This window comes from Saccostrea echinata, unplaced genomic scaffold, assembly GCF_033153115.1.
Source record: "Saccostrea echinata isolate AGI-Se365-2 ecotype Australia unplaced genomic scaffold, CSIRO_AGI_Sech_v1 ptg000048l, whole genome shotgun sequence".
NCBI classification, from domain to species: domain Eukaryota; kingdom Metazoa; phylum Mollusca; class Bivalvia; order Ostreida; family Ostreidae; genus Saccostrea; species Saccostrea echinata.
In genome coordinates, this window is record NW_026889797.1 from 169,525 (window position 1) to 241,613 (window position 72,089).

Genomic DNA, 72,089 nt, shown 5'->3' on the forward strand with positions numbered 1-72,089 from the left:
AACAATGGCAGATGTGCATTAAAATCGGAGAGGACTACTTTAAAAAATAATAATCACTGAAACTTCATTTTATTTCTTTTAAAGAAGTAATTCAATTAGTTCGCGAACTTTTTGATCGTATGTTTATTTTCCAGGGGCCCATTTTACAAAAGAACTTACGACTAAGACCAAAATTTAATTCTGCTTGTAACAGTTCACTGTTTAATTTCCATTATATTGAAAATGGTTTTAATCTTTTTAAAATGAATGTATTAAGATATTTTTATGCTAGCAATTTTGAACGGAATCATTAATTTTGCAAAATTTTACAATCAATTTATTTTTTTTTGGTCTTAGTCATAAGTTCTTTTCTAAAACTGGTCCCTGATTCCGAACGATAGATCTGAATTTGATTTTCTTTTTTTAACCGTGTACTCTGTACTTTGTTCTTGGGTATATCATCTTATTTTCAGCTCAGTTAATTTGATTGCAGCATGATTCTCACTTGTTCATCTTAAGTTTTAAAATAGACTTGAAAAATATTTTGAAGTTGGAAATCTTTGAGATTCACAGGTACCCCACAGGCAAATCCCAAAGCTCCATCTTTTAATCAAATTTCTGAAAATAACCGTATGGTCTATATTCACCATGAATTGCAGAATCTGCTTTTGTGATAACTAGATCCATGAGAAACCCTCCTACAGAACCTCCTAAGATAGACCCTGTAGGTCCAAAGATAAGACGGCCACCAATCCCACATGTCGATACCCCTATTATGCGAGCAACATGTTTCATTTCAGCATCCCCTCCTTCGTTGTCTCCAAAGGCGTAATGCGTAACACCTTCTACAAAGCATATTCCAGTAGTTAAACTAACTATAGAGCTGATAATATTTTTAGAGAGACACTGTTTTTCAACTCCAATGAATCTTCCTGCAGATGATATCGGGCATACTATCGGATACTGCATAGAAAAAGTCCTTCTTGGCCATTCGCAATCACCAAATATAGCTTGCACAAGAGACTTCGAAGTTGAAGTAAATATACTGCTGATGATTCTTTCACACTCAAAATTGGCCTGTAGTGCAACCATTTTATCGCCACCAACGAACATATCTGCGAATCCTACATGGGGTACTATAGGAAACTGCCTGCGAAAATTTTCCTGGGCCCTTCTTGCTCCTTCCAAATCGCCACAGAGAACTTGTACAACCGACTTTGTCTGGAAAGCAAGGGATATCCAATCAATCATCTGTAAAAAAGAAAGAATGGAAAAAAATACACATCGTTTCACAAAAAAAATGTAAAAATAATTTTATAGGTACTCACTGTAAAAATCTACAAAATGTAAATGAAACTTTCTCATAAGTTTCAATTTGTCTTGCCCAGCGTTTATGGAGAATACTTTTGAATGGTGCCTTTAATTTTCACTAATTCTTAATTATTTTCCCTTGAAAGAAGGCCCTTCATTTAAACCAACTTGAACTCCTTTCTATATTTTCCATTATTCTACATTTTTTTCCATTGGACACCTTATCTGTACTACTATTCTTACATGTGGTCATAGACCTGAACCGAGAACTTTACTTTAAGTTTTTGATGTGGTCAAGAAATAGTCCAATACATGAAAAAAAAAAATATTTCTTCAATAAATGCATTTCATTTAAATCTCGCTGTATGAATCCTCATGTGGACGATGGTTGGACTCCCGCTGGTCGTATTGGACTAAAGTGGGCGGTGTTCACTCATGGACTGTGTTTGTCTTTTGAGTTTTTATTCTTGTTGACTATCCCAACAATGCCATATAAAACTTAATGTTACCGTAATAAATATGTGAGACTATGTCAAAAGTGAAATAGAGTTCGACTTCAAAATCCTTTTTATTTAAAAGTTTTCTTTCAATGAAAGTTGATATACATGTACACTAAATAGATAAGATAAGGAGATACATCCAAAATATGAATGATTAATCTAAAGATAATATATTAGACACAAACTCTTACATAAACACATGCAATTGCAAAAGTAATTTTGGACAATTAAAATTGAAAAATGCAGTATCATTTAAGTGTTATCAGAACAGTTGATGCAACATACCATTTGATTTGTGAGTTCTAACATTTATCAGCTGCTTCAGATTTCTTTGAGGATGTTGGGTGCTGACAATGGAAAGGTTGTGTAAATGGGATGGGAATAGTTTTGAAAACTGATTAAAGATCATTGAAGTGAAGTTCCCCTTTCAGGTGGTCGACCCCCCCCCCCCCGTTTCCCCCTTTTCACAGAATCCGCGATCCGCCTATGGTATTCTTATAGACCAACACAGTAAAGGTCAGTTTATCGACAACAGAATGTCTTCACGTATTAAAAGAAAAATTGGGTTGAAATAACTGCGAGGTCATCACGATACTAAGTATTGGCGTCGAACAGTGTAGTTACAAATCAAATCAAATAATTTTTCAACTTTAAAATATTTAGGCGTGATAGCTGCACTCATTAATATTTAAAGTGCCAAAAATGCTAAAAAAAAAACTTACAAGAACTCCTTTCCTGTTGTAAATTTTTCGAATGTTACTACTGCGCATGCTCTTAATAATATTGAAGGAATTCGCGAAATGGCAAACTCGTGCTTTGTTTGAACTTACGCGTATTAATTCGGTTACGCACTATATAGTATTCCTTGTAGAGTTTAATTTTTTAAGTATTATTTACATACCAGTACACGAAACACGATTTGTCTCTTTTATTCTGTCTTTGTTGGTCAGCATGCAAAGCAGGATAGAAAAAAGTATTATAGGGATCGATAATGAAGGCTGGATGTTCTTAAAAAATAGTTATTCTTGCAGGATTCCCGCTCGAAGAAGATTCGACATTGAATCGTTGGTGGTAATACAAGTCAATTAATTCAATATTGAATCAGTGTTACATTTTCAATGTTGAAATGTCAACGTTGAATCAATAGTAATCCCGGTTCATCAACGTCTAAGCATAACCTCAACTTATATATAAAATGTTTAAATTACATTAACATATATTGGGATAGCAGTGCACTTGAAAAAAGGTGTTATGCCAGAAAAGTTATAAAAATTGTGGAAAAGAAAAATGAAAATAACACAGCTTAAGACAAATTTTTTTTATTAATAATCATCCTGTGGTTAATTAACTTGTAGTTGGAATTTGAATTGCATCTTAATCTTTGAAATAGTTGTTTTAGTCATCTCTGTTTTTCCTTTGTTAATTTTGATATCACATTTTCATATCTATCTCTTTGAAATATAGAAAATTCTATAAGAATTTCAAAATATTTTTGTTTATATTAATTCAGTGGAGGCATAATTAAAGATTTTAATTGTAAAAACGTTTTGTATTGATTTTATTTTTCAGACCTTGCAATACATGGTTTAGAATTTATAACATTTTGTTTTAAATTTATTAAGTAGATGTAAAGTCTGAAACATTAACATTACAGTCCATATATCAACTCTATATGATGTAGTCGAGCTTTCTCTATTAGCTACCGGGGCGGACTGAACTAAACGCGGATTATATGTGTTGTAGCTATTAAGGCGAAGTCCGTCTAACCATTAAGGCAGAATCTATGTTTTTATTTAATTGGAATACGCCTTGCATGTAAGGCAGAATACGCCTTGAAAGTTAGGTTTTATATACCTCATGCATGTAAGGCGTTTTTAAAAAAAAGGGGAGTACGTTTTAACACATCTAAATATTTCGAGCCATATATTGACCTGGTTCCATTCTGACTCCATCTAATTGTGTAATTAAATTTTATGGAGAAGAAAAGCGGATTCCGGCATTTGCCTTTGGCCTTCGTTTGGCTTAAGTCAGGGCATAAATGTTCGCACAGGTACCATCATGCATTCAGTTATTAGATAGATACCACGGTCAGTATGTACTGGTTTCCGCTGACAAAGCAGGTAACAACATTGTCTGTGTTTGTACGGCTCATTATCTAAATTGTATTTTAGAGGAACTGGGATTTAATTCTACAACTGATAATCCAACTTATAGCCATAGCTCCCTTTCTAAGGAGGAAGAAATTCTTCAAAACCATATGTCAATTTTAAATATTCCAAACACTCAAAATGAATTTGAATTACCATACCTATACTCGATTCCAAAACTCCATATAAAACCTTACAAACAAAAATACGTAGCGGGTTCCAGTAAATGTTCTACCAAGCCTCTTTAATTTCTTTTCTCCTCACTAAAATATTTACGACAGTGAAGGAGAAACTTCAGAGTACTGTACAACAGTATATGTGGTGTAAATTAGATGTGGATACTTAAAAAACTCTAAGGAACTCCTTGAAAATTTGAAATCATAAAATTTTAACAAAATCAAAAACATCAAAACGAACGACATTTCAACACTTTATGCAACCAATCCAGAAGATAAATATAAGTCAAGGCTTTTTGTCATCATGGACAGCTGTTTGTTTTTTTTAAATAAAAATGGAACTCGTAAATATACTTACCTTGTCATTGGTCCTTTGCAAAATTATTTTGTTAAAAAGCATTCTGATTGTACATACAAATACTCTGAAATTGGTGTTAAAAAGATGCTTGATTTTCTGATTGACAATATCAATGTAGTTTTTGGAGATAAGGTCTTTAAACAATCTGTTGGAATTCCCATGGGTACCAATTTTGCCCCCTTGTTTGTTTGTTTTTTTTTTTTTTCATATGAAGCAGAATTAATTCAAAAACTTCTGCATGAAAAGAAGAAAACACTTGCTGTGACCTTTAACTCGACATTTAGAAGCTGTAAACCAATTATTATTCACGGCAACTTTTATTTGCGATTCTTCTGTTTGGAATCCATCCTCGACTTCTAATTTTGGCGACCGAGGCAATGTTCTACATACATATCTAGGTGAAAAATTGGTTTGCGTCGATAAATATTCGCGAGTAAAAAAAGTCGCGAAACTCTCAGATATTTATCGCTCGCGAATAAAAGTTGGTTTTCAGTATATCGACGACGTATTATCAAATAACAATAGTTACTTTCATTCATATGTCGACTTGATGCATCCCAGTGAACTTGAAATAAAAGATATCACAGAGAATGACACATCTGTTTCTTATTTGGATATTTTACTAGAAAAAGACTTTAATAGTTAGAGAGGAAGAAAATCCTTCCACTATATATATATATATATATATATATATATATATATATATATATATATATATATATATATATATATATATATATATATATATATATATATATATATATGTGTGTGTGTGTGTGTGTGTGTGTGTTTGCTAATCGATATTAATAAGAAACTTCTTTTTTTTCTCCTGAATCTGCCTCTTAGTCAGTGTTTGAAGTATATTTAATTACCATAAATTGAAACCTAATGATTTGTATGAAACACATCAGGCAACATACAACCCAAGGACAGGTTATATTTGCTAAGAAGGTAATTATAACGGCCGTCGAATTTACGAAATGCTGATTTAAAGCGAGGTTGTTGAAATCCCATTAACATGCTTCGGTTAAAAAAAATTGATCGTACTCGGAGCATGCTAGTGAGTATCGAATAAGATTGGAGATGTAAACACCATATGCAGGTTATAGTGGGATATTGCTACACATTACTTTGCCTGATATATTAAAAAAAAATTAAAACAGGATATCTTAAGTAGAGGTCTGCTTAATAAATCATCATAAAAATATAAATGTCTCGTGAATATGTTATTACATGAGAATTTTAGAATACATGCTCATTTATGCGACACATATAAAGACCTTTGAAGAATATTTTAAAAATATGTATAGTTCTGTGGATGTGTCGCTCACCGTTCACCGTTTACCAACCCTTCATCAAATTACGTTCACCGTTCGCTCCGCGTTCGCTCTGTGTTCAATTACCGTTCGTGCAACGTTCGCTCAACGTTCGATCACTGTTCAAGTGGGAAAGTAGGAAGTTTCAAGGACTATACATAAATAAGGAAAGTTGACGATCATGTACAAGTATTTGAATAGATTCTGCTTCATAGGAATATAAAAACAGGTCGGCTAATAAAGACAGTTTTAACAGTTTGTTGGAAGACCTGGTCTCCGAGGACTACATAAATGTTGTCAAATGGAACTTCAGCAAAATGTTAATATCAACCTCAGAGTGTAGAATCAGAGTAGCTATTCAGACAGAAGTCTGAATAGCTAATTACATACTTCTTGCACTCTCTAATGACACCCCCCCCCCCCCCCACATGATTCAATTTTGAAAAAATAGAAATTTATAAATGCATTCTTAGAGAGGCAGGCCCATGTTAAATTATACTGATGCAAAGAATTCCACGTTATGTGTTTCGGCGAAGTGATTAAGGCGGTGGGCCTCAACAATTAGTATTCATAATAGTAGAGAAATAACCAGATATCATATGTTGTGAAATTGAAGAAACCCTGTTACATTTGTCAGCTTATGGAAACATTTCCTGAAATAAAGTTTCTCAGGAGCAAGTGAGTGCTTTGAATTTCACTACTTGGGAAAAGATTTTAAATAACTTGGATTTAAAAAAAATAATGAATTGCATATGCGTCAAAGATTTTTTTGTCCTGAAAAAAGAAAAAAAAAAGAAAAAAAAAGAAAAAAAAAGTGCAATAGATAACAAAATGGGCAGTTTCATTCCAAAAGATATCGTAAACCCTTGGAAAGTATTGACTTCTACAGACAAGTAAAAAATACCACGCTTGGCGAATTTGATAGCATATTAATTCAGATTTTCAATTTAAAGACATTATAACATGCAAGTCTATTCAAAATACGTAAAATATTTTTAAATAGCCTTGTTTAGCAAGATATTTGATACCCACAGATCCACAAAATTGCACCTGCATATGAAGAAAAGGATAAATTAGAATTAACAAAAGGCAGAGAAAAAGAGAGAAAAGGTTTAATGTCAAGACATATCTAAGGGAAGTTATTATTTTTTATTTTGCATGTATTTTGTAATAAGTACAATCCTTCGAAACTTCAAATATCATTTTGTATCAAGTAATAGTTTTTCAATGATTTCTAAAAATCATTCAATATCCCTGTTAAAGGTTTGGTCAAAGTTAAACAGATATGATTATTCAAGGTACATGTACCTACAAAACTGCACATCTTTTCTTTTGTTACTACCAAGGTAGACTAATTGTGAAGTGCCACTCCCCATACAGTTTTAATTTTGTTTCCATTTAAAATTGTAATCGGATAAAAAAAAAGATAAGGAATTTTGTAACTGTTAAACTCCAAACTCTACATATCCAGGTGCCATTTGATTTATTACTGTTTCTCTCCAAAGTTTGTCTAAAAATCTTTTAAAATTTTTGAATGTAGACCTATACAATAGTATTCCTCTCAACCGAACTGTATTTTGCAAGATAACAATTGGTTACATATGCATGTCTTTGTTCAAAATTCGACTTATAGATAGAAAGACACAGTTTACACACAGAATTTCATATAATGGACAAATATGATTTTTTGAAAATAATTTTAACAAATTGATGGTTTTCTTTCCTTTGCAACTGATCTTCCTTTTTTAATAGCAGGTCTCTACAATGACAACTAAAAGTAAGTGAACAGAATGCTGCTTGAAAACGGGGTTTAATGTGTTTCTGCACGCCACGGGTTACTATATCCAGCCACGTGATAGCTGTTTCCAGGTGATAGTCATAAACTCAAGGATTTTTAATACTAGTACCTTATATGCAGATATGTAGAATATTTATACACATTACTCAATTCATGCTTCCGCAGATAGGTAGATGTCATTTATATAAAATTGATTACCTTTATATAAATTGATTACTTAAAAAACCAATCTATTTCATAAGTGTCAGACGGTTCATTTAAATGAACGATAGGAAAGTATTTTGCTGTTGTATGTACATGTGTATGCATGTTTAAATTAACGTATTTGATCACACATTTTATTTTACATGTTTTTCTTTAACCGCTCAGTAGATTTTTAGGATACACATATAACTACTGATGAGTATTTGAGACGTACTTTGAAAGGCAGGATGAAGTAATGCATTTAAAAAAATATTGGTGAACAAGCTTAAACAATAAAATACGAGTTATGTGATTTTTTGTGCTGGTTGTAGGAAGAACCCACTGCCTCAGAAATTTTCAAACAGATTGCTTATATAAAACACAAACTAGAGTAAATTAATTTATTAGCGACAATGTTTGATTATATTTACTCTCGTTTACTATACATATATCACTGTGTACAAGCTAAAGACCGTAAAATATATAACGACATTCAAGAAATGTCAGTTGACTTAACAATTAGAAAAAGAAGACCCTAATACTTTGTCAGAATGGATTAAAAGCATCAGATGGATGTTGAAATCTCGCATTAAGCGATTGAGGGTAGTATGAAAACCATTGATCCTTCTGTCTTTGATAATTCAGAAGTGACAAAAATAGATAGATTACACGATCAGTACGTACTGGTCTCTGCAGACAAAGCAGGTAACAACACTGCCTTTGTTTGTAAGGCTCATTATCTAAATTCTATTTTAGGGGAACTGGGATTTAATTCTGCAGGCGGAAATCCAATATACACCAGTAGCTCACTTTCTGTGGAAGAAATTCTTCAAAATCAGATGTCTGTTCTAAATATACAAAATATTCCCAACAATCAAACTGATTACCATGTCTATACTGGATTTCAAAACTACATAAAAATCATTACAAACAATGATACTTAACAGGTTCCAGTAAATGTTCTACCAAGCCTCTTTCTTTACTCCTCACTAAATACTAACAGTATTGAAAAAGAAACTTCAAGAGTACTGTGTAAAATGGTGTGAATCAGATGTGGATAATTAAGAACTCCAAGGGACTTTTAGAAAAAATTAAATCACAAAATTTTATCAAAATCGATAATGTCAGAACGTAGAACTTTTCAACACTTTATACAACCATTCCAGACAATAAATTAAATTCCAGGCTTTTTGACATCATAGACAGCTGCTTTTTCAATAAAAATGTAACTCGTAAATATATTTACTTTGTCATTGGTCATTTGCAAAACCTATTTTGTTAAAAGCATTCTGATTGTACACAGAAGATAGCCCAAATACCGACCATTCAAAAGTTATGGTCAATGTTGGTGTTTTCTCAAAGTGGATCAAACTCTAAGGACAAGGTCAAAGGGTCAAAATTAATGGTACGCAAGGGTAGATCTTGTCTTAAGAAATACACATGCAAAATATAAAAGCCCCAGCACTAACTGTACAAATGCTATGGCGAAGATTAAGTTTTTCAAAAGTAGGTCAAACTCCAAGGTGAAGATCAAAAGGTCAAGATTGTTGGTATCCTTGTCACAAGGAATATATCTGTAAAAATGAAAAGCCCTAGTGCTAACTGTTCAAAAGTTATGGTCAGGGTTAAAGTTTTTTTAAAGTGGGTTTAACTCTACAGTAAACGTCAAAAGGTCAAAAATATCTATACGCATGGAAAAGTCTTTTCACAATGAATATACACGTGAAATATAAAAGTCCTAGCACAAATTGTTCAAAATATATGGCCAAGGTATTTTTTTTTATTTTGCAAAAGTGGGTCAAACTCCAAGGTCAAGGTCAAGAGGTCAAATATGTTGGTACCGAAAGGAAGGTCTAGTCACATGAAATACACATGTGAAATATGATACATGTAGGCATAGCTGCGCCCAATCAAAGGTTATGAGCAAGGTTAAAGTTTGCGGACAAACAGACAGAAAGACAGCTAGATAGACGGACGGACAGCGCAAAAACTACAGATGTATGTACCCCCGAATCTTCGATTACGGGGGCATAAAAATTAAAAAAAATAATCGTTTCATTGGGATTTTTTTATTTTTGGAGTCGGGTTATTTCTACAACATAAAGTTTTTAACTTAAGCTTAAGATGTTTCATGATCCCGGGCCCTGGACTCTATGAATGAGTAAACAAAGACAAACCATATTTTTAAACTTCATTACTACATACAAGTGTAATTGCGTATTGAATTTTGAGTACAAATTAAATTTAGTATGCAATGCATATATTTCTTTTTCTTGAGAGTATACTATTTAAAAATTGGCTTTACTGTGTGTTCCCCCTTCAAAATAACAAAATTTTCATTTGAGGAGTTCTTAAATCGTTGAATGCCAGCACCTATATGCTAGATTCTATTGATTTTTAAGTCAATCACAATTCTCTTTCGTGTAATTGTTGTTTTTAATTACCAACATTGGCTTTTCATCTTTCGATAACTAAGCATCTTTCCTGCTGATTTCATTAATTTTTCATTACTTACGAGTTCCTGCTACCCTTTTTGATCAGGGGTCTTGAATGATTATATGAAATTATAAAAAAGAAAACATAATTATGTAAGTCTAATCATTTTATTTCAAAGAAAGTACATAAGCGCTTCATGTTTTAGACTCACTGAGATAGGTCTTTTTGCAATCGACAGGGGTGTGAAATGTAACAGTAGATGCTGGCATAAAAAAGACCCCCCACTTCTCAATTTCTCTAACTTTTCAGCGCTACACCGAAAAGTGGTTGCGTCTTCATATAAGTGGAAAATTCTCGAGAGGGACGTTTTAACATTTAAACAACAAAAAAACACAGCTATGTCTCTTTAGAAAAATATCTCCTCCATAACCATGTACATTGGCGCAGACATTTTAGATACCGAACCAAGTACATGGACGCAGATATTTTGGATACCGAACCATGTACATGGACGCAGATATTTTGGACATAAAAGTTGTGCGGAGAAGAAATCGTGACAAGGAACATGATTATTTATGTAAAGTAAAGACCCGTCATGTACTTGACAAGTGCATTGAGGGGGATAGAATTCTCATTTAGTCTTAGGCTTCTTTGAGAAAAAGATAGATTGATTTACTGTTTTACGTCCCATTCGAGAATTTGTCTTTATAGAGACCATATACAAGTGAAGGGCTTCAAAATTACCTTTACTCGGCACTCAGGGCCTTTGAGTCGGGAGGGATCTTAATTGTGCCAAGGCCTGCCGTGACACAGGACTCATATACGAAATACCGCAACTTATCTTCAGAAACGTGGATGACTTAAAATTTTGATGAAGGATATTTATGTTGTCATGAATATCTACAACTTTTCCAAAGACAAGGTCTCTACGTTCTGTGGTTTAAAGTTATAAGGAAAATTAAGATTTATGACAGAATGAGGACAGGATAAAAACAAAGTTTTCTCAGAACTTCCGTTCAGATTTTTTAGTACTCTGAAGTTGATATTAAAAAGATGCTTGAGTTTCTAATTGAAATATTGATGTAATTTTTGGAGATCAGGTGTAATATCTTAGAAACAACACCGGAATATATTTTATATGTTTTATCTAATAAGCACAAATATGTACAGCCTGACTACATTAGATGTCAGTTAGCAAGTGTCTTTGTACCAAAATCATTTTATATTTTAAAGTCTTCAGAGCCTTGGAAACAGGAAATTAGGTAACTCACTTTCAGATTAATGTCAGTAGGTTATTGAACTCCGGGAGAGTCAGAGAGCTAAATTTGCTTAGGTGTCAAATCAATTATAAACAGATTGTGTAACAATTCTAGTAAATTCTAATACATTAAATCAGGTCTTCCAACAATTAATCTGTTTGAATTCCCATGGATGTCAATTACGCCCCGTTATTAGCAGACCTTTTTTGTATTCAAACGAAGCTGAATTTATTCAAAAACTTCTAAATGAGAAGAAGAAAACACTTGCCGTGGCCTTCAACTCGATATATCGACGACGTATTATCTATTAACAATAGTTATTTTCATTCATATGTCTATTCAGTATATCCCAGTGAGCTTGAAATAAAAGAAACCGCAGAGTCTGACACATATTTTTTATATTTGGATATTTCCCTAGAAAAAGACGTTAATGGTAACCTAACAGCAACAAAACTTTATGATAAACATGTTGACTTACATTTTTCAATCGTCAACTTTCTTTACTTATGTAGCAATATACCCTAATTACCTGCATCTGGGGTTTATGTATTCAAGTTGCTTTGATACACAAGAACATTCCCTACATATCAACAATTTCTTTTTTTAAAAAAGGGGGAGGGGCAAGCTATTGACAAACAACTTGATAAAACAAGAATATCACGTCTTACCTGAGATCATCATTTCGCAAGATTTATGGTCGATGGCCTTGTCTGTAAATAAAACTAATCATTAGGTCAGTCAAAAGCCAAATGCTGAGCGTCGTTTTTTTTTTAAATGCTACTTGTTACGCCATTATTTACACATCGAATTGTCTACGGATTTTCCCGTTTTTCCCGATCATGACAAGAAGCACACATCAGATGTGGCAAGTCAATAGGGGATGTTCACTCCTCCATGACGCCTGATTCCACCTCTGATGTTTTAGAGGTCCGTGTTTCCTCTGCTCCCAATCTGTATTGTTTAAATGGTCTTTGAGCTTGAATACTGTTCGTTATCAACATATTTCGTTTTAGGAAATGCAGCCTATCAAAGAATTAAGCAATTGAAATTTTAAATGACCATACTAACTAAGTTAATAATTATGAAAAGTAGACAAGGGAATCTTTTTTCATGTTCATTATTTAAAAATTTGAAATTTGGACCCCCCCCCCCCCCAACACACACACACACAAAGATATTTTTACTCAAAATATTGTTAATCATATATGTTTTGAGAATCTAAAAAGGGTACATATCCAAAGAAGCAAAATTATTTCTCAGCTCTTTTAACGTATTTCTTCACGCTTGTTTCCTTAGTGAAGCTCCATTCAAAGAATTCAATTTGAATATTTTGAAATGTGAAAGTTAGAACATCACTTACGCCGTTAATTTTGGGTGTGCTTTTTAAATAAAGATCGGTTTAAAGCATACAGAGAGAAAATATTAAATCCCTTTGACGAAGTAAATATGTAGCCATGGCAACTATGCTGACCAATCAGAGGTACCGAACATTGTCCTTAGTACATGTCTATGTTACAAGGGTCAGCATTATTAGATTTAAATTTAACCCACAATTGGTTTTACTTTTGTATTTATGACCTTACAAAAGTTAATAATTACTTTTGCATACCTTTTTTCTAAGTAACATATGTAAAAGTTGATTGTGAAGTAAGTATTTACTATATTAAAGTTTTTATCATTGATAGTAATGAAATCATGACAAAAAACTTGGCTGCCTATTTTTTTCCCTTTAAAATCATTCTATATATATATATATATATATATATATATATATATATATATATATATATATATATATATATATATATATATATATATATATATATATATATATATATATATATATGTAAAGAGGTATTCTTAGGGTTTCTAACCAAGAATAATTTTCCTTTTGAGACTCGCTCACCACTACGCTATATCACACATAACCCATAACAAGCATTAGCATTAAATCATGTTTGTGATATGACTTTGACTCGGAAAGATACAAATATCATTTAAATGTATTTTTAAAGTATATTTGGTCGTTGCTTAATGTTTTGTTAGCGTAAGAACTGCTATTTTTACACATTCTTTGACTATAATCTATCCACAAAAATATGGAGCGAAGACCCACTCGTATGATTTCATTTTTGCTTTCTGCAGTGTATGTATTCTACATGTATTTCAAAGAAAAATCATATCAATGTTTGCGAGATAGATGCAATTTCTTTAAATTTTATTTCGAGCATAATGTTTAAAAAATAAGGTGTTCAGGCCCATTTTCATGATTTTTGTGTTAAGTCTAAGTTTGGATTATCTCCCTTTACAAAATTGGTTTATTTCTCATATTTATATTTTGTATCTGCTAAAATTATATGCCATTGTTAATAATACTTTTGAGAATTTCAAACAAATTATTAAACGTCAGAAAGGTGGCAATACACGACAAACTGTTTTACTTTTTATTCATTGAAGGAGGATAAGATAAGGTGTTCTAGTGATGAGAGGAATATGGAAAGAAATAACCAGTTTAATGGGTAACTGAGCTGTCAAAATACTTATTGTATTAATATAAAAGTATTTAGGAAAAGGTTGTAATAATTGAGATTTTACTTTTCACTTTATTATTATCGCACAATAGATTTTGCCTGCCTTGTTTGTAAATCTTTTTCAGCAGAAATTATTCTATTATTAAAAGATAATGTGGTATTGATGGGTTAGAATCCCAATACAAATCCTGAGTATCATATTCCTTTGAGACTAACACGCTAACCACTAAGCTACAAAAGTCTTGATAAACAGTGGCAATTAAATGATGTTTGTAAAATGCTCTTGACTAAATGTACTTCAAGTATTTCTCGAAAAGATGCAAATGTTTGTCATAAAAGTGTATTCTTAAGGTATAGGGGGTCTTTGTTCCATGTTTTTGGTAACCAGAAATGTATATTTTAAAGCAAGTTTTGATGAAAAAAAGAAATGGAAGGCCCACTCATATCGAAATATTAGGTTATAGCATGAGAAAATGGGCCTTCTTTGCCCGCTTTTGTGTGTGTATGTTCTTTCTTAAACAAAAAAAATCACTCTTTAAGAGATTTTTGCAAAATGTGGAGATTTCACAAATTTGCATAGAGTATATTTAATGTTAGATGAAGTATAAGAGAAAATTTTGATAAACATGTAATTAAGATGTAATGTTTCTCCTCCATGTTTGTCGCACTATAGGCATTACGCTCGCCTTGTTCCCAAATCTTTTTTTTCCTCAGAAAAGTTTTCTTTATCACAATTTCATGAATTTCAATAACGTATCGAAAATTTCTAATGTGTAAAATGATTTTTATATATCTGAAGCTATAGGCATTCTGCACGCCTTGTTCACCTATTACCCTTAAATAAGAAATAAAAAAATTTATGAGATCTTACAGTAACATTAGTTAGATTAACGTGAAATTTAGGTAAAGGAATTTTTTTTGGCCAAAGTAACAAAGATTATACTCACATGTGTCACCTGCTTTTAGTTTCGTTAAAAATGTTTATAAATCTAAGAGTGGTCAGCTACTTATTTGTTACTAGCATTATAGTTCATGCATTAGGCAGCACAGAAAAAAAAATCCACGGATGGTAAGACTGCGATGGAATCTGACAGTCAAAAAGAAATAAAAATCTTCAACCCCTCAAAGCTAAAATGAATATTAATGAAATTTAAATTATTAGACATAATTATTTACCAATAATTTGATTAATTATTACGTGTTTTCAACATTTTTTTTAAAAAGAGACTTCAGTCTGACTTTACTGCAATTGTCAGTCTACACCATACGTCTTGTAATCCCGATCCCGATGTAATTACATAGTAATTAAATTTCAGTTGTTGTGGTTACTGTATATCATACAGTTTCAAAGTATATTGTCATGAGCTCATAAACATATATAAATGCTAACTATCAAATTCCTGCCTCTCTTAATTCAAAAGACATGAGTTAAATTAACCGTCTGCATTAACCGTCTATTTTGCAAAGTAGGTCAATGGTCAAGGTCAAATAGACTGTAACGCGGTGTTTTTTTTTTCAAAATATTTTACGACAGACTGTGCACATGCTAGCTAGCCTAAACTCAACTCTTAAATGTCAAAAATAAGTTGTATATCGGCAATGTGAACTATTTCAAAAAGTAGGTCAAAGGTCACTTTCAAGGGTCAAGAGGTCGGTAAAATACAAATGCAATAATGCCAAGCTATATATGTGCAAAATATGAAATCCATACCTCTTACAGTTCTCGAGATATAAGGTGTGACAGACGGACAGACGGACGGACGGACAGACAGCTAGACAGCTAGACAGACAGACAGAGGATAGACGCCGGGTAAAGTGATCCCTAAGTGCTGTTCTGCTCTGCAGACGACACAAAAATGAGTTTAGTGAAGTTCTGACAAACTCAACTGCACTTAAAGCAAGAAAGACTGCAAAAAATGTGTCGGGAAAAAAGGTCGTATCTACCATATCGTTGTTACAGTGACCTGTACCTGCAAAGGTCACGAGACTTTTATTTTTAGTGTTAAACTTGTAAATGATATTGAATTGGAAAATGCAAAAGTGAAAAATATGTTGTGTTAATCTTTTTTGAACACTGTATAAAGATTCTCGGTCTTCCGACACCACCATTTCTTGGGACTTGAGAACGAGGTTTCTTTTTCAACTTTTCTGCGCACGCGTACAACGAGGAGGAAAAGGTTAAGTATGTTCGTCTTTAGGCAGACGTTTTGTCCGCCATGAAAGTAAATTTCTTGGATAAAAAACCTTTACTTTTCTGAAACCTATTACTCTCAAGAACTGAACAAAATTTGTGTGTGTCATGTAAAAAAAATCTCTTTTCTTTTTTAAATTTTCAGTACTGTAGTACTTTGAAATAATTTTAATATCTTAACTCCGTCAAAGTAAATATACATTGATAATTATTGACTTCCTAGAGTTCAAGAGTTCAAACGCTTATCTTCTTAGATGTATGTATGAGGTTCTTGTACAAAGATGGACATTTATATTTCTCATGGTTCAAGAATAGGTAAGTTCTAAAAGTATGACTTTTATATCTTTTTCATGGATATGTCTACCGTATAGGTATAATTAGAATTATGACACAGCTCACGGCGGATGTGACCGGTAAACAGGTGATGCTTTCTCTTCTTAGGCACCTGAATTTCCAGTGGTCTGTTTTTTGGCCTCTTCATAAATTTGTATCGTTTATAGAATTTTTTAGATCGATCACTGTTCATTATCTTCATCCTTTTAATTTAAATACTGATGACGTAAATTAAAGCGAACAATTGAAGTTAAATTTTATCCCCGTTCTGTTGCTGATAACAATTTATTCGACATCAGCACTTCGATCAAATAAGTGTGTATTATGCATTAACTAAGCCTAACGGAAGAAACTGGATTAAGTTCTGTTACACAAATCAAACATGCATCACCTATCACTGTTTAACTGCCTAATATATTGTTGATTTAGGCATATCACTAAGTACTAAATGTGAATAAAAATGTAAAGGAAAACTATGATGTCAGCATGCATTTTTGGTTTGAAGTTCTCAATAATCTTTTGAACCTATTTGAAGCCTAAATTTACTCGAAATGTCCGTCTCAAATAACAGTTTAAGCAGAGCACTGCTTACAAGAAGTCCTACCTTTTAAAGAGATTGTATCTAATAAACATTATTTATAAATTATGAGGAAAAATGATTATTTTGAATTATTTCGTTTATAGTACAATGAATGATATGTTATTTCAAATGTTTAATCAGATTTCTTTTCTTTTCTTATATACAGATTATTTGAAAACCTTTTCAGAAAATTTTAATATCTAGGTTATCTTGCGTGCCATATACTTAGGAAATGTTATGTCATCTTGACTGATCGCTTGTTCCTATCATTGTTAACTTGATTTAAGAACCAAACGTCAGGTAAAATAAAATCTTACAAAACACTTAACTTGAATTCTTGTTAGGTCAATCTTGAACTTGTGGTCTTTCCAAAAAATAAACCTTTATTGAAACTTTTTAAATCGACCATCCGTCTTTTATCTATATGAAAATATAAAATAGTTTCTGAAGCATCGCGGTTTATATGTTCTTAGATACATGAACCATGTTGACTAATGTAGAGTTTTTAATAGGTATACGAAACAAATACCATATTTCAAACAAATAATACATACCGAAAATATGGAATATATCAAACATATCACATACCTCAATACAGTGCAAAGATATGATTATAAATGCAAAGCACTTCAATATCAAAATATTTTTCATCTGGAAGTTGAAAAACTCTGAGTTTCTTTTTCATCTAATGATGTAACGCTTACCTGAAAAAAAAAAAATTTCATATCCCTGTATCTATAATCATATAAGTTTTACCATCTTTTAAATACTAAATATTTTGTTATTTTGCTGTAAAGATTGCATGGCAAAGGATGACTGCACTTAAGGACATGCGGAATTTGCGACAAAATAAACTTTCAAAACAAGCATTTTTCTTTTCATTGAGAGAATGGTCAACATCCAATCTACAACTTTATGTAATTACGTTTAATAAAAGTGTGTATTTACGAAGTTCGAATCCGTTTTCAAAGGCAGGGGTCATCACAATTTCTTGAATCTCCCTTCGATAGTGAGGACGCCCACTTTTTTACTGACTTTATACATAGTCAGCGCATGTTTGTCTATTGTTCTACGTTTAACAGTAGTTGTATATTTGCATAAATAATAATGTGTCAAAAGGAGATTAATAGACAAACATGCGCTCACGGTTAAAAAGAGAAAAAACTGCTTCTTCTTACATTCGCTCTCTGTGTTGTAACCAAGGATTGTGACATGTTGAATATTATAATTCACCACGTGATTTCTTATCTCAGGTAACTTTGTGAATACTAAATTCCGTCACGTGACTTGTAAGATAGCATGTTTTGTGCTAACTAGGACACTGTGTTCGAACACGTTAAGTCATCTGGCATTGATATAAAATCTGCTTTAATTACATTGACGTGCTCATATTGTTAATTTCGTTTTGAAACCTTTGTCAGAAGTGTATTTGTGCCATACAGAATGGAGAGGGAGATTGGAAAGAGTGATCACGTTCGCTTTTTCAAACATGTTATTGTTATTTATCAAGTCTAATTTTAGACCCATTCTTACAATGTTAGCTCCACCTCTCATGCATATCTAATGTTCAATCAAGGGCAGGTAAGTGTAAATTCACTATATTTGGAAAGCAGTAAGGAAAAAAAACATTGAATCATTTTATTGTATCACAGTCTAAAATCATTTTAAGATTTAAATTTGGTTCCAAATTGACAGTATTCTTTCATAAACATACAAAAGTGAGATACGGTTTAGATATAAAAGCAACAGAAACAACCGAAAAAGACCCAAAAACAGGCGTTAAGTGCAGTCATCCTTTCATAACAAAAGGGAATTTAAAATATTGGACCGTTATATTTTCTCGTATTATGTAAAAATTGTTTTTTTCTCCTTCTCTATTATGTGTCTCTGTCCGAACTTATTCATTATTTTGATTCCAGATTAATATTTTCAGTTAACTTGCTTAACTAATCTGATGTAAAAATTATAATTTGGTAAAGGGTCATCACTTTATAAGACGAAATGGAGTACGTACTACAAAACGATTAACCTCTACTAACATCAAATATTTATGACTTTTGTGATCTTATTTCAAACTTTACCAGCACTTGATTGCAATAATGAATTAAAAGTTAATGAACTACCTTCCTGGTAAATTGGCGATGGCGAAGCAATTTCGTTAATGCATCATTATATCAAAATTATATTATTACTTGTTTCACAAGAGGTAACAATTGTTTAAAATTTCAATTAAAACGTTTCACAAACCTGCCATGATCCTCCATTTCTTTAATTTTGTTTGTTTCTTGAGTAGAATTTTTTAAAAACACTATGAAACTTATAATATTTTATGTTTTTTTCAATGAATTACTCAGACATCCTTGCTAAGAGCCATGAAATTTATTACATTAGTGAAAACAAATGCATACAATTTTTTTATTCAAAGTGCAGAAAGTATTCTTTCCATTTGTAAAATTATTTTCTTTGTATTCTAACTATACAGAGGTTCTGTTTATTTTTAGGGATAAGCCACATTTGTTTGTTTGTTCTTTTGATATTATATCATCTTAAAGGTAAGTATACCTAAAAATATTTCACATTCTAAAAAATAATAAATCTGTCGAAACAGAAAAAATATGATTTTTGTAATCACAAAAAATTAAGCCTCTAATTTATTTACGTTTGTTATTCTGTTGTGGTTGCCCTGTATGCACTTATTTGAAAATTACCAAAAAAGAGGTGAGTGGTTGTATAAGATATGCTTCTACACGTTTTACCTCCAATGTTTTTAAAATATCTACAGTCTCAAGTTGTCTTCAAGTTTGTCACGTGTGCAGTCACGTGAGGAATTTTACATCCTGTCAACAGAACGTACGAGTTTGTCCACATGGAGAGGTAATGGTTTTATTTTAAACAGGAGGCCCATGGGCCACATCGCTCACCTGAGCACATTGGCTAGGGAAAAAAAAGCAAAAATCAGTTCAGTATTGAATAGTTTATATGGGGGTGGGGGGTGGGGTTGAATTTTAAACTACCTGATGATGCTTCCATATCAATATAACAAATGGCTTTGTTGTTCTTGAGCAGAATATCTTTTCCTATTAATTTATAATTTGACCCCCCCCCATTAATATTGTGGCCCAGCCCTATCCCGGGGCCCCCATTTGAACAGGTTTGATTTTACACTACCAGTGGACGCCTCCATATCAATATGACTAATTATGACTTTTCTGTTCTTGAGAAAAAGATTTCTTCCTATATATTCCTAAGTAAAACTTAAATCCCCCATTGTGGCCCAGCCCTACCCCCAGGGACCCTCATTTGAACAAATTTGAATCTAAACTACCTGTGGATGCCACCATATCAATATTACTAATCATGCATTCTTTGTTCTTGAGAAAAATATTTTTTCCTATATATTCCTAAGTAAAACTTTGCTCCCCCATTGTGGTCCCAACCTACCCTCTTGGGGTCATCATTTGAACGAACTTGAATCTACACTACCTGAGGATGCTTCCATATCAAAATGACTAATCGTGGCTTTGCTGTTCTCAAGAAGAAGAATTTTAAAGAATTTCTTATGTATTCCTATGTTACACTTTGATCAACCATTGTGGTCCTACCCTACCCCTGGGGGTCATGATTTGAACAAACTTGAAACAACTCTACCTGATGCTTCCATATAAATATGACCAAGCATGACTTTGCTGTTCTTGAGAAGAAGATTTTTAACGATATTTTCTTATATGATCTATGTAAAACTTCGATCCCCCATTGTGGCCCCACCCCTCCCCCGGGGTTCATGATTTGAACAAACTTGAATCTACACTATCTGGGTATGCTTCCATATAATTATGACCAATTATGGGTTTGCTGTTCTCGAGTAGAAGATTTTTAGGATATTTTCCAATGTATTTCTATGTAAAAATTTTATCGCCCATTGTGGCCCCACCCTACCTGCAGGGGTCATGATTTAAACAAACTTTAACTAACACTACCTGAGGATGTTTCCACATAAGTTTCATCTTTCCTGGCCCAGTGGTTCTTGAGAAGAAGGTTTTCAAGGGATGCCATTATTTTTTCACTGATTCCTAATTATCTCCCCTTGAAAGAGGGCGTGGCCTTTCATGTGAACAAACTTGAATTCCTTTTACACAAGGATACTTTGTGGCAAGTTTGGTTGAATTTGACCTAGTGGTTCTTGAGAAGAAGATGAAATTGTGAACAGTTTACAACGACGACAACGACAACAACGACAGAGAACGGACAAATTTGATCAGAAAAGCCCACTCGATCCTTCGGTTCAGATGAGCTAAAATGTAAAAGAAACTTAACTACCTTTTAAAAGGTCCATTCAAAAGGTCCAAGCGAAGTGCATTCTTTCTGAAAATGAGTTTTCCACAACGTTGGTCAATTTTCGATGGATTTAGCATTATCAAATTCCGATAAGGGCTTTATGGTTTAAGGATATATTATAAAAAATACAGAGAACATGAAAGTAAAATGTTCGTTTTACTGTGGGATCTTTCATGATAACTAATCATATTTTCCATTTTCATATTCCTCAGACACTCGAAATGAATCTACTTTCCCCCTTAGGCATATGATTTGAGATCCATTGCAAAAAACAAAAACAAAAAAAATAAAAAATAGATAAAAAAATAATAATAATAATAGTAAATAAAAAAAAAAACAAATAAAAAAAAAACACACACATCCAATTTCGTTTTTTTTTATATTTTGATTTGAATTTCCTTCAAAAATCTAAATAATTCTTCCTCATTCCAGGATACTCTTTTCACTTAAATGTCTGGATTAGAAATTATTAAGGCTAATACTTCTTGGTGTACCGGTAAATAAGGACGGTGATCAAATTTCAAAATATCAACAGACCAAGAAATTAGTTATATGTGGAGGACAGTAAATATAAACATTTACTCAGCTATTATGGCCATTGCACACAGTGGGATTTTTTTTTTCGTTCCAGCGTCTACAATGACAGGGTCATTACCACAAACAATCTCTTCAGATCTCCACGTCTCGCAAAGGGATTACTCTCTGATCCGAGAACACTCTAGAACGAAGCGAAACCCTTATCATTTTTCCCATTTGTGTTTTAAAATGTGTTAAATAGAACATTATTTAAATTCATCAATCATATTTCGTAATCAATCAACATGTATTTCATTTAATATTAATATTTCCTTTCGTTTCATCTCCCTTTAACAATTTTTCGGAAATTTGAATTATGATTTTTTGTTAAGTCTGCATGAATCGAATGTCTACGCACACATTTGATGCAATTTGGCTTTATACTGCGTAATTTTTTTTTCAAATTTCAAATGAAATGAATTCGCCCAATTAGATAAAAAAAAGCTATAGAAAAATGAGAAAACACCCCTTAAAATGCATTTTAAAAAATCCGCATCTTCATAATTTAAACAGTTGTTGATATAAATGAAATTGAATTCGTTAAATATGTCTATTTCAATAATACTCCATGTTTTTCTCGACAATTAAATTTGTAACTGATTCTTTGTAGCTATGCTTTACATCAGAAAGCTTTCACCACAGTGGAGTGTAACAATATAGTTCAGGCTGTGTATCTAGGCAGGTAATTAATCAAACATTTCAGTAGAGTTTCCATCAAAAAAAAAATCAAGCTTAAAAAATATAACGTTTTAGTTATAAATACTTTTACTTATTTTATTAGGTATGTGACACGCTGAGTAATCTTGATGGGGATAATAAACAAAGTACGCATGCGCCTGTGATCATTGGTAACATCATTGGCAGAAGAAAACGAATGTTAAGTACCTGCTTCCGGTGTTGTGAAAACACAGGGGACATGTCTCTTCCGTGTAATGTGAATCGGTGCAGCACTCAAGGTAAATATTAAATTGCTGTTTCGATGTCTGTTAGAAAACACATGTAGAGGATAAAGGGTGTTTTCACACGCTGCACATTGGACTAAGAATTGTTAATTTAAAATGCAATGAGGCAAGTTGAGATATAGATAAAACAACCTCTTTTGAAACATTTTTCTTTACTTATCGATGTTTATCAGGTACACTGTTTAGATGATTATAATAAGCAACAGCTCTTAGCAACAGTTCTGAAATTCATGTCATATCGGATTTCGGCACTTGGATGTTGAATTACTGGTCATTTATAGAAGCTTTATTCCTTGACACTTATAGCTAGCTAGCAATTGAATTGTTTGCCTGCTGACGTTGAATCCTTACCATATTGTTGATTATATGTCCCAATGATCAGACTATATGTTAATAGTGTATTAAAATATATTTTTCATAAAATATTGCTTTTAATCCTTCGTTTTATCAAACAATTTTCAAGCACATTGATATTGAGCATCGAGTAAAATAATTGATAACACGTTCAAACAAAGGTGGAGTTGAGTTTCCTATATTACAAAAATATTCTTCATACTCAGGAGACTGTATTAAAGGTCTCTTGTCTATTTAGTAACAACAAAGTCTTCAACAGTGTCTGTTCCAAAAACCTCAACTATCTCATCCACAATCACTACAACCTTCCATAGGACCACTCCTACCTCATCCTCTCGGACGCTTCCCTCATCTACGACAACGTCTTCCTCATCTTCGACAACGCCTATGTCGTCTACGACAACGCCTAACTCACCTTCAACAACTTCTTCCCCTTCTTCGACAACGCCTACATCGTCTACGACAACAACTACCTCGGATACAACAACGCTTACCTCGTCTACGACCACGCCTACCTCGTCTACGACAACGCCTACCTTGCTTACAACAACGCCTACCTCGCCTATGACAACGCCTACCTCGACCATGAGTACTCCTAGTAATAATTTGTTTATATTTAGTCGTAATTTCCGTTCATATATTTGTCTGAGCTTCAATTTATAATTAGAAGTTTACTGATAAAAAGAAAATCGTTTATAGTATACAGTAACTTTGGTTTACAGTTTCTACTTATAATAACTGGAACGAAAATGTGCTTTTTTGATAGCTTCTTGCTACCTATGCAATGGGGTGCCACCATTTTTATGTGAACGGCTAGCAACACCATTGAAATGCGACACTGCTGACCAACAGTTTTGTATTAATAAATTGGTAAACAATAGAGATGGCTCCAGAACATTGGACAGAAGGTTTGTAATTGAATATATTTACATTTACTATGTTTTTCTACTAAGCCAGCTGTGAAACTGATTTGAAAGTCATTTTTGTGTACACTCACGCGTATAAATATACACGGTGAAACTCGCACAAAAGTGACGTCACAATGAGGCTACAGAGACGTTAATAAAAATGTGACGATATAGGTCAGGGAGAAATTCAAATATTGAGTATATTATTGGTGCTTTTAAACTTGGAAAATGTAAATATAAGGAATGTTTTTAAGTTTAGCGTAAATTATTGGTGTGTAAATCACACAGACTTGCACTTAGGCATATTTTTCATATGCCTACGTGACAAGTCTGTGTGATTTACACACCAATGACTCACACAAAACTTAAAAACATTCCTTAATTGTTTACCCTTAGCTCATATCGACTTTCTAGAACAGTATCTTAAGGGAAATGAACAAAGAACAGCCTTCTTAAAGACATCTGCTTGACTTTAAATATTCGTAAGGTCCTAGGTTTTTGTTTCAAGCTTAGTGAAGGGAGTTAATTTAGATTCATTTATAAATAATAGCAATTGATTTGGAGAGAGTTGTCTTTTGACACTTCCTTTGGTCTAATTCACTCTCAAAATCTGAAATATTTTGCGATGCAAAAGTTCTCAAGGTGAGGACAGTCATCGTTACAGGCATTGAGGTTTAGTCATTCATAATTGTGAGTTGTAAAAATAAAACATAAAACGCTCACTAAAAAAATATGATAGATGAAATAAATGCTTTTCGTCTTGCTACGTCTGTGATAATTGTGTGAATTAATTTGAAGTTAAAGTGCTCTTTCAATAAAAAATGTGCATTTTATAGCCGAGTATAGCAAACACATTTTAACATTACATCTTACATAAATATTTATGCTTTTTTTATTTCTTTCCACATACTTTTAAGGGGAAATACCCGAAAGCATGGATATTGAAAATCACCAGTAAATTTAGTTTTTACGATTAAATCATTATATAAGTTAAAAACAAGGAACCAATAACATCGTCACCTGCAGATATCTGAAGATGTGTTCTATGGAGAAGTGTTAAGTTGTGTTCTATGAAGAAGTGTTAAGTTGTGTTCTATGGAGAAGAGTTCACAGTATTTTTATTTTGTTCAGATGTGCTACAGAACAGGAATGCCGACAGGAATGGTGGGAGAGGACGTCTGACAGACAGCAATGTACTGGATATGATCCCAACTCTTTCACAACGACTTATTTCGAGTGTTCGTTCTGTTGTACCACCCCACAATGTAACAAAAATATTGTTCCGGATGATTTATATGTACCTCCTAGAATATAATGTCACTCTTTAAAAATAAAAGTGTTCTTAGTGTTGTTTCTGTATGTATCATGAAAAGTGTTCCTTGCAATGTGTTTTCTAATTTACGATCGTATCATAAATATCTTCCTTTTTCTCTGTATGTGTATCTTCCATTTGGATGATAAGCATCTTTCACTTTTTTAATCAAAAGTTACAAACCTCACACATTGTCTTTTTCTTTCTTTGCAGTTAAATCTCAAATAACATGCAAAACTAACGACCGTCTAGGAATAAAAGTATTAAAAATGCGTACAATATAAATAATATCTGTATTACCACTAGAAAGGGAGAAACACATCATTAATTTATTATTGTTTATATCAATAAGATAAGATATCAAAAATAACAATATTAGATATTATAAAACTTAAAAAAAATAGGATTCAATGGAGAACTGTTTTACATGGCTTTGATCGTATCGGTATATGTAATGAATCTTTGAAATTACTAATTATTAAATATTCTCCTTGAAATAATACTTGACAAGATTTGGACTAAGTTGAGTGGGAAAACGCTATTAGATCTTCATTATCATTACGCAGTCTGGCATCTTTGATATTCCTGCTTAGTCTGCAAAATAACACAGACCCAGAGCAAAAAATTGTAATGTTTTAATTCCATACATCACTTCTGTATATCTCAATTAAAATTCACTTGTTGGATTAAAGATAAAAAAAACTCCAGAAAATTAATAAAATTAAATCAGAGTAGAATATATACCATACTTATTTATCTTCACCCATAATTCTCTTAAATGTAAAAAGCGCTCGCTCCGTGATCGGGAGGTCGTGAGTTCGAATCTCGGCCGCGACTGACCTAAGTCGATAAAAAATAGGTAGCAACTGTTCCTTCGCCATGCGCTCGGCACTTTGAAGTGAAAGTTGCGGGTCCTTCGGATGAGACCTTAAAAACCGAGGCCCCGTGTCACGGCAGGCGTTGGCACGATAAAGATCCCTCACTGCTCAATGGCCCTGAGTGCCGAGTAAAGGTCAAAATTTGAAGCCTTTCACCGGTATATGGTGACGTCTCTATATGAGTGAAAAATTCTCGAATGGGACGTAAAACAACATACAATCAATCAATCAATCTTAAATGTAAAAACGTAGCTAATTAAGAGACATATCTGATTATTTAGATATATCGGAGATATAAAGTACTTGTGATTCTTGTTACAACATTTGAAATTATTTTTTTCAAAAAGTATCAAACTGAAAATAAAATATAAAATAAGTGCATGGAATTATTGTAAATACAAGTCACCAACAGATATCTTTGGTAAAATAAGAAAAAATGCAAGACTTGGCATCACCTATGTTGTGACAAAAAGCGATTTATCACAGAAAATTAAGGAGTTATATTTACATTTGCTGTGTTTTTCATCTAAGCCAACAGTGAAATTGACTTAAATGCCATTTTCGTGTATACTCACGCGTAGAAATATATACGGAGATACTCGCGCTAAAGTGACGTCACAATAAGCTACAGAGACATTTATAAAATGTAACGATATAGGGCAGCAAATACTTAAAACGTTGAGTACAATTTTGGTGCTTTTGAACATGTAAAATGTAAATATAAGGAATGTTTTTACGTTTAGTGTGATTTATTTGTGTGTAAATCACACAGACTTGCACGTAGCACGCTTCAAGAAATATGCTTACGTGACAAGTCTGTGTGATTTACACACCAATAATTCACACAACACTTAAGACATTCCTTAAATTAATTTCAAATTTAGATTTACTATAGAAATGACTTTTAAATTTTTGATTTACCATAGTGATAAATGACACTTCGATTTAATATTGTGATGACTATGACGCAATAGTGACCATTTTGACACTATAGTAATACCTTTGACATTAATGATCACTTTGACACTATAATGATAGCTTTGAAAACTTTGATTTACAATGCTTTTAACGTTTGGATATTGATTTACTGTAATGAAGTATATTTAGCTTAAGTTAAGTATAGTTTTCTATAGTATTACTTGTAAGGGTATACTAATAACTTTGAAACTTTGATTTACTATACTGATAACTTTGAATACTTTCAATTATTCAATTTGGAATGTTTAACAACAAAAGGAGTCGAAAGATATTTCAATTTTATTTATTTTTCTCTGTTTAAATAAGAAAAAAATTCCGGTACATCTGTCTCAGTTTTGCATATGTAGGCAATACCTGAATATCTGGGGGGTTTTTTCTTCAATTTTGTGATGGATTTCTGGAGTCTGCTTGAATCTCAGTGTAGAATTTACATTTGTGGTATGACACGACTTCAAGTACTGAATTTGATATTAACAAGATAATATTTTGAGATTCATGTATAATATATACTCTTCAAAAAAAGAAACGCATAGTAGAATTTTAGTGACACATTGAACATAAAGATCATTTAGTAAAATGATGTATTGGCAGTAAAGAAATGTGGTTAACAATACGTCTACAATCTAAATGTTATAATTACTCAAAAATTCTGAAATCATGGACAGTTCAAGGTCATTAAAGATCAATATCTTGTATGCCCCCCCCCCCCCCCCCCCCGACACAAATGATAGCCTAACACGGCATCTAATGGAAGCAAATGAGTGTACTAAAAATGTATGGGAACACTCTCCCATTGTACATGTAGAGCTTTGATCAGCTGTTGCAGAGTCTGAGGACGCGATTGTCTTTGGAAAATCATGCAAATCCATTTTGTCCCATGCATGCTCAATTGGGTAAAATCTGGCGATTTAGATGACCACGGCAGAAACAGGTTGCTGTAACTTTGCAAGAATGCGACTGTCAAACAAGCCGTATGTGGCTGTGTATTGTCAGATTGAAATACAGCTGCAGGATGCCGCAATATTGGAAAGGCATGTGCAGGTAGAACATTGTTAGAGTACCTTTTTCCATCAAAGTCCTTTGAATATGAACCAAATCAGTCTTACATTTCTGTAATACAGTTTTTCATATCATTACACTATCACCATCAAATCTATCTACGTCCTGGATGCAGTTTTCTGTAAAACGTTCATTACGAAGCTTATGCACTCTTAAACTCAAAACAGGCTTTGCGATAAACACTTTGGAATAGTAGCTAAACGAAAACGTTCAGCAGTGTTGCTGTGGCCATACTTTGTTGATCTGAGATCTTTGAAGTCGATATTTGCGGTGTTGTGGGGTCAGAACAATGGCATGAATAATCCTCTGGCAATAATTCCAGCATTCCATAGTCAACTGCAAACGGTCTTGTTAGATGTTCTGTGCAGTTCAGGGATAGTTAATGCTGTAGATGACGACATTGTGAAACATTCATGAAAATCAAGTAAACCACTGAAGCGATCCTGAGCTGCTGATGTCACGTGTGGTCTGCCATATTTTGGCGAACATTGTGTATTCCATGTTAATGGTATATGTTTTATAGATTATATATGGTGCTGTGTGTAACATTAAAACCTCTTGCAATTGTAGACTGTGGTACAGCTGCTTCCAGTCGCCCATTTTCCTTTTTGTGATATGCAACATTCAGATGCAGCATTTTTAAATAGCGTCAATTTTTAGATAAAGCCAGAATCAAAATATCAAGAACCCTAGCTTTTGATAGCCCTTTTGTGTCTGAAGCAATTGCATTAAAAACCACCAAATGAAAATTGAGAAAAAAATTTTTTTTTAGCATTTTGCAAAATCAGGTCTTTTTGTCTGTGAGATTTGTAGAATAACTGTACAATTAACAAATGCCTTAAAAAATAACGCATTTTACTCAAATGAATCATATCCATAAAAAAAAATTGTATCACAAATCTATCTTACATTTTTCAGGGAATTATTCCCATTATGCGTTTCTTTTTTTGAAGAGTATATATTGCACTCCATTTACACAAGCATATCCTGATAGTCCTATATAGGTCAGGGTTTAAAGATTATCTTTTCAGTTGATTGTTCTAGGTGCATGGAAAAAATTGGAAGTTTATAGATCTGTTACTTAAAGAAAGGTAAATTCTATGAGAAAATTTAGTTGCAAATTGCAAATTCTCAAATATGATATTTTGGGGGGGGGGGGGGTATAACCATTTCTGGCATGTGCATTCTTTATTTGGTTCTGTCTATTGTCGGCATTTTTCAATGCATCGATTAAACCTTGTGAAACTTACCGACTTTTCTGATGCATAAGTGTGTTCTTACAGAAATGTAAATAAAGGGTCACCATAATGTACAGTAATGTTTATTTAAAGTCCAACTTTCGTTGAAACTTCAATTGAATGAAGCATAATCAATATGAAAGGGTAAAGAAAATTTACACTTATTTGATTTCTCAGAAATGAAATAACAGTACAATTTTATCAAATTTCTTTTCATTCTGAAGATTGTTAGAAAACTTTTAAGGATCTTTCAGTCTTCTAATTTGTATAACATGACCAGCTATCTTATCATTGTTCATTACAAAAAGAACCTGATAGTTGAATGATCGTTCATATTTTCATAAATGTAACATCTAGCCTTGTTCAATCAATGGCAATTTAATGGTCCTCTATTGGAGATTTCAACATATTACGTACATGTATGTACATGTGGGTTGGATGCAGTATCTAAAGCAAGTCAGTACATAATATATTTCTTTCGATGCATCAGAAACTCAATTTTGTTCAGAGCAGGGGAAAGGATGACATATGTCAATACACTGAAACATCTGAATCAATATTACGTCAACAACACTGGAAAAATGTGAAGAAAGCGAACAACGATCATTCTCAAATGTCCATTAAGTACATGTATACCTTGTTGGCCCAACTCACCCGTTGTGTTCTCTTTATCATGACCGGGTAAACGGAAAAATTCGTAGGCAGTTCATTCTAAAAATAATGACCTGACAATTTGTATGGAAATATCATTCAACAATCAACCTAACGACAGGAAAAATCCGTAGACAATTCAATATAAAAATAATAACCTGACAATTTGTATGAAAATATCATTCACATTCGACCTTACGTCAGATTGTATTTGAAAACAAGGTCATTGTATCGACATTGCATTTGCGAAATGTTGACTTTAATCGAGATCGTTGATATCCTTGTATCATCAATGTATTTGACAACATCCTGTCTCGATTTAGAAATTGTTTGTACGTACATCCCTTGCTTTTCGAATCAACTGGGAGATATAAACTTAAAAAAATAATGATGATGGTATATTGTTACATAAGTAAAGGATGTTGACGAAAAGTTGAAGACATGCCGTTTACGAGACAAAATAATTTTTGCGTTTTTGATCAATCACGAGGTATTGTGAGAGAATCATTTACACGGTATTTGTTTTCCTCTTTCAGTTTATTCATTCTTTTTGTGCTCAATGAAGCAAAACTATCTTATATCCTTAGATGCCTATTCTTTACAAGTGTTATCAACTTTAAGCCATTTTAGAAATGATACGCCCCATAAGCTTCATCGAAATTGTTTATCATTTAAAAATCTTTCTTTATAAAATTCCTTATGAAAGCAATCCGCCCTTTAGTAGTTGTTGAGACATATTGGCTTCGTGCAAGAAACGAAATATTTGGTCCTGTGGTTTCAATAAAACAATAGGTTTCCAGATATGTAGGAACCAAAATTGCATTAAAAAGTATTTGCAGTCATTTAACAAATTCAAAAACAAAATCTTGTGCAAAATGATATCTTTTTGAACGTTCACGACTTGGACACAGCTAGCCTATAGGTGAAAAGGATTACATTGACAAAATTTCACATTCAATCCACACCAATTGAAGGTCCTGGAGAGAGGGAGAGGGAGAGACTTAAAATAAGGAAAAAAAGATTAAAACCTTCTTTAGCACTTCTATCTAATACAAACCATTCAATTTCCAAAAAAAAAGAGAACTCTTGTCTTCAAAAAGTGAAAGAGGGGTTCCAATAAAAAGCATAGGTTCAGACTAAACCTCTAATGTACAAGCCTTGTAGCAACCTCTCATTCGTCTTGCCTACCTACTTCGCAAATGCTAATAAGATTAGAGGTAGGTTAAACCGCAGATTGCCTCATAATACATCATGGAAAAAAATTGAAATTGATTTTTTTTTTATATCTTTTACTTATAAATTAATTTTTAAGTCATGAAATATGAAAGATAAGTTAAATTTAGCACATTTTATACATGCATTTATGAACATGTAGATTTTTTTTTTCAATTTTTATTCTGTAGACTTGTTTTATGCCTAATTTTTTGTCAGTGTAAACAAAAAAAAATAAATCTTTTTAGGAATGAAAGTCATTTGTGCGTGCATTCTTTTGACGTTTTATCATTATCAAGGTACGTATTGATAGAATATATTTCACTTTGATATGAACAACCACAGGTACATGTAATGAATGGTAATTTTTGTCACGTGTGTCATGAAAACCGTAAATAAAAACTGCAATAATTTATACTTTGTTTTGCTTGATTTACGTGCAGAAAAACTGGTTAAGGAAAATGTATTTTTTTTAACTCCTCTGTTTTGGAACACTTACAGTCTCAAATTGTCTTCAAATATGTAATGTGTGCAGTCATGTTAAGGATTTTGCATCCTGTCAACAGAATGTACGAATCTGCCCACAAGGAGAGGTAATTGTATCATTCAAAATATTATAATTTAATATTAAAAAGAAATGCTTTTTTAAAAAATCGGTGTTACATTTTTTCGTTTAATGCATAATGTGAACCGAATTGTATAAATTGTCTATGGATTATACAAAGGCGCATTCAAATCTCCATTTTATTGCGTGGTCTATCATAATGATGAAAGATAATAGCAGTTCTCAATGACTCTATATTTTAAAGATATATTTCCAATCCTAATTTTATTGAAAAAATGTCTTTCATTTTAAGCTCCGTTGCAAAAATAAGAAAGCCCAAATCCTACATCTGTATCTTTGATTCATTTTTTTAAACGGTTCTCTCTTATCCTAGTGAACACATTATTCTTTGAGTTTAAAAAATAATCAGAATATATAATTATGTAAATGTAATGACACACGTCCAAATCTTTAACAAATTGAATCAACAGGAGTTAATCCTCATCTGATACTTTTGAAATTGAAAGGGAAAATGCATATTGGGTCGGATCAGGATCTCGAGTTGCATATAAATGTGCTTTACGCCCCTTTAACAATGTTTTCACCCATGTTGGGACGTCAGCAATTGCCGGTGAAGGGTTGTTCTTGGCACTTTTGTGATTGAACAGTGAGGGTTTTTTAATGTGCCAGCATCTACTACAAAAAGGAATCTCTGTTAATACAGTATCTTCAGAGGGACTGTCCTGCGATCTGATTGAATCCATAAAATTAGGATCAAATCATTTTTCCACCACATAAGAACGATGCAATTTTCTAAAAAGTCTTAGTAAAATTTAATTGATTATCTCAATTTAAGATTTACGAATCCAATTATTATGAGAGAATAATATGTCAAGGTCACACAAAAATTATCATGTTAATAAATCATCTTTAAATTTCACGTAAGAATATGTTTCACTTTAAGAACATCCTTTTTCTAGGTATGCTTCACGTCAGAGAGCTTTAACAACGGTGGTTTTCTGGTTTACAGCTCAGGCTGCGTATCTAAGCAGGTAATGATAGGTTACGTTATGCTTACTCCTCTATGGCACCTGATCCCACTTCTGCTTCAAATTCTTTGTAATGTTTCAGTGGACTTTTGAGCTTGATTACTGTTCCGTATCTTCATATATTTCATTCAATTAATATTTACAAAACAGTCTGCAAGCGTAATAATTCACCAAACGTTAAAAATTATGAAATTGATTTATCATAACTTTTTCCTATCTTTTATCGTTTTATTCATTAGACCTGTGACACTCTTAGTGGTCTTGATGGGATAGTAAAGCATAGTACACATGCACCAGTGATGACTGGTAACATCATAGGCAAACGAAAATTAAATACCTGTTTTCGTTGTTGTGCTAACGAAGGGGACATGTATCGCCCTTGCAATATGAATCAGTGTAGCATGCAAGGTAAATTATTTATTTGACGTTCACTTATACATAGATGGCAGTTTAAATATATTGACATAACTATCAACTTTCATAAATATATACCCTTTTAAATACTGAGAATCCTAGCTATCTGGTGGTCATCTCCATGTTTTTTAACCAGTGAGGTACACTGCTGCAGCTATGGTGAAACTTAATTGATCTTAAATACGTTTATAATGCATTTTATGTAGTTTGATTACTCCTGAACGTCTATAGTGTATAACGGTTATGCAAATTGAAAAGGAACATAGATTCCCTACTAAGTCCATTTAAGTTCGAATGGAGCTGGGTTTCTAAGAGCTCGAGAATATTCACCACAATCAAATGACGGATCTCTTGCTTATTTAGTGATTACAGTATCTACGACAAGGTCTTTTACAAAGATCCCGTCTATATCGTCGACGACCATGGTCGCGTCGACAACAACCACACCAACCTCGACGACAACCCCTACTACTTTACTCAAAACTACGCCCACTTCAGGCACGACAATGCCCACCTCGACCACGGCAACGCCAACCTCGACCACAACAATGCCCACTAGTCCAACCTTGTCTAAAACAATACCCATCACAACAATCACTTCATCAAGTCCAAGTAAGTCCTTTATAATGTCAGCTTTAGTTTATTTTGTTGACATGCTTGCGTTTCACTTTACCATCGAATATCTACATATACTGGGAAAAAAACAACATTTTCTTGAATAACAATGAAAGATTGATTTCATAGTTTCCCTTTTTATTTAAAAAGCAGGATGGGGTAATTGAAATACGTAATTGTAATTTACTGTATTTAAATACATTTTTTCAAAGTAATTGTAGTATTTGTAATTGAGTTTGTTCTCTATTACAAGTAATTGAATGTATTTAAATACATTCCAAAAATGTCATGTATTTTTCAATTACATTTAAATTACACTTCAAATACTTTATTTTTCAAGTTACATATTAAAAAAGGTGTTTCATCATAATGCATACCAGCATTGGTTGGCATGAGTTTGTGTTTATTCAATAACTAAATGCCTTATAATGTGTATACAACATAAAAACACTGCCCAGGGCAATAAGAAAGGTCAAATTGAATAATATTGCTGCTTCAAAATATTCATGTATTTGTTCTTCAAATTTTTTTGAAATAAAACGGAAGTAATTGATATGTATTTAATTACATTCTTCAAAGTAATTGAGAGTAATTAATTACATTTGTTAGAATCAATGTAATTGTAATTGCAAGTAATTCACAAAATTTTCAATGTATTTGAAAGTATTTGATTACAATTCAAAGTAATTGACCCCTACCTTGTACAAAAGGTATACAAAATATTGCAATATGTATCCTTTCAGCTATAATATGCATGGTAATGTTTGTTCCTATATTCATTATTATTTTGATGTTTTTCTTAGCTACTTGTTACCTTTGCAATGGAATGCCAGTTTACATATGTGAACAGTTTACTACACCATTACAATGTGACACCGTTGACCAACAGTTTTGTTTAAATATATTGGTAAACAATAGAGATGGCTCTAGAACACTGGATAGAAGGTTGGTACTTGCTCATGAATTGTAAAGATGATTATTTTTGTTTGGTTAGTTTGTTGTTTAACGTCCCTTGGAAAATTTTCACATATTGAGATGCCACAACTGACCGGTGTAAGGCAAAAACTTTAGACCTGTTCTCAGCATTTACGGCCTTTGAACTGTGAGGATCTTTTTCGTGCCAGCACTTAATGCGACACGGGGCCTTGGTTTATACAGACACATCCAAAAGACCTGCTTCCACGTCGCATAGTGGATAAACAAAGTGTAAATATGCTAAAAAGTCTAACTAAACAATACAAACTGCGAGTAGAATAAGAACTTTTGGACCTCTTAAATAGCAGGTTGGATCTGGTGCCGTGAGTAGGCCTCACATTTTGACTCAATATATGACCTAAATATAAATTTTTGAGAGAAAATTTATCCTGTGGATTGTTGCTATCTTCAAGATGTTTGCGAATCATAAAAACTGTATCAGTGATATTGTTTTGGGGGATTTATCACGTAAAGTCTTGCGTTCATCAAGATGGTTGCTTTTGCTTTGATTTACTGTATACAAATTGCTTCAATATCATTTTTGAGAGGAAATTTACCTTGTAGACTTCCGTATATGATTTACATTATCACCACTGGGTCGAGGCCTCTGCTGGTGGACTGTTAGTCCCCGAGGGTCTCTACAGCCCAGTAACCTAGTACTTCGGTTCTAGCTTGAAAATACAGATATATTTAATTGCTGTGGTAAAATTTTGAAATTGATTTCAAAATTAAGGATTATCTCCCTCATGCATAGCTCTGATCCTTCGATGTTTTTGGCTCCAGTCTTTGGCACATTTTCTCAGCTCTTCCAAGTCTTTTTTATTTTGGATTTCCAACGTTTCGGCTTGAGCATCACTGAAGGGACATAATTTGTCGAAATGCGCATCTGGTGCATCAAAATTGGTACCGTATATGACCTAAATATGATTGGATAAACGGAGAAATACATTATCAATTTGATATTAGAATTATTTGCCTAACAATGTGTATGAAAGAATTCAGACTGTCAGCAATGTGTATGAAAGACTTCAGTCGACAGTCAACAAAAGATTGTAATAGCAATGTAATAGCAATCAAGCTCATTGTATCAACAATGAGAATTTGTGTTATGTTTACTTAAACGAGATTGTAGATATTTTTGTTACATAGAGTACATTAAATGGTCAGCAGTTTGCCTCTTTTCAAAAATTGTTCGACCGAAGAAATTGATCTAAATATGCATAATGAGTCAACATTAGAAGACATTAAGAGTATGTAGGTAATGGTATGATGCTACATAATTAACAGAAATTGACAATATCAGAGTTGAAGTGATCATAAACACGATTATCATAAAGTTTAGGTGTTAATTTGCCATCAGTGTCATACTCTAGTAAATAACAAAGTATCCATAGGAGACAGATGTGTCAGACTCGTGGATTTTTTTTCAAGATCAATAAGATATTTTATTTAATCAACGTACGAATGAATTATTTTTGTTTTTTGGAAAAAAAAAAGTCATGGTATGTTTAAATGTCGGACTTGAGTAAATCACAGAAAGAAAATTCTTTTTTGATCTTTTTTTTCAAGGCAGTATCAAAATTGTAAAATGAGCAGTAAATACTCCTTTGAGACTTTTGATTTCTGTAGTATCAATCTACTGTAAGTCACATCTTATTCGCTAGAACTTTATTTTCGCGTAATTACGCGAGACAATGTGTTCGGAATTTTATTTTTCGCACGTATATTCGTATTCCTTAATATTATATACATTTATAGAGCCATAACTTTCATTCGTGAAAATTTATTTTTGCTAATAAGAAGCTATTGACTATCTCACGAAAGTAAGGTGTCGCGAAAATTAAGTGATTTACAGTATTCATTACATCACAAACACATCATATCACTAAAAGATAAGTGAGCAGAATTTGTCCAAAATCTTGTACGTGAAAAGAAGAAACACTTGCTGTGGCCTTCAACTCGACATTTAGATATATCGACGACGTATTGTCAATAACAATGGCTATTTCCATTCTTATGTCGATACGATATATCCTTGTGAGCTTGAGATAAAAGATACACAGAGTCTGACACATCTGTTTCATATTTGGATATTTCACTTGAAAAAGACGTTAATGGTTATAATCTAACAACCAAGCTTTATGATAAACGTGATGACTTTAACTTTTCAATCGTCAACTTCCCTTACTTATGCAGCAATATACCTTCATCACCTGCATACGGGGTATATATCTCTCAGTTGATTCGATACGCAAGAGCATGCTCTACGTATGTACAATTTCTAAAACGAGGTAAATTATTTACAAACAAGTTGATGAAACAAGAACATCAGCTGTCTCGTTTAAAGTCATCATTTCGTAAGTTCTATGGTCGATACAATGACCTTGTCAGCAAATACAATTTATCATTGAGTCAATGCTGACTGACGTTTTTCATACAAATTGTTAGGCCATTATTTACACACTGAATTGTCGACGGATTTTTCCGTTATTTCCCGATCATGACAAGGAGCACACGGCGGGTGTGACCTGTCGGCAGGGATGCTCACTCCTCCATGGTACCTGATCCCACCTCTGATGTTTGGAGGTCCGTGTTTGCTCTGCTCCTATTTTGTACTGTTTGATGGACTCTTGAGCCTGAATACTATTTGTTATCTTCATATATTTCATTTAATGAAAGTTATTGTACGTTTGTTTTGTATTCAGCCTGGTAAGACATAATACAAAAATTATATGTTAATGGAATTACACCATTATCTTTAGTAAAACAACCGCATGTTTATATTCTTTGAATGAACATAAAACTCGGCTTTCCTCAATTAAAGGGTGAAGGCAATTTGTTTCTTTTCATTCTTCTTGAAATCGACTTTTACAGTCTTGATTCAAATATTAGAAAATCGGATTTGGGAAACTTGAACTTTTTAATTTAATATTTTTTCTGCCACTGAGTAATATTTTTTTATTTAAAATGAGCTAGGAATAGAAATCCGAATAATACAAGATGATGTTTTTTTTATGAATCACTGATGCCCACGAGTCTCTGAAAAAAAAACCTTGACACTGTTGAAATAGAAAAACTACTTGGGGTACATATAGATCAAACGCCAAATTTTCATAACCATGTAGACTCAGTCTGCAAATCTTTAACATATACAGTCCCTGAAACGTTCTACTTTCCCACTTGAACGGTGAGCGAACGCTGAACGAACGCAGAGCGAACGGTGAGCGAACGCAGAGCGAATGGTGAGTGAACGATGTGTGAACGCTGAACGCAACTTGGTGAACGGTAGGTGAACGCTGAACGGTGAGAGAACGCAGAACGCGAACGGAGCGCGAACGCGAGCGCAAAGTGAACGGTGAACGCAAGATGAACGATTTATTCGGAATGCCTCTGATCTTTTCCATGCATTGTATCTATTCTATTGTATTCTAATGTCAGGCGGAAAATAAATAAATATTCAAAAATTGTCCTAAGAAAGATGAAACATGCACATTTAGTAAAACTATTAATTAAGTTTCTTACAATATTTTCTGCACATATGTATGATGTTTAAATTCAGCTGTTTAATCACACGATTTTTATCGCTGTAAAACATTGTCATTTTTACCGAACGCTGTAGTTTAAAAAATAAAATCATTCAAGTTGTAAAATAAATATGTTTATTCTTATTTGATATATAAAACCATTACAAATAATGATTTCCGAAGAGTACATTACTGACTTATAGAATGAATTACAACGGTTGTAACAATCATACATGTATTTCCGTGTAAAGGCAATTCCGTTTGAAATAATGAGAAAAAAATTAAAAAAAATATTTTGCTAGTCTGTGGACGTATTGCATGTATACCCTCATATTTAAAAAAAAAATAATGCAATAACATATTTATGTGTCTTTTCATTTTTTTTAATGATGATTTATTCAGCAGACTTCTACATGTATCTATAAACAATTCCCCGTGATTATAGTCGGACAAGGTGATACAAAGAAGCATTCGTAATAATTGTTATAGATTAAAATTTCAGAACTTGGTATTTAAGTTATACGTGTTATAGTTTTGATTAAATGGACGAATGAGAGAGAGAGAGAGAGAGATATGTTTTTGCCCCCCTTTTCACAAATGCATGTACATGTACAGGTACCTGTATAAACAAAAACTCTTAATTTTTATCTAAATATCTCAGGCAGTGAAAGTAACCTTTTTTATTTATCAACAAATTCACTTTGTTTGACAGTCATAATTGGTTTTTATTTTCCTGCTTCAAGTTCACACGAAGTCCACGTGCTTGTCCTGTCAATCAAAATCATTCGACACTGTGCAGGTGTTAAAGGTTCGTCACACCAAAGGCGAAGTGCTACACTGTAGTATTTGAAAGAAGTTTTACATGTTTTATCATTTCTAGATCTGATTCCAATTTTTCCAATAAATAAATAAATAAAATACTTTGGGCATAAATATTTTGAATGAATTTGAAACATACTCCCCGGCCAATTTAAAATACCACCGTCAGCGCGTGTATATTTTGAACTACTATTGTTTAATGACTTTTTTAAATGCATGTTTGTTCTGAGACTGAAATTTTTGTGCTACAATACGCATTAACTTCTTTTTAAATACTAATTTAAAATATACTGGAAATACTGACTAAGTGACCGATCTACGTGGAAAAGGGGGGGGGGGGTCTTAATCATACTGAATGGCAAACATATAAAGTTATTGTGAAGAAAGGAATTTTTTTCTCTCTAACAGTAGAATTTATATATGATTTGTAGTATATTACATTTAAATAAATAATTTTTAACCAAACTATCAATTTAGTTCGCTCCAAAGATATTTAATTAACTGGATACCCGCAGTACTATTTATAATTCTCAGAACTAGTTCTAATAATGTATTTCTATAATAATTGAAAAAAAAAAGTGTTAGTAATAGATACCTTCCAATTTTCCTGCAGTTGCTAAATTAAGTGACATGGCTTATTATCTCTCCATTAACGACTAGTCGTTTTAACATATCAGCAAAATGTTGCAGTGCTTGAAGTACCCCTATATTGCCCGTATTTAAATTTAATTTTTCAGCATCGTTCTACATAGGTACATACTTATAACAACATTTATTTTCCAGAGTATTTTAAATAATAACCTAACAGCTAAGTTAGAATAATAATAAAGCATGTTGTAGATAATTTATTCCAATAAAATAATGATCCTTTAAAAACGATATGTATGTGAATTATTAAATTTCAAATCCCGTAAATCCTTACTTCCAAAAAAAGATAAGGCCTTTCACTTCGGAGTTCCGAATGGCAGTGAAGACTGAACGATAAGTGAACGCTGAACGCAAGGTGAACGCAAAGTGAACGAACGGAGAACGCTTTGTGAACGGTGAACGCGAGCGCACGGTGAACGCAGAACGCAAGACTGTGAACGGAGAGCAAACGATGAACGCACGGTGAGCGAACGGTGAACGCACGCTGAAGGAACGGTGAGCGAACGGAAAAATGGGAAAGTAGAACGTTTCAGGGACTGTAAATTATTTACCTTGCGAAAAATCAAGAAATTTCTTCCTCTGAAAACTAGAAAACTGTTTAACAATGCTTTTATCCTGCCTTCTATTAGTTATTGTCTGACTATCTGGGGCAATGCACCAGCTAGTTACATGGAGAGAATTCATAGGCTCCAAAAACGGGCCGCTAGAATTATACTTGATGCTGCCCCTGATGCTCCTTCTAAGGCATTATTTGAAAAATTGGGCTGGCTAGCTGTTTTTGATTTAGTAACTTTATACAAATGTATCTTGTTGTACAAAATATTTAACAATCAGAGCCCTGCTTACCTGCAAGATTTATTTATTTTTCAAACTTCTAATGCTTACACTTTACGTTCAGAATTTAATTAAATTTTGAACTTCGTCTGCCAAAACACTGAACAAATTTGTTTAAAAATTCCCACCAGTATTCTGGTGTTCATATTTGGAACAGTTTGCTTTTAGATATAAGATGTGCACAAACTCTGTCAGTCTTTAAACGAAATGTAGAAAAATATATCTTCAACAATAGAATTTCATTACTCTGATTTATATTTTTTGTACATGTATATGGTGTCAAATCTTACAAATGCGACATTATATGACTTTATATGTCGGCATGAGATATTTGTTTATTATTATTATTATCATCATTATCATTATTGTCATGTGACATTGTTCGTGTATTATAATTCAATTTCTAGTTGTTAATATTTGCTACTTCGATGTAATACTGTTGTAATTAGAAGACCCTGAGGAAGAATAGTGTGTCACACTAATCAGGCTACCTTCACTAAATAAAGTATTATTATTATTATTACTAATGACAGTTTATAACCAAGCTGAAAGGTTTTTGAAAAGTAGGTGAAATTTCAAGGTCAAGGTTATGATTTTAACAAAATGGCACCTCAGGAAAGTCTTTCACAAAAAATACGCATTAAATATCAAAGCCTTAACAGAATGATTGCTAATAAAGCAAAAAAAAAATTGTTATTAAGTTTATTTAAAAAATAAAGTATAATAAGTATGCAATAAGTTTTATTTATTTTTGATGTTTGTGTAAATTGATTAGATATTCACAGGATTTGTCACTTGTTCAGTACTAAATTAACATTTTTTACACATTTCCTAATACAATTTTATTTTGTATTTTTCATTAAATTGATTCAATTTAATGAAAATTCATCAACAAGGTTAAACTGAAGATATTCTATGTGAATTTAAAAAAGATTTTTGTCCACGTACATAATCTTGCTGGGTGATTATAGGTAAAGCATTTTTTTTGTATAAATTTCAAAGAAGAGTGGATGTTGTGAAATATGGACATTAGTACATGTACCTTTCTTATTTACTTTGATTTATCATGATTATGTAAATGACTTTTACTGAACTATGACGTCATAAAGGTGTGACGTCATAAAGGTTTCTACGACGTTATGTAGACAACAGTTTTAGAGTTTCAATAAACCACTATACGATACAGAGGTGTTTTACTTTACCTACATTCCTGACATTGGTGCCGTGACCAAAGGGGAGTTATGATTTCTAAACTCAAGGCAGTTCGAGCAGGACAAAGAAGTGCAGTAACTAGACTTTTGAAAAGACTGGAAGAGGAAAACACAGATACAGAGGATATTGAAACAATACTGGAGTCAGTGAAAGAGAAGCAAGTAGTTCTCAGAGATCTCAATGAAAAGGTTTTAGCAGAAACAGCTGAGAAGGAAATTGAGAAAGAAATACTTGATACAGATGAGTACAATTTGAATCTAAATTCTAAAATACGGAAATTTAAGAAACATCTGTTAGTACAAAGATCAAGTTTTAGTGCAACTGCCAACAGTTACTCAGATGACAATGAGAATTCACAAATCAGAGAGAATGGTCAATCATCACATAGTTTCAGTGAAAATTCCAGAAGTCAACAGTCATTCACAAACCTTCATTCTAATTCCAATTCGAGTCGCAGTACTAACTTTCATAAACTACCAAAACTCAACTTGCCTATTTTTGAGGGAAATGTATTAGAATGGCAGTCATTCTGGGATTCATTTGATTCAGCTATTCATAGCAACAACACGTTAACTGAAGTACAAAAGTCTAATTACTTAAAGTCCTTAGTAGAAGGAGAGGCATCAAACACCATTGCAGGATTTGCACTTACCCATGCAAATTACAACAGAGCAATTGAGCTTCTACATAAAAGGTTTGGACAAAAACACAAGATAGTTCAGTCCTACATGCAAGCACTTTTAGATTTACCTGCTCCTAAGAAAAATCTCACAAGCCTGCGTCATTTTCATGATCAAGTGGAGACATATGTCAGGGGACTAGAATCCTTCGGTCAAGCTCAGGATACATATGGTTCACTTCTTGTACCTATTATTCTCAACAAATTACCCAGTGAATTCCGCAAAAATTTGGCACGTGATTATGGATCTACTGATTGGTTGCTAAGTGACTTGAGGAATAGTCTTTACAGGGAACTGGACATATTAAAAGCTGGAACACACATTGACGCAACAGAACCAAGCGCAACAGTTACCTTTTATATGCACTCAAAGTCCAGTAATAAGCAACTTCAACCCAACTTCAGTCCTAGGAAACCTCAGGTATGCTGTGCATTTTGTAAGGAGTCACATTGTTCAAATGATTGTACAGAATACAAAAATAACATTGACCGCATGAGAATAGTCAAACGAGACAAGTTATGCTTTAACTGCTTAGGCAGACATCGTGCTGCAGATTGCCAGTCTAAATTTAATTGTAAAAATTGTAAAAGACGTCATCATACAAGTTTGTGCACTGCTCATAACGTAGTCAAAATAAAAAATGTGAATACCCCTACATTACAAACAAAGGCTGAACTGGATGCAAAGACGAGAGAAATCAAAAATCTACAGGGCCACCTAGAGAGCTCTGAAAGTGACATCGCTCAATTAGAACAGCAGATAAAAGAACAGAAGATTTTGAATGAGAGAACTATAAAAGATCTTAACCTTTTACATACCCAATTTGCAGAGCTTCAGTCTGCATTTGATGCACAGTTAATTACTACAAATAAGCTGACTGTTGAGAACCAAGCTCAAGTAACAGAGTTGAAGAAAAAAGAAGTTGAAGTTAATAAGCTCAAACGGGAGATACAGCGGTTCAACATATCGAGAGAGACACTTCAGAGGAAACTTCAGCAACCGAGAGACAAAAATCATTCAGACAGCAGAGAGAAACTTTTACGGATCACATTACTGGTTTGAAGAGAGAGTTGGAGGCAGCAAAGAAGCTAGCTGAAGTTGATAAGAAAAACCTGGAGCAAAACATTCAGGATTGTAGACAGGAAACTCAGGATAAAATGAATATCATCTACCAGATGGAAAAAGGAGGGAGACCACTTCATTAATGAGGCCAACAGTCTAACTCAGAATTACACGAAAGATAAAGTTCATAACATGCAGATTGATGACTACAAGAAGATTTCTGAGGATGACACCAAAATCAGCCAACAACATAACCTGTACGAGGTTTTCAGTGATGACAAAAACACATATAGCAAGAACCTCGTCGAATCTCAGGATACAGAGATCAAAAAGATGAAGAGGAAGGTGAACATTATGGATGAACAGATTGATCAGTTAAAGGAGGAAATTCAAGCCAAAGAGAATGCATTCATCAAGGAGTACTTTGGGCATCAGAATGCAAATGCAGATAAAGAGAATTTCAAATCTGAGTTGAACCATTTAACAGCAAACAAAGCTTTCAGTATACAGCATCAAGTTATCCAACATTTCTTGGAGACTTTGTTCAAGTACATGATGATACCAAACTCAAAGACATAGAGTGAATCCAAGCTTGAACCAAGTGAAAGGGTGATATTTTTCATGTCACATTGTGAATAAGTTTTTCAAAGAATATTTTGCATTTTTCATTTAAAATCGCCTTTTATTTCTCTGTCCAATGACTTACTCAATTCGTACCTTTGGGGGCCGGAAAATGTTGTGAAATATGAAACTTTTGAGGGCCGGAGAATGTTGTGAAATATGGACATTAGTACATGTACCTTTCTTATTTACTTTGATTTATCAAGATTATGTAAATGACTTTTACTGAACTATGACGTCATAAAGTTTTAGAGTTTCAATAAACCACTATACGATACAGAGGTGTTTTACTTTACCTACATTCCTAACAGTGGAAAATACCCTCATGTGTGTGAATTATGTAGTTGAAGTTCTCATGAAATATTCACATGCCAAGCAAAATCAAACTTGCATATAGCACTTTATAAACGAAATAAAATACGATTTATTGACACAACTTACTAAGAGTCTTAATATATAAATATATTCATAACTCAAACTATTTCATTTATTATTATTTCCATGCCCATTCACATCATTTTTTTTTTAAATATTGCCTTATTTTTCTTTTTAAACATCGGTTTTGATGCCTTCTGACGTTCCAGAAATTTCCATAAAGACTCGGATCGGATGAAACGGAAAGAATTTGCACCTTTTGTTTTTAATCAGTTATCAATACTTATTTATTCTTTATCAGTTAAATCAATTTCTGATTTTAAAAAAAAATCATAAACGATGTTTTATCAAATAATTAAACGATTGCTTGTTGTAAGTGTCATTAAAAATAGTCACTAACTTAAATCCGTCAACCGGAACCACCATCGTACTCTCTTTTTTGATATTTCACGACTTTTTATGGAAAATGAAAGCAGGCTTTTAATTAAATTTACAATATTTACTATGCAAGTGAAATCTAAATATAGTTTACAGATAGCATTCCATGCCTAATAGATTATTAATAAAGGAGTAAATATGAACTCTGTTACAGGCGTTTCGGAGTTTATTTGCAAAATCTATTAATAATTATTTATAAGTATAGATGTATAAGTTTATACAACATTACATAAGTATGCTTTCAAAGAAACTTCAAAAACGTTATAAACATGGAGATATTCGTCGTAATCTAGAAAAGTGTTTGTATTGCATTCTCATTTTTTTTTTTACAGATGTGTCACTGAGCAGGAATGCCGACAGGAATGGTGGGAGAAAACTTCCGACAGATCGGAATGCTCTGGATATGATCCAAGCAGTTACACTGCAAAGAATTTCACGTGCTCATATTGTTGTTCCAGTCCTCAGTGTAACAAAAATATTGTTCCAGATGACTTGTATGTTCCATCTAAAATGTTATATAACTCTTTCTAAAAGAATTGATCTATGTGTTGTTTGTGTACCTTTCAGAATCCCGTTTCTCGAAGGGGTATTAAAGTTACCAGATAATGATTATTCAGATTATTCCTGTCTGTCGGAGAAAAAAAAGCTTACGAGTTACCCCTCGAATAGAACACTAAACTTTGTTTGGAGTTAAACTTGCAGTCAAAGGAGAACGACAATGGTGCCTAGATGCAATTGTCTGTATAATGTTCAATGTGAAGTACAATCTATCAGGATACAGCGATAAGCACCCAGCTCTCTTGACCGTGACGAAATATAGAAATATAGCTACCATAGATTGTCGTGAAAAACTTGACTCCTAGTGCACATTCTATACTTGAATTTTTTCCCCTTTGTTCATGTAGTTATCCTTGTTAAGGTAGTACAAAATAGATCGGCCAAAATTTTTCTCACATTCATTTTTTTAACTTTGATATTTAGTTCTAAGACACGAAATCTCTCTGTATGTTTAATATCAAAGAAATTCAACCGCACATTTTTGCCCACGTGGTTTGAAATATGGCCTATCAGACCCCTGTAAGAATATGTGGAATCAGACATTCGACTTAAGAATGTGCCTTATTTAAAATCTAGCAATTGATTTATTACAAACTTGTGTGATGCTGCTTTTATAGGCAACCTTTTTTCTTACTTAAATTTGGTAAAATATATTGATACTAGTAAATTTGAGTAAAATATGATGTAAAATAGAACATGCATTGTCATGGAATTGAAAATTCACATGTAAATATGCTACACTCTAAGCTCTTTTAAAAGCAAACGTATCATTCAATCTTTATAAAAAGCCAACAGAATGATTGAAATGGAACACAGAATAAAATATGTCAAAATACGGAAAATTGAACCTGTGGTTTAAGATATTTTAGCTATTTAAAAAATTTAATTAATATGACCTTGACATTTATTGTACATAAAGAATTCATTTGTATGTCCAAATATCAGCCCTCTACTATTTAGGGAATAACTATCTTCTAAGTTGATATTTACGACCGTTAATGCTGATTTCAGGTAGGTCGCGGGTTTGCTTTTGTCATCAATTTTAGTACACAATTTCGACAATTCGAGCGGTTGTTTTGTGCACATTTGGTTATGAAATCACTTACGTCACAAAGGCGACGTTGCATTATTTCCCGTTTAATTATCTGAAAATGACTTTAAAAATAGTCAGTACGAACCAAATAGATTAATACAAAGTACATGTTGTACGTAAACCTCGTACATGTATAAACCGAGAGTATAATAAGTCTGATGTCTGATATTTTAGAACAAACTAATAAAACATAATAAATATGATATCCAATGCAAGAAATAATTAATATCGTAAGTGATACTCAACTGCTAAGGGTCAATCAAAATGAGTCAGTTTAAAAGTAAGGATATGCATGCACAAAAAGAAAGTTACCATAAATTGCTTAGCCAAAAAACGAACTTAGGTTGCATGTGGGCTCGTAATTTGCAGTACAAAGGGTACATTCGTTTTACACATTGTTTGCTGATCGAACCCCTAAGAAAAATGTAATTGTATATTTTCAGGATAAATAAATCCTCAACACTAAAAACGGAGGAATCTTAATTTGATACATGTGTAACCGTATGTATCTGTGTATGGAACATACATGTATTTTCTTATTATTATTTTTTTTTTAAATTGTGTTTCTTTTGTTTATTTTATATGTGAATCTTCTGGAGTCGCTATTTATACAGTGTAGCAAGTAATCGATTTATTATAGTTAAATGCATTTATATACAAACACCCAGTCTATCGGTCCTATATGAGACTGTAAACAGATAATTGATATACTATTACGTAATACAAGTATCAAGTATAAAGAATATTTTTTATTTAACAAAAGTTGTCTGTGTATTTACATTTTGTCGATGAAAATTTGATAGAGAAAAATTAACTAATGTTTGAGATTTAGGGCAATATACTGCCTTGCGACATAAAATGAACATTGCGGCAGCCCCCCCCCCCCCCTCTCCGCAGTAGTGGAGATGGGTTTTTTTTTCTTCACCGTTTTCGAATGAAGAGATAAATTTTGAATGAATATGAAAATTCTAAAAATACATTAATCAATGTATTATTACTCGTGGTGTTGTCGCTGGATATTAATTTTAATGAATGAAAAAATGTTTATATCAATATACCGTTCATTCTGATTTTTTTGGCAGTATAATGAATTACGTAATATTAGTGAAGATAAGCTGCAAATCTTCCTAACATGTTTCTTAAAAAGTGAAATGATGAATGAAAGTAGAGTGTACATCTATGTCACCTTTTTAATTTTGCATATTCCAAATATAAAGCTACATCCACGTAAAAGCGATTACTTTCAAAACTAGAGCAAAGTTCGTTGCAAAGCAGCGAGTTGGTCTTCCGTTCTGTTTTGACGGGAAGTGACGTCAATAAAAGAAATGTATGAGTTAAGACGTCTCCAGTGACTTAAAATTTTAAATTTTGCATCAAAAATTGCAAAATAAGCTATTTCCAGCTGCTTCCGGTTTGACCGGAAGTGATGTAGAGGGATGAAAAAGAGGGATGAAAGAGAGGGATGAAAAATTTGGGTGAACGCTTCTGATGACGTAAATTAACCAATAATACGTAGAATACGGCAAAAATATGCATTTTCTGACTACTTCCGTTTTTGTCGGAAGTGACGTCATATGACGTCTATTTGTCATTTTGAACAATTTTGCTTCTTTGATGTATCACAAATTCTCAATAGTTTTTGAGATATTAAGAAAAAAAATTTCAACCCTTGTAGATCCCTTATTTTAGAGGCCAGCCCCTATTTGTTGATATCAAATGAAAGAGCTTGTCATTCTGCACAAATTTTGTTCTATATATTTTAACAAAATATTTACAAGTAAAGAGATATTCTTAAAAAAATGCTAAAAATTTGGATAATCTCAATATGACTATTTTCGGAGCATACCGAGAGTCAACGTGCGGCACTTCCGGGAAAAATGAACTACTTAGTACACCTCTATGAACATCGCTCTATCATCACTGAAAATATCAAGTTCCTATTATAAATGTGTATTTTAGAAAACGAGCGGACAAAGTGACCCTCTAAAATTCACTTAATCGTAGAAATCTCCGGACCGGAAGTGACGTAATCAATATATATATATATATATATATATATATATATATATATATATATATATATATATATATATATATATATATATATATATATATATTAATGCTCTACCAGACCTGAAAGTTTCATGAAAATCAAACAAGCCGTTTCCGAGAACTCCCGTGCACAAATTCGGTAGGGAAAAAAAACAATTTTATAAGTAGTAGACTAATTGTTCTCGAACAATTATAGGTCTTTCCGCCTTCTTTAAATTTCATAATTTTTCTATATTTTACTCTATAAAGTTAATTTTTATGCAAAAAGAATTCAGAAATGGCTTGAAAGATACGAAAAAATGAAAATTTCAATAATTGTGAAATGACCTTGACCTTTGACTTTCATTAAATTTTCAAGGTCAAAGGTCAAGGGTCACATTGCAACTGACCCCACGCCTCCATGACTTATACATTTAAAGTTATAAGGGTTAATAGCAAGCGGAAAGACGTTAAAGGGCGATAACTCATATAAGGGGTAATCAGATCCTTTTGCACTGAAAAGATTGAAGTTGTGTCTAAAGACCCAGAAGACATTAGTGAAGGTTTCGTGTCTCTACGGTTTGCTGTTTCTTAGGAGTAGCGATAACAAGGTTTTTTGCACAAGAGGCAATAACTTTTAAAGGGGTTAAGCTTAGGGGATAAGATTGAAATCTTTGAAATAGTTTTAAGAGTACATCTTAAAGATGCAAAGATATACATTATATGTTGCAAGACAAAGAGCTATAAAAAGAGCTTAATTTCTCGTATTTAGAATGACCTTGACCTTTGGCCTTGACATAAACTTCTATGTCTAAGGTCAAGGAATATAATGTCTCTAAGACTTATTTTGAGAATTTTTCATTATTCGTAAACTTAAAAAACTTCAAAAACTTTCAGGGGCAATAACTACTTAAAGGGGTTGAGGAATCCCTCAGCACTCAAATGGTCAGAGCGTCTACTGACTTAGTCGAAGATATTGGTGATGGATAAGTATCTCTATGGTTTACGGTTTCGGAGGAGTAGCGATAACAAGCTTTTATTGCAAAAGGGGTAATAACTCTTGGAGGGGTCAAAGTTCATATACGCAGGGTCAACTGCAAAAATCTTTTAAGGAGTACATTCTCATGGACTATAAATATTTTCGATAAATCTTGAAACTCAAAAACACACTTGGCTGAAAAATAATAAAAATAAACAGAACAATTTCAATAGGTCTTTCCACAGAAAGGTGGAAAGACCTAATAAAAATAGTGGAAAAGAAACCTAAGAATAAGAGTAAGGTCTTCTGCTGAAAACGAAAGACCTTAATGACGTAATAGTCATAGATAACGCCATAAACACAACGTTTTGACATTGTAAACGCAAACTTTGAAATTATATAGCAAAAGACTTACGAGAAGACATATTGATTTTTTTTATCTCAGTATTTTTAATTTTAGCTCATCTTTATATTTTGAAATTCCTGACTAACTCGTCTACGTCTTTAAAAGTTATTTTCCCTTTTTTAAAGAAACTCATTCCGTAAAATTTTAAAAACGTCATTTTTTCTATATATTCAATAAGAAAGTGTAAAACTAGCACCATTAACTATGCCGTGTTTACAGTAATATAGCATGAAAACCACGGAGGCAAATTTGATAAGAATTACAGATAATACGCTGCAAATTCTAAGGAACACTATATTAAATTTTAAGAATATGTTTTCTCATAAAAATTCTCATAAACCCACGACCTAACTTAACGGTCGCAAACTGAGCTTTATCAGCGACGCGTAAGCAGAGCCGGTAAAACATATGTTTGCGACCGTTAAATCAGCATTAACAGTCGCAAATACCAAATTAGGAGATAGTTATTCCCATTCTAATGCAATCTATGCATTTTGTTTGTTGTTTACGTCTTCTTTTGTTGAGTCTCATTATATGAAATACGTCACGGAGCATTGTGTTTTTGCGTCGCTCTATTATGACGTCACAATGAAAAGCTTTCATTCTCGCTAGTTCTCGTTTTACTGCTTCAAACATCAGTGCATTAGCCAAACAAAACGTGTTTTACAAAACAATTGCATTAAAATTATGGATCAAAAGTTTCACTGTGTATAGTAACAGATCGTTATATGGCATTAAGACAGTATAAACACATTATAAAATTAAGGCTCCCAAGTGATCAATATATAGGATGTCTCTAATTTTTTAACAAATATGTCGAAAACATGTCACAGCTTATTATTTTTCTTACAAAGATCATTGATTATTGACAATAAAGTGGGATTTTTTTCTCTTGTATTTTTTAAGACATAAGTTAAAATAGGTTTCATTGGTGTTCTGTACTACCTTAATGCTAATTCAATTCATAGATTTAAAAATGTAAATAGAAAAAAAAATGTGTCTGACTGAACAGAACTCGACGGCTGCCGTGACAGGTGGGTCATATTTTACGGCGTGCTTTTGGCCGCCTGGGAATTAGCTCTGGGGATTGCCTTACGCCTAGCAACACCTTTGTCCTTGGCCCTTTGGATATTCCTTGTTGACCTTAAAAATACGACAAGGTTGAGGTTATACAATGTTTATTGTCTCGTGTCCCGAGCGTAAGTGACGGGAGGGAGACGGGAGAACAAACTTAAACCTTCCACCTGTCCTTTGAGAGGTCACTCAAGGGGAATAATTATATTTGATTATAATTGTCATTAATAGAATTTAATTGATATCCCTAACGGAGCCTCACAGGGATAGCGTACCTTATTACCTAGAGTTTGATTTAACTTGCCGAAGAGTTTCTCACTTATTCTGGCATCTATTGTAAAGAGTTAATCCCGAAGTGATAGTAATTAACTCAAATACGTATGTTCTGACAGATGTATAGATAGACAGGCAAATGTTTATATTACAAATTAACTTACCATTGATAATTGCCGATATGTGAGAAAGTATTACTTAAAATAAATTGTAACATATGTTTGATCAAGAAATAAAGAGAACCTATGCGTGAATGTTGATCCGAACAATTTAAACTAATATATTTAATTAGCAGGTATACTTAATTCTAAATATTTCCTATATATTTTCAAAATCATAAACTTTTAAATAAAAATTGCTTTTTAGCTAGAAGAATAAAATAAATATTGATTATCATTGATTTATATAAAATTACGTCAGAATTCAAAAACATTAAAATGTGCACCGTCACACAATATAATTGTCATTAATAGAATTTAATTGATATCCCTAACGGAGCCTCACAGGGATAGCGTCCCTTGATTTAACTTGCCGAAGAGTTTCTCACTTATTCTGGCATCTATTGTAAAGAGTTAATCCCGAAGTGATAGTAATTAACTCAAATACGTATGTTCTGACAGATGAATAGATAGACAGGCAAATGTTTATATTACAAATTAACTTTACCATTGATAATTGCCGATATGTGAGAAAGTATTACTTAAAATAAATTGTAACATATGTTTGATCAAGAAATAAAGAGAACCTATGCGTGAATGTTGATCCGAACAATTTAAACTAATATATTTAATTAGCAGGTATACTTAATTCTAAATATTTCCTATATATTTTCAAAATCATAAACTTTTAAATAAAAATTGCTTTTTAGCTAGAAGAATAAAATAAATATTGATTATCATTGATTTATATAAAATTACGTCAGAATTCAAAAACATTAAAATGTGCACCGTCACACAATATAATTGTCATTAATAGAATTTAATTGATATCCCTAACGGAGCCTCACAGGGATAGCGTCCCTTGATTTAACTTGCCGAAGAGTTTCTCACTTATTCTGGCATCTATTGTAAAGAGTTAATCCCGAAGTGATAGTAATTAACTCAAATACGTATGTTCTGACAGATGAATAGATAGACAGGCAAATGTTTATATTACAAATTAACTTTACCATTGATAATTGCCGATATGTGAGAAAGTATTACTTAAAATAAATTGTAACATATGTTTGATCAAGAAATAAGGAGAACCTATGCGTGAATGTTGATCCGAACAAATTAAACTTATTTATTTATTTAGCAGGTATACTTAATTCTAAATATTTCCTATTTTCAAAATCATAAACTTTTAAATAAAAATTGCTTATAATTTAGCTAGAAGAACAAAATAAATATTGATTATTATTGATTTATATAAAATTACGTCAGAATTCAAAAACATTAAAATGTGCACCGTCACACATGTACTACAGCAGAGAAGTTCGGATCAATAGCGCATGCTACAAAAATATCTTGTCAGTGCAAACTATCTTTATACTCAATCCTCAATGCCAAACGAAGACCTATATATGAACATGTAAAACTCGAAATTAATATTTTTTCACTTGCTAGAATCAAGTCCAAGAAAACACTAATAGGAATAGAGTTTTCCAAAGAAATGCATGAGTCATCTGCTGCATAGCATTATTTAAGATTAAAATAAATCTAAGAATTGGACAGCTTTTTATTTGCTACTATTAAAATTTAAGGTTTAGGCATTTGCCTGCAAAGAAGAAAAACATCCACGGATAGTAAGTCCAATAGAAGAGCATTTATCGTATAACATCTGACAATTAAATAGAAATATGATTCTCCAACCCTGAAAGCTAAAATGACTAATGAATTTGATTTTTATTTTATTAATACTTATACGTATTTGTATTCAATCCAGTTATTCCCCAAAAGATGTTTCAGTCTGTGTTAACTGCAATTGTCAGTGAACAACGATCTTTTTGGTATACCGATCCTGAGGGTTTTTTGTTTTGGTTTTGTTTTTTTAAAAGTTTTTTAAAATTGGTATAGCATACAGTTTCAAAGTGCAGTTTCATGACCTCATAAACATGTGATACAAATGCTTAATATCAAAACACCGTCTCTCAATCAACTGTTAAATCAACTGTTCTAAATATTTTTGCAAAGCATGTAAAAGATCAAGGTCATTTTTCATAATATTTAATGTCAAACGGTGCACATGTTAAATAGAATAGACTTACCTCTGAAATGTTAAACATATGCAGTATATCTGCATAATGCATAATTCGAAAAGAAGGTCAAAGGTCAAGTTCAAAAGTCTCAAGGTCAGTAACCATGGTATTTTACAAAAGCCAAAGTGCTAAACAATATATGTGCAAAATATCAAATCCATTCCTCTTGCAGTTCTCGAGAAATAGGTGACAGACGGAAAGACGGACGGTCGGACAGACAGCAAGACAGACAGACAGACAGACAGACGGACGGTCGGATAGAAAGACAAACATACGCAGTGTAAATTGCTCCTTAAGGTCAAGATCTAGTAAATGAAAGGTGCCTACAGATTTCTCAAATTTGAGAAATAAATTCCTTTAATAATGCTTTATAACTTTAGCTTGGTCAAATAAGGTGTTGCGGGGCATAATTTGTAGATAAACAAGACGAAAAATCATATTTTAAACTGTCATTTTTAATGAAAAATTAGGAAAACCAGTCATGAATACGGGAGTTTTTTCCATATCAGACAAAGGAAATGTATCCAGATTGCCTACAGTCTCTCAGAAAACGATAATTTGTATGTTCTTGGCTTCTTCTTTACAATAATATTAAATTAAATATAGGTACCGGGATTACTTTTCACATGATTTCAAATTGAATTCCATGAAAATACTTTATTTTCTACAAAATTCTATTAGAGCCGTAAAATACGGGAAAAAGAAAGTTAAAATTGATTATGACGTCATAATGGATCTAGCACCAAAAAGTTAGTCTAAAGTCATTTACTAGATCTTGACCTTAAGTGAGCTCTGTGGCGACACAAAAATGATTTGTTAGGCCTTAGGCTTTGCTGTGCAACAATGTAATCAAAGTACTGAAAGTACTGAATGACGGAGGCATGAATACGACAACTTACGTAAAAAAAACCCCGGTGAATTGCAAATACAGGTTGTTGAGTGTAATAGGTAATTCACGTTAATTCCGCATGAAAACTAGAAGCATAACTTTAAAAAATGCGGATACTTCTGTGGGCTTTTTTTAAGTACAGTGTTAAGGAATCTCTAAACACGTTTGCACATGCACTAAAGAGTTCAACTCGTAGGAGTTTTATGCAGTTAGATTGATCTGCCCTTAGAAGTAAGATAGAAAAAATGGTCATTTACAGTTAATTATACAATTTGTAATAGATTAAAATATTCTTAACCATATATTACACCAAGAATAAGTAATTGAATTCATTATTTCCATTAATTTTCCCAATGTAAGAAAACAACAATGATTTCTGTTCACAAATAGTCAATTGTCTTTTAACATTTTTTCCTGCTGAAATAAGGCACCTATGTTGAAAATGAACTAAATAATCTCAATATGCACACCTTTATATGATATGTTTTTCTCCAAGTCCAAAAAGCACTTTTTGCTAGTGTTTAGAGCTTCCTTAAGGAGGGATGGCTTAAGTATGAGAAAACTATGGTGTCCCGATAGGGCTTTTTTCAAAAGTGTAACAACGCGTTAGGAACAATGCACTAACGTGAAGTGACAATGCACTAGTCCGTTGTTCACAACACACTGTCGTGCTTACACACAACAGGTCATCACGCTTTTGCAACTTTACAAAACACGCCGTTGCGCTAACACAAAACATGCCGTCACGCTAACACAGCTTTACGCAATCTATTGTGTGTTATCGAGTCGACGTGTTGTGTAAAGATGCGATAGCGTGACGGTGTGTTGTGTGTTAGTGCGATGACGTGTTTATATGAGTGTGACGGTGTGTTGTGTAAAGTTGCGTTAGCGTGACGGTGTGGTGTGTGTTAGCGCGACAACGTGTTATAAACAACGCGCCGGGGCATTTTCACTTTGCGCTAGTGCGTTGTCACTTACAAAAGTGCAACAATGCGTTAGAAACAATTGCACGTTGTGAACTACGTGCTAGCCCGTTGTCACCTATGCTAGCGCGTTGTCACTTTGCGTTTTCGCGTTATTCCTCACGCGCTTTTACACTTTTGCAAATGGCCCTATCAGGACACCATAGAAAACGCTTATTTATACAAATCTTGGCCTTATAGCGAACATAATATTAATACTTAATGATAAATAATCACTTTTATGATTGATTTGTTAATTTGCAATGAACAGTGCAAAAATATTATCGATAGTTCGTCAATTACTTTACCAAAACTGTATAATGTAAAAAAAAAAAAAAGGGGGGGTCATCAAAAGCCACAATAGAAACTATAGCAGGGATCCCCATCATTTTAAATTTTACGGTGTTGCAGATTTTTCGCAAAGCACTCATATTAGCGATATTTTCGCGATCAAATTTATCCACTATTTATTATAATTATAAAAGCAGATATACACACACAACTTTTTGAATCACTAATTCGTTACACAAATGTTGTGGTTGTACATATTAATGAAAAATAAATAAATCGATATTGAAAACAATTAGAATGTCTCCTGTATATCATAATTTACATACTATAACACCAACCAACTTCAACCCCCACCCCCATCCCCTCCAACACACAACTTAAAGATAAATAAGTACGATTAAAAAAAAAAATATTTTACATACTTGTATCACTATGTACAAGGTGTACCTGTATTAAACCTTAACTTGATATTTTCATAATTTTTGTATATAACTTTCTTACATGTGCACTGAAGAGCATGCAGGCGAAATTCTGGTTAATACAACCGAACTACTTAGCATCTTTAAAAGTAAATTTTGCCGTATTTTTGGTCACTTGATCGAATTACCAGTAAGTTTTTGAATTAAAAAAAGAAACTTTAGAATAGTAAAATACTTTCAGGGGGTGTCTTTAAATTCTTCAACAATACATTTACATCAATTTAATGATTATGGCACGATGTTTGACTCACAATGCCAACAAAATTCTAGAGACGTGGTTCTGAACGAAAGACAATTATTCAATTAATTTTTAAATGTTTAAATAATACAGTCAAACCTCGCTATCTCGAATTATGTATTTAAAAATTCAACTAGTAAATATAATACGGTTACATCGAACTGTGAAAACAAGTTATTTGTCTTTGTTCCTTCATGCGTAAAGTCCAGCGAGGGTTTAGGAGATAATTGATACTGCAAGGTGAAGCAGGACAATGTGCCCTAATCTAAGAGAAAATTAAGTGCTCTGGCTATAAAAATTGAAATACGATAGATTTGTTTGATTAAAGTTTTAGAGATAATTTATGTTCTGATTTTCTGATTACGGATCTTACTGTGTCGCTTTTTTTTATGTGTATGTGTTATAAATTTGAATCGTTAAGCTACTGAGTGGGGGAAAATTTTACTTTGTCGGGGCCGACACAGTAGAACAGCTCATGGAGAACCCTGCTATAGTGCAGATTGCTAAAAACGAGTTTAAGAAAGTCTGTTGAAGTTTCTCCACAGTACGACAAAATTGTAATTTAATGTTACGGATACCTACGATACATTTATCTAAATATTGTCAAGTATACTATGACAGCTTATCGTGATCATAAAATTTTCCTGATACATGTAATCTGATGAGTTTCAAGGGATTGTGTGAATTTCTTACACTGCGTTCTTCGAAAGTAAAAGTTATAATAAGGCTCATTTCAAAAAGTATTGCTCATACCTTCTAATTGTACCATAGAAATAAGAATACTAAAATTACACTGGATGTGTGAATCAACAACATGAAGTGATTCAACTGAATCTACTAAGAATAAAAAAAAATATTCTATTAAACATATATGCTGTAACTAGCAAATAAATGTGTTCTCGATAGAGTGGACGTCCAGCATTATAAAATTATGTATTAATTAGACGTACTTCATAAGGTCAGTATATAATTCTATTTATTTGAAATATTAATTGTCACAGATGAATAGTTGAAAAAAATACTGTCTTGATCATGTCAGCAAAACCAGTTTAGCCCCCAGTATAATAATAGAAAATGCTAAATAAACAAAATTAAAAAAAAAAAAAAAAATTGGTGTTGCTCTGTTTATATTATGACCCGCTTAAAATATACGACCTTATGCTGATTCTCACTGAGCCAGATGATATAATGGTCATTCTCATAGCTATTATAGTTAAGATTTGCATTACTATGTATGTCAAACTGGTTTGTGAAAAGATTTACATGTATATGTATATGTTTAATATATTCAAAAACAAAATAATCCATCTTATTTCTTTATTATTAACATAATTAAAACCCATTAAAAATAATCTGTATTTATTTAAATTTGTGAATTCCTATTTTCAAAACATACTTCACAATAATGTGAACATGTGTTGTTGTTTACAATTCAACCAATTGAAAGTTATCGTTCTTGCGCAAGGTTCGTCTGAAAGAAGAAATTAGTTTCCCATACCGAGTTCAAAGATTCATTTTAAAGTTTCTCTTTATAAAACGTTTTGTGTATTTAAAATATTTAAGACATGTTTAATCAGAATATCACATCGTTTTGCTGTATCTAGCCCACATCATTATAGGTCTCCTGTAGGTTTCAATTACGTGTAGGTCGTCAATTAGGCCGCGCCTTTCAAAGATTTGCCGCTAGATGGCGATCACAAATTCCCATCCGTCGCAGATTTGCGATAGCAAAGGACGCGAGGCTCTATGAGCCTCCGTCCAAAAAGCGGTTTGAGCATTAATCGTTAAGTTCCGGCATACTAAAATCGAAATAGCAGAGATATCATTTAATTTTTTTGTTTTGCTGAATCCCCCGAATTTGGTATAACATATTCTTATATGCACAGAACAACCCTATTAAGGTACAATATTCCAATAAGAATGTATCCCTTGCCTGTTTTTTCTACCACAACAGTGCATTGTCAAATCATTAAAAACACGAGTTTACATCATTAGACTGCATTATTGATCTAGGATGAGTTCACCACTTGTTTCTTCTTAAAGCCAAAGATTGCAACTTTGAAATGATGCAGATTTTCATTATCAGTCTTTAATATAAATACCACGAAAATGGCCTTGAAGTGACCTTATACTTGACATCATCAAAAGAGAGTAACCAGAATTTTATGATTTTTAAAATTTTTAGAGTTTCTTACTTTCATTTCAAGGGAACGAGTCCACCTTGGGTGAATTTTGTTAATAATTGATAATTTTGTAGACAATTTCAATAAATATTATTAATTTTCCCAGAGTTCTTTTTATGAGTATGTTCATTTCACCATGCATCGGATACAAATTAACCATACATCGGACATTGTTCGCTGCATAAATTATTGCTTCCTTTTTTGTATAGAGATACGTTCATAATGCTATATCTGACGGTTGTTTTGCAGAAAAATATATATATAAACCCAACATATTCAGAAAAATACAAGCCGTCGATATATGACAACAAGAAGTGGGCTGTCTTTCTTTATTTATTTAAACTACAATATCTATGATAATCCCCCGACACCTAGGTGCTAGTTGCCATAAATTACGAGGCATTGCAAAGCCAAACTAAGGGGATGTGATGCAACTAACATCTCTCCACATTTTTTGATTGATATAGTCAATCAAATTAAAATAGAAAGTTAAATTATAAATCAATCATAAAAAATATTTTCGTGTCATTAATTTATAAGCACTTTAGATGTTCCTCGCTGTCGGGAGTCTTTTCCACGATACCCTTGGTTTTTTTTCCTGGGATTACTTTACAATACAAAACTCGGTTAAAGGGAAGTCAATGAAACCTTCAATTTCGTTTTTTAATAACCGAGATTCCTTGTTTCCATATAAGTAGCATAATTTAAAGTCCTCAAACGGGTTTCCTAGAAGTATCATTATATAACCAAGATTTTCTTATAATTGAGTTCTGTATAACCTAGGAAGCATTTTTTTTTAAAATACCTGAAACCCCTGAATGCAATTCCAACGTTCACCCTATTCATGGATAGGTATAAAATATATGTCAACCAAGCATTGCTTTTCATTACACCAAAAACATGCATATTCCACAAGAAATTATTTCTTCACTTTTGTAGGTCTTTAAAATACCCTTTGCCTTGGAAGACATTTATCATAAAAGAGCTTACCTTCTATTTCCATACACGATATGTGTCTGATACACCACAGCAGACGTGCAGATAGCCTAGCTTGAGATGCTTCCTTTCTAACATATGTTATCAACAAAACATATGAAAACAATAATCAATAAAGTTCTTAATTGCGTTAAATACGTTTCTGTAACCACTTCATCTGTGAGTTACATCCCTTAACTTTAATTTAATAGAATCCCACTGTGGGACGTGGAGACCAGTCCTTCGGATGAGACCGTATAAACCGAGGTCACGTGTCGCAGTAGGTGCTGGCACGAAAAAGATCCCTCAATGCTCAATGGCCTTGAGTGCCGAGTATAGGTGCAAAATTTGTAGCTCTCCACCGGCAAGTGGTGGCGTCTCCATATGAGTGAAAAATTCTCGAGAGGGACGTTAAACAATAAACAAACAAACAAACGAACTTTAATATCCTTTGTAGTCTCTGCGAAAAAAAAGGTTTAAAATTAACCGGAAATTTATTTTGTTCCTTTCTGGTACGCAAAAAAGATCTCATTTTAATCTGTCACAACTTTTCATTTTACCTTCTAATACAGAAATTGTAAATACATTCAACATGACTTTATATTCAACATAGCTGACACATGCGAGGGCATAGTTTTGACTGGACCGGATCAACACAAGCAGTGATAATAAAATTAAATTCTACACAGCGGGGGTCAGTGTCTACACATGCCGGGGTAGTGGTAGGTGCCAATGTTGTTGTTGTCGCCTCTGTAGTTGTCAGTATTGTTGTTGTCGTAGGCGCTTGTGTTGTTGCTTCCGCTGAACAGAGGCCACACATTTTTGGACAAGTTTTTGACTCCTCACTATCAAGGCAGGCAGTTATAAGAAATTCGAATTCCACACAGCGTGGATCAGTGTCCTCACAAACTCTTCCTGTGGTTGTTGTTGTTGCTGTCGTCGTTGTGGTCGGAAAAGGAGCAGTTGGCAAAGGAGTTGTTGCTACAGAACATAAACCACACATCTGTGGACAAAGTGTCGCTTGAGTTGGGTCTCGACATACTGACATTATGAAATCAAATTCAAAACACCGTGGATCTGTATCGTGGCAAGGAGACGATGACGTCATCGGAGGAAGTGATGTAGAAGGTAATGTTGTTGTTTGGGATACGGAACAGGTTTTACAGGTCACCGGGCAGATTTTTGATTGCTCTGAATCGAGGCAGGCGGTCATAATGAAATCGAAATTTGTACATCTGGGATCAGACTCACAACAGCCATCTTGACATACCGACTGTGACGTAATGCCTGTAATGATAAGTGTTAACGTGAAACACTTACATTCATTACAAGTAAATATTATATTCTGCAGTAAAATCGGCTTTCAATTAAACGTTTTTTATATTAAGAAAAATGCTAAAACCCCTTTGCAAACGCCTTTAAAACATTTTGAACGAAATAGCTAGTTTCTCACCTTTTATTAAAAGAACAGATACAACAACTGCCAACATCTGAGAAAATAAAATAAAAGGTTTATTAACCACATTGAAATTTCTTTTTTAACAAGGGGATAGGTTGTTTTGTTGGACTTTTAATTAGGAGTTCAGTTTGTGTGTGAGATAATGCGTTTTGCTGTTTTGTAAAAAAGCGAATTTAGTGTCAAATTAGCTAATAAAGAAATAGTTGAAGGATATGAAACATCTCAGAACTTTTTTGTAAAAATAAAAAAGTGATTGTAAATAAATCTAAGGAAAAGGAATTCTAATTTTAAAATAATCACTAAAGATACATATTAAATTTTCTACATAATTGGTAGTACGGAATATTAACAAAACATAGTAACAAAATGTCCCACAGCATTATTTTTTACAGAAATATTTTAAGAGAAACAAGTGCATTTAATATTTTGAACGACTTTTGAATTTAATAACCGATTTTTTTCATTAAGCACCTGACATTTAAAAATATTTAACTTTCTGTGAAAAAAAATATAAGCAGTAAAAAAAACTAACATGATTAAGTTATTGTTAACTGGGTAAAGTCCTTGAAGGGAATTAAGCAGTATAGATTTATACCAGTTAAATAAACATTAACTGTATTTTGAGAAATAAATTTTACGAAAATACAATTGCAAATAATAATAACTTGATTGTAAATATGAAAGATGAGCTGTTAAAAATAGCGTACAAGAATCTATAAAGACTCAACTCTAGCATATATCAATAAAAGAATAGGAATAATTAATTATATGATATTGCATATTTACAGAGATTATTATTTCCCCCATCAAGTTCACTAAGTTTTTCCTGAGTACCATGAGATTTGGTGCCGAGCGAAGCGAGGGACCAAATCGAATGGCGAGGGAAAAGTTTAACACAATACTCTTTACATTTTTTCCTCGAGAAATTAAACTCTTTGTATTTCTATCTATTTCATCACAACTCTAGGGTGTTTCTTTTTAATTGTGTCATGATAATGATGATTAAATAATGACTGGTGCAATTTTATACAGGCCCTGATGTAATAATTTTATCCTCAGGGATATATATATATACATTTATCCCATGTTCACCCCTTTATCCCGTGGATATGACTCATTTGATAATTTTTTCATATTCCACAGTTAAGTGCAGTTGTGACGTCACAATGGTTTTTGCGTTAGAGTGATGAAGTAAAATAAAGTGGAGTCCTGTATAAAACAGTGTAAAACATTGGTTGTGAAGTATTAAACATGGGATAAAAAGAATCTCCCATGATTTGTAGTGGGATATGACTTTTATCCAACTCGTTGTGTGTTTTTATCCCCTCGCCAAGGCTCGGGGATAAAAAAAAACACACAACTCGTTGGATAAAAATCATATCCAACTACAAATCATGGGAGATCCTATATATACTTGTCTGTAACAGGTCAGGTGACGATCCACAGTGAACAGTTTTCAAACACAATTACTAGGTTCATTCCTGCATATTCAGAACCTATTCATCAATGTATGAAGACAGTACGTATTGTCTTAGTAGTTTCATTTGGATTTAAGCCAGGAGCTTGGGATTCTTTTGGACACGAGTGATGATTTGTTATTGTATGTGGATAAAGATCCAAGATCCAATTAATTGTTCCTGGGGCTATATCTCAAATTGCTCAAAAAAGCAAAGAATGTTCTACAGAAAACGCGACCAAAATAATAAAAAGCGAGCAAATGTCTTAGCAGCCTCGGCTTATAACTTAGCAGAAATGTTTTACACACAACATCAGCAATATAGGACTTCTGTTTATTTCACATGTTCTGACAACCTTGCTGTGTTCATGGTGTCCTATTGGGATGAAGACAAGATAGTGTGTAAATTCTGATTTTCTGCACTATCAATTATGATATGTATCGTATATATCATTCTGGTAGAAGTATCAGTGACACAGCATATAATCCTGAATAGTAAACCAATTAACTTGCTTAAATTTCAGTGTGTTGTTATTTTGGCAAAAGTAGTTTAATAAGTCAGAAAGAAAGAGAGAGAAGGAAAGAGTGAGGGTTTTTTTTTTTGGGGGGGGGGGTACTGATTCTGTAGAGTTAAGTGACAGTTTAGCACCTCAGGTCCAACATTCATTTAAGAAATAAACAACAATGTTTAAAAGTTTTCTGGGAAATGAACTTGGTTGGTCACATGATCAAATCCTGTGAAGCCCGAAGGGCTTCTCAGAAGATTTATGTTCAGAAGATTGATGTTCAGCAGTCCAGTTCAGGAAATATCTGTTCATAATGAAAAAAACAATGATCGCTACTGAGAATACTATTATTGTATGAGTTCTTTATATATGAAGTCAAAAGCGGTGGTATCGTCTTCAGTTTACATACCGTCAATGGAATTTCGGGTTAAAAAGGTAAGCGTGATTTTAAGCTAATTAAAAACATTCTTCACACCGAAGAAAGAACTAATGATCATTTGTTGAAAAACAAAAACATATACAATAATTTTATCTTTATCATCGCTTTAACGGCTTAAAGGTTCCGAAACCAGTGTCACCTGGACAGAAATATGTAGACAAGATATCTGTGATTCGGTCACGCCATGACCTCTGACCCCCTAATAAGTTCATACAGAATTGAACATATTTTCTCTTCAATAGGTTCATCTAAGAAAAATATTTGCAAATGTAAATAATTTTAAATGACCTTGACACCGTGCCCTTGTACGGAAGCCGGTAGGTGCCAGGTAGAAAAATATTTTATCTGGCGGCCACCAGATAAGTTTCTGGCGGCCGCCAAATAATTATCTGGCGGCCGCCAGATAAATAACTGGCGGCCGCCAGAAACCTATCTGGCGGCCGCCAGAAACTTATCTGGCGGCCGCCATATAATTTTCTGGCGGCCGCCAGATAAAAAGATCTGGCGGCCGCCAGATAACTTATCTGGCGGCCGCCAGAAAGTTATCTGGCGGCCGCCACATAATTTCTGGCGGCCGCCAGATAATTTCTGGCGGCCGCCAAATAACTTTATGGCGGCCGCCAGATAAGTTATCTGGCAGCCGCCAGATCTTTTTATCTGGCGGCCGCCAGAAAATTATTTGGCGGCCGCCAGATAAGTTTCTGGCGGCCGCCAGTTATTTATGTGGCGGCCGCCAGAAAGTTGTCTGGCGGCCGCCAGATAAAATATTTTTTCTACCTGGCACCAACCGGCTTCCGTACCCTTGATTATAACCTATCATCAATAATGATAGTTTTAATGATTACGCACACAATTGCATAGACGCCCAACCATGAATCTTGGGCTTGGAGTGTACCAAGTGGTTTAGTATCGGAAAAAATCCTTTGTTCGAGGTGTGAAACATATACTAAAGAGTATTTTCATCAACATTTGAAAGATAAGTTTCGTATTCACACTGAGAATCTTGTAAAAGATAGGCTCAGTATTATATTAAGAAATATGAAATTTTCGAAATTGTGTTATGATAAAAAATTATGTAGAAAATGGATTTCAGCTTTTTTTGAATGCCCTTTTAATAAGCTTTATAGTTTGGAGAATACCAAAGGACTTAATAACCTAGGAAAAGTCTAAGTACAAATTTAAGAAGTTTCGCAATATGATATCACAACTGCCTGTATATATTACATGTTAATTTGAATAAAAATTGGTAAAATGAATACGTCTATGATATTAGCGGCATTGCATCATTAACGGTTGCTACAAAGTGTTTTGACACCATGATGAGTGAGTTCTTTTAAAAGCTGATACAAACCACATAGAGAGAAATAAAAAATATAAAAAGAAAAAACACTTTTTTTCATGAAAATTTATAAAAGAATTAGAATATTGACAAGCACAAATATATTTGTTATTATCGTAAACAGCAAAGAATTAAATAAAAATCACCTTATTTCTGATGTGGGGACTTCGTGACTCTTTCAGCCGTGGTCATATAGGGTTAAACAAAGATAATAAAAACTCGGTCACTATTTCATTAATGTATAGGAATGTATGTCAAGAAAATTCAAATATATTTGCGGATCCAACTATTTGCTGTACCTTCTCGGCATAAGTTTCACGTCGAATTTCTTTCTTAATGTAAATATGCAGATTGCTAAATACTAGTAATTCTTATAATGACCCTGAAGATTATATAAGTTCTATTATTCACATTTTTAAACAAAAAAAGGGGGGATGTTTGTCCCATTCTTTTTCAACACCAAAGTAACATTTTCGCATAAGATTTTACTAGCAGGTGCTTTGAAATCCTGTCCTGTTGTTAATTCAATTGATTTTTTTTTGGTGGTTTTGCCGAAAAATAATTAAAAATAAAAACAATAAAAAGCAAATTATCATTTAGTTATCAAACAAAGAAAAAAAATCCAAATCCATCTTTTCCTAGTTTTACAATGAAAAATTATTAAACCACAAAGATTATACACAGACGGTCTAAAACTGAATATCAGCAAAAGAGTTTAACCCTTTGTTGTTACATTTACAGCACAACTCGGTTTTGCGCTAAGTTCTAGGGACCTGTAAATTTACTTCGCTATATCCGTAATTTGTTAATCGAAAATGTTATAAAGTATACATAGAGAATTCGAATTATAGAATTTTTTTCATTCAAGTATACATGTAACTACTAAATGTATTTAAGAAAGTATAAAATACAAAATTTACCTTGTAGTTCAAAAGTTTTCAAATGAATTGAGTTTCAAATATAAATATTTCCAAAATTAATGTCGGTTCATATATTTTAAAAACAAAAAAATCTTTGAAAATTCGTTATAAAAGATGTAAATTTTGTAATTTGTGACTTCTAGGGGACACAAAATCAATTCGCAATTACCGTAAATTCGCTAAATCCGAGTTCGTTATATCCGTGAAATTTTACAAGGAATTGTTAAGAATTTCGCCGGGGATTGAAAAAAAAAAAAAAAACCTTCGTTGTGTCTGAAAAATCGCTATATCCGTGTTCGCACTAAACAAGATTTACTGTATAACTATGGGTTTTTTTAATTTTTTATTTCAAAGTGTTCTCGGGAATACAAAAATATTATTATAGTTGGCAAAGACATTATTTGCGTGTAGGAAGTTGTGAATCGAACTATAGACAGCCTGTGCAGAAACAGATTAAATTGACAGCAAAAATCTGGTCAACAAGATTGAATTTCATGGAAAGTATTTGGCGTTTTATTTCTGCAGAACTTGGAAAAGTAGTGTTATGCATTTAAAATAAATGAAAATACTCAAACACTAACTCAACTGAAACAGTATAATTAAGCTTAGAGTCGATAATAATTAAGTAGACAAAACGTTACACACAGTGTGAGAACTGCAGAGGGAGATTATTTTTTAGAAAAAAATGTAATGATGTTTTTCAGGTTATAATGTAGTAAAGATGCCCGTGCACCGTGGGACGTTAAAGAGCAAACATATAAATATAACCTTCCACTTATATATCGACTCGAACTCCATCGTGAACTTGAAATAAGACACAACAGAGTCTTTCACATCTGTTTCATATTAAGAGTTTTACTGATTATATACGATAAGAACCTAATTTCTAATTAACAACTACCTTGTTTGACAAACGAGAAGACTTCATCTTTTTCATCGTCATTTTTTTCTTATTCGTGAAGTAATACCCCGCTATCACCTGCGTATGATGATAACATCTCCCAGCTTAGTTAATACTCACGAGCATGCTCTTAGTACTTTATTTTTAAACCAAGGCAGGCTACTTACAGATAGGTAGATGTTACAAGTACGAAGAATTTCAACATCCTCGTTTAAACTCAGCATTTTGTAAAATCTATGGTAGTTATCATAACCTGTTATTTGACCTTTTCTGGCTGATTACCAATTATTAGGCTTTTGTTTTTATATACTGATTTTGACTAAGGAATGGTCCACGTATCTAATAAATACATAGAACTCACGGCGGGTGTTCTTGATCAACAGGGGAAGCTTACTCCTCCTAAGCACCTAATCCTACCTCAGGAATTTAAATGGGTCCGTGTTTACTACTCTTTTAAAAATTTTATTTCATTAGATTTCTTAGATCGATCACTGGTCGTCATCTTAGCTTTTTTCAATGTAAATGCCGACCGAATTCCCTTAAAAATATCAAACAATACAATGGGCACAAGTTATGAAACCTAGGGTCTAAGTTATATCAGGGCAAGTAAAGTTTCGATGATCCGTTATAAATCCTCTTTGTAAGAGCTATCTTTAAAGAAATGATTGATTTTCAATATAAAAGTGCATTCATTGTTTTTTAAGTAATCATATAATCATGAATAAATGATGATAAACATGTGTTGATAATAACAAAGTTGGTTTTTTCTTTACATTGGAATTTGAAATCAGAAAATCAAACGTATTAGTGGATATTACATGTAATATTTGAGTATGTGAAACTTAGTATTACCAATCTTTAGACTAACTTCCATACTTTATTGTCACTTTATATGAATGTCCTTTGAATACTTATGCCCCATTTGTATGAATATGTATTTTAATAATTCTTTCTAAAAAAAAAAAAAGAGGTAAATTTGGGGGGGGGAGGGGAGGGGTTCTCCATCACTTAAAATCTAACTGTGGCGCAAGACTTGTAAGACAATAATTAAGGATAAACAACACAAACAAACTTTTTTTCAGAAATCAGCAATATTTCTCATAGATTTATATTCCAATCAATACATGTAACCTGAATGATGTTTACCAGGTAAAGTGGGAGAACTTTGTAAGATTTTGTCGCTATGTATACGATGCATAACTGGGAGGTTCATTCTGAGATTTATTTCTGAGATTTATAAATTTATAAATTGATCTTCCTGATTAACGACGATTCACAGTAATATTTAACTGTGATGGAATTTTGGCGCTGATTTTTTAACTGTGGTGCTACTGAATTTAACTGACGGGGCCGCCATGTTAAACGGTCCATGAAGAACCTTGTCTTTATCAGAGAATATGAAATTAAAACATAAATCCTTTGTTGCCTTTTCTTCCTATTCTTGCACCCATCCTTAATTAATGTATAAAGGATATGTTTGCATTTTCTTTTCTCAAACACAGTATATTAACGTCTAAAATCTCATAAGGTTATGCTACATGTATAACTGTGTCGGTGATTTTGGTGAACTACAACAATGGTGTCCATTTCTCAGTAACCCAAAAGCGTCTCCAGGATAATGGAGTGTACGTGCAAATCCCCCCATTCTCAACAACAATGAACTTTACTTCTATATCATTCTGTCATTTATCTTCTAAAAAGTCAAGCAATTTTTCAGCACCCCGTGCAGCACTCCGTGCTGTCTCTTCAATAAGGTTGTCCAAATTACCAATCAATGGTTTTTCTACCACATCATCGAACAATTCTTTAGCACCCCGTGCTGTCTCTTTAACAATGTAGTACAATTCATCATTCGATGGTGTCTCTTCAACAACGTAGTCCACTTCTTCATCACCCTGTGATGTCTCTTCAACAATGTAGTACAATTCACCACTCGATGGTGTCTCTTCAACCACGTAGTACAATTCATCATCACTCCATGTTGTCTCTCCAACAACGGTGTCCACTTCTCTGTCGTCCCTTGATGTCTCTACAATAAATCTTTAATATCAAGCGAGCAAAAGGATGATTTCTGCCAAAGATCAACTTCGTATTCCTAGCAAGTATAGCAAGACAGCGATTTTTTTGTTTAAGATTTTTAACAACATCGAAGAAAATGGAACTTACATTTATATGTAAGATGGATATCAATCAGATTTTCGACATCTGTTCCCATCTTCAAAAAAATTTCTTTTTATAGGCATTTGCATTTCCGCTGGTGTCCTATCTATGTTTTTTGTTTTATAAAGAATATTTGCTTTCAATAGTGATTTATTTCTAGTAAATCTCTGTTCAGAAATCATGAACGATTCTGCAGACACCAGATTGTTTCTGGGAGTAGGGAAGGACATCAGATAGCTCCGAAATGGGTTGACAAAGGTTACTCTGAACTGACTTCATATGCTCCCTATAGGTTGTGCGTGACTCAACACTGTCTCATGAGAGATTGTAACTCCAAACTGATTTCAGAGGATCCTCTTACTATTACTATTGTGGAACTAAATAGTTTTAATTATTTTATACTATATATTAACTTATTATATGTGGGCTACCCATGTGTTTATGGACACAAATGAATGAAACTTTTTATCTTCTTCATCCTTTTAACGCATTGACGTTAATATAACATGTTGCATGCTGTGCTGTCAAAAATGCATTGTGTTAGAACACAACACGGTATCAGTAACATAGAAATGCTAAAGACATACAGAACAAAGTGCTTTCAACAACCTCGTTTAAAGTCTGCATTTCGTAAATTCTATGGACGTTATAATGACCAAATTAGCAAATTTAACCTATCAATGGAACGAATTTTGGCTGACTTGTTTCATACCGATTGATTTGTACTATATTTGACTACGGAATGCTCCGTCTACTTGATCAATACATAGGGCTGACGGCGGGTGGGACCGGTCAACAAGGGATGCTTACTCTTCCTAGGCACCTGATCCCACATCTGGAATTTCCAGGGGGTTTTGTATATGCCATGTTCACTGAAGTTTTTAATGAAATCGATCACTGTCGTTATCTTTACCTTATTTTCATTTTTAAATATCATGACTATACAAAGTCTCTTAAGTTGTAAGAGTTATTTCTGTATTCTGCATCTGTAGTGTGCTTAAAAATATGTATGGAATGAATATGTATATTGTTCTATATTGAATTGAAAAGCACAGTGGCACGATGGCACTCCGAGATGGAATTCCTATTTCAAATGTCATATCTTGTTCAATAGACTTCGTAAAGTGATGTTTATCAGTCAGAACAAATTAATTATTTTCAAATAAAATTAGGTACTTATAAGATATTTTGATTGATGGGGTTCACTTTTAATGAAAACCTATTTTTTACGAAAATGTCTGGCCGTGTGATTAAAGCATTTCAAAAAAATATCAAGGTACATTTCGAAACATATATTTCTTTTCTTGTTTATTTTCCCCTTGAAAATGATTAGTTTTATTTAATCTTTCATATTTTGAGCCAAACTCAGCAACCGTGCGACTACAGGAAGAGACACATGTTGACAAGGGAAAAAAAGCAAACTTAAAAAGCAAGGAGCAAACTCTTGAAATTGCAATTTAAATTTTACGCTAAGGAACAAGACGGCTAATTTTTCTATCCCGTTTCAGTACTTTCTTGCAGAGATTGCCAACCTGTGTTTCTAAAATTTGATTTTACGAAAGAAGATCGGGCCTAACTATTTATTCCCTCTTTTTATACTGCATACATTATATTTTGCCAATTTTACTTACCATATTTCTTCTTTTCTGAATTAGAGAGCTTTTCTGTTCAAAAAGAATGCAAAAAGTATGTGAAAATCCAACGCATACATCATGTGAAATCAGTACAATTTATCCCCAAAACAAAAAAGAAAATTTATTTATCATTCACCATTTTCTTAAACACATAAGGTTTTTTTTTTTTTTTTTTTTTTTTTTTTTTTTTTTTTTTTTATACCTAATCTTGCAAGATTTGTTGATAAGTCATTTAGTTCAGTTCTCTGTTTGTCTTGCTCATACTTCACTTTCTCTAACTCAGTTCTCTCTCTCTTTTGGTTGATTTCCAGTTCCGTTATATCCACGTCAGTTACCACTCTCCGCAGCTCTAGCATATTCAGATTTACGTTTTGATTTTTCAGGTTTGTTGTAATCCCTTAAAAATTACGAACAAATTTATTTTTTGGCTTATGTTATTTTACTAGTACTAAAATCAATGATTTACGAGTTTTTGCAATTTGAGCACTATTCAGAATTTCTTAATTGTCTCATCTCTGATACCAACCTGACATGATTTTTTTCAAATCCGCTGTTGATTGATGTTGTTGATCGATCATGTCCAGGAACCTCTTTTCTTGTTCAGGATCCATTGTTACTGTTTTAATGATATTTGCTGCATCAGTGTATGTGGTACACCCTCCAGGAAGGCTTCCCTCAAGTTCAGTGATAATAATTGTAAGGTCTTGCCAAAGTTTCAGAAATTCAGCATCTAGGAGAGAAACACTGACTGCATGTCCACAATAGGTATTTCTGATCTCTCTGATTCGGTCTATGTTAGCAGAAAGGGATCGATCAGATGGATCTGGTGATTTACCCCATCCTTTCTGGTGAGGCGTAATTCCTGATATATTTCTTAGTAATATATACAATAACGATAAATCAAACACATCGTATGTTCCAGTAAAATTGCCTGATCTGGGGTAAAGTTTTTCTCTTTGGGCTTTGTTTAAGATAGGGCTTAATGTATTCTTCTCCTTTTGAAGGATAAATGGGAACTGAACCTCTGTAACATGGTTCCTCAGAATGTCTCTGAATAGGTCAGTACAGGGATCCAACAATAACCGGGAAACACGAGCAGCATGTGTTGTCTCTTTCGTCGAGATGTATTGAGAGCATGCCATTATTTCTCTGAAAATTAAACACTTGATGATTCAGTCATCAATTATTGGTTAAAAGAACAGATAGTTTGCAAAATGATTGTTTGATGTATATG

General features: G+C 33.0%; 3 protein-coding genes and 1 long non-coding RNA gene across 4 annotated transcripts; 2 read left to right on the forward strand and 2 right to left on the reverse strand.

The window, feature by feature from the left end:
• The first annotated feature begins 19,892 nt into the window (after window positions 1-19,892).
• Window positions 19,893-22,845, forward strand: LOC133203181 (uncharacterized). Its single transcript, XR_009723338.1, has 3 exons — window positions 19,893-19,972; window positions 22,620-22,691; window positions 22,791-22,845. It is a non-coding gene; the product is annotated as an uncharacterized LOC133203181 (long non-coding RNA).
• An 80-nt stretch (window positions 22,846-22,925) lies between these two features.
• Window positions 22,926-45,902, forward strand: LOC133203106 (mucin-2-like). Its single transcript, XM_061338955.1, has 10 exons — window positions 22,926-22,965; window positions 23,564-23,947; window positions 24,092-24,233; window positions 25,365-25,530; window positions 28,314-28,442; window positions 33,086-33,157; window positions 33,394-33,562; window positions 33,932-34,126; window positions 34,987-35,128; window positions 45,704-45,902. Exons 1-10 carry the CDS (start codon window positions 22,926-22,928, stop codon window positions 45,900-45,902), a joined length of 1,638 nt encoding a protein of 545 aa, XP_061194939.1.
• A 14,743-nt stretch (window positions 45,903-60,645) lies between these two features.
• Window positions 60,646-61,531, reverse strand: LOC133203109 (mucin-2-like). The gene is made up of 2 exons (XM_061338956.1): window positions 61,495-61,531; window positions 60,646-61,328 (listed from the first exon to the last, which is right to left on the reverse strand). Exons 1-2 carry the CDS (start codon window positions 61,529-61,531, stop codon window positions 60,646-60,648), a joined length of 720 nt encoding a protein of 239 aa, XP_061194940.1.
• Window positions 61,532-68,743: 7,212 nt separating this feature from the next.
• On the reverse strand, window positions 68,744-71,997 carry LOC133203110 (E3 ubiquitin-protein ligase DZIP3-like). Its single transcript, XM_061338957.1, has 4 exons — window positions 71,382-71,997; window positions 71,058-71,252; window positions 70,853-70,885; window positions 68,744-69,090 (listed from the first exon to the last, which is right to left on the reverse strand). Exons 1-4 carry the CDS (start codon window positions 71,995-71,997, stop codon window positions 68,744-68,746), a joined length of 1,191 nt encoding a protein of 396 aa, XP_061194941.1.
• Window positions 71,998-72,089: the final 92 nt, after the last annotated feature.

Coding starts and splice junctions, on each gene's coding strand:
- LOC133203110 (XM_061338957.1), bottom strand. CDS start 71,997: ATGGCATGCTCTCAATACATCTCGACGAAAGAGACAACACATGCTGCT. Junction 70,886..71,057: donor AACAAATCTTGCAAGATTAG/GTATAAAAAAAA, acceptor CTTTTTGAACAG/AAAAGCTCTCTAATTCAGAA. Junction 69,091..70,852: donor TTCAGAAAAGAAGAAATATG/GTAAGTAAAATT, acceptor GATTTATTGTAG/AGACATCAAGGGACGACAGA.
- LOC133203109 (XM_061338956.1), bottom strand. CDS start 61,531: ATGTTGGCAGTTGTTGTATCTGTTCTTTTAATAAAAG. Junction 61,329..61,494: donor ATCTGTTCTTTTAATAAAAG/GTGAGAAACTAG, acceptor TTATCATTACAG/GCATTACGTCACAGTCGGTA.
- LOC133203106 (XM_061338955.1), top strand. CDS start 22,926: ATGTCTCTTCCGTGTAATGTGAATCGGTGCAGCACTCAAG. Junction 25,531..28,313: donor TTGTTCCGGATGATTTATAT/GTACCTCCTAGA, acceptor CTGGCGATTTAG/ATGACCACGGCAGAAACAGG. Junction 33,158..33,393: donor CAGGCTGCGTATCTAAGCAG/GTAATGATAGGT, acceptor TTTATTCATTAG/ACCTGTGACACTCTTAGTGG.